The 72,089-nt window shown below is 39.9% G+C and overlaps 4 protein-coding genes across 6 annotated transcripts in view; 1 reads left to right on the forward strand and 3 right to left on the reverse strand.

The window, feature by feature from the left end:
- Window positions 1-21,816: 21,816 nt before the first annotated feature.
- On the reverse strand, window positions 21,817-46,395 carry LOC306789745 (Fanconi anemia group A protein-like; the record flags this gene model as incomplete). The annotated part of the gene is made up of 27 exons (XM_079285818.1): window positions 21,817-22,110; window positions 24,396-24,492; window positions 24,600-24,787; window positions 24,958-25,057; window positions 26,575-26,645; window positions 26,725-26,858; window positions 27,517-27,615; window positions 28,527-28,597; window positions 28,892-28,941; window positions 29,017-29,077; window positions 29,216-29,298; window positions 31,250-31,312; window positions 33,056-33,151; window positions 35,316-35,426; window positions 35,786-35,919; window positions 36,521-36,662; window positions 37,269-37,345; window positions 37,572-37,684; window positions 39,707-39,770; window positions 39,936-40,046; window positions 40,346-40,455; window positions 41,025-41,098; window positions 41,303-41,398; window positions 43,073-43,215; window positions 43,451-43,547; window positions 45,601-45,713; window positions 46,335-46,395. 27 exons carry the CDS (start codon window positions 46,393-46,395, stop codon window positions 21,937-21,939), a joined length of 2,733 nt encoding a protein of 910 aa, XP_079141944.1. The 3' UTR covers window positions 21,817-21,936.
- A 4,230-nt stretch (window positions 46,396-50,625) lies between these two features.
- Window positions 50,626-53,744, forward strand: LOC306789756 (uncharacterized protein; the record flags this gene model as incomplete). The annotated part of the gene is made up of 6 exons (XM_079285828.1): window positions 50,626-50,787; window positions 51,488-51,650; window positions 51,789-51,892; window positions 51,979-52,123; window positions 52,234-52,354; window positions 53,443-53,744. Exons 4-6 carry the CDS (start codon window positions 52,016-52,018, stop codon window positions 53,742-53,744), a joined length of 531 nt encoding a protein of 176 aa, XP_079141954.1. The 5' UTR covers window positions 50,626-50,787; window positions 51,488-51,650; window positions 51,789-51,892; window positions 51,979-52,015.
- Window positions 53,745-54,135: 391 nt separating this feature from the next.
- LOC306789767 (uncharacterized protein) lies at window positions 54,136-56,524 on the reverse strand (the record flags this gene model as incomplete). The annotated part of the gene is made up of 6 exons (XM_079285838.1): window positions 56,452-56,524; window positions 56,238-56,283; window positions 55,892-55,983; window positions 55,244-55,354; window positions 54,870-55,146; window positions 54,136-54,309 (listed from the first exon to the last, which is right to left on the reverse strand). The coding sequence occupies exons 3-6, from the start codon at window positions 55,978-55,980 to the stop codon at window positions 54,136-54,138; spliced, it is 651 nt and encodes a 216-aa protein (XP_079141964.1). The 5' UTR covers window positions 55,981-55,983; window positions 56,238-56,283; window positions 56,452-56,524.
- Window positions 56,525-70,993: 14,469 nt separating this feature from the next.
- minar1 (membrane integral NOTCH2 associated receptor 1) overlaps window positions 70,994-72,089 on the reverse strand; it is a 51,140-nt gene continuing 50,044 nt past the window's right edge. For all 3 annotated transcript variants that reach the window (XM_079292179.1, XM_079292177.1, XM_079292178.1), the window contains one exon: window positions 70,994-72,089. This exon is cut by the window's right edge and continues 6 nt beyond it. In XM_079292179.1, coding sequence (XP_079148305.1) covers window positions 71,907-72,089 — 183 coding nt within the window. In that variant the 3' untranslated portion in view covers window positions 70,994-71,906.

A 72,089-nucleotide genomic window follows, 5' to 3' on the forward strand; every position in this document is an offset into this window, starting at 1 on the left:
GTTACTTTGGAAAAAAAGTTACTTTTTAGTTACTTTGGAAAAAAAATTACTTTTTTAGTTACTTTGGAAAAAATTACTTTTTTAGTTACTTTGGAAAAAAAGTTACTTTTTTAGTTACTTTGTAAAAAAAGTTACTTTTTTAGTTACTTTGTAAAAAAAAAGTTACTTTTTTTAGTTACTTTGTAAAAAAGTTACTTTTTAGTTTCTTTGTAAAAAAGTTACTTTTTAGTTTCTTTGTAAAAAAGTTACTTTTTTAGTTACTATATTCTTACTAACCAAAAAAGTTACTTTTTTAGTTACTTTGGAAAAAAGTTACTTTTTTAGTTACTTTGTAAAAAAGTTACTTTTTTAGTTACTTTGTAAAAAAGTTACTTTTTTAGTTACTTTGTAAAAAAAATTTACTTTTTTAGTTACTTTGTAAAAAAAGTTACTTTTTTAGTTACTTTGTAAAAAAGTTACTTTTTTAGTTACTTTGTAAAAAAAGTTTCTTTTTTAGTTACTATATTCTCAGTTACTTTTTTAGTTACTATATTCTCAAAGTTACTTTTTTAGTTACTATATTCTCAAAGTTACTTTATTAGTTACTATATTCTCAAAGTTACTTTATTAGTTAATGTGTTAAAAAAGTTACTTTTTTAGTTACTTTGTAAAACAAGTTACTTTTTTAGTTACTTTGTAAAAAAAGTTACTTTTTTAGTTACTTTGGAAAAAAAGTTACTTTTTTAGTTACTTTGGAAAAAAAGTTACTTTTTTAGTTACTTTGGAAAAAAAGTTACTTTTTTAGTTACTTTGGAAAAAAAGTTACTTTTTTAGTTACTTTGTAAAAAAAGTAGCTTTTTTAGTTACTTTGTAAAAAAAGTTACTTTTTTAGTTACTTTGTAAAAAAAAGTTACTTTTTTAGTTACTTTGGAAAAAAGTAACTTTTTTAGTTACTTTGTAAAAAAAAGTAACTTTTTTAGTTACTTTGGAAAAAAAGTTACTTTTTTAGTTACTTTGGAAAAAAAGTTGCTTTTTTAGTTACTTTGTAAAAAAAGTTACTTTTTTAGTTACTTTGTAAAAAAAAGTTACTTTTTTAGTTACTTTGGAAAAAAGTTACTTTTTTAGTTACTATATTCTTACTAACCAAAAAAGTTACTTTTTTAGTTACTTTGGAAAAAAGTTACTTTTTTAGTTACTTTGTAAAAAAAATTACTTTTTTAGTTACTATATTCTCAGTTACTTTTTTAGTTACTATATTCTCAAAGTTACTTTTTTAGTTACTTTGTAAAAAAAAGTTACTTTTTTAGTTACTTTGTAAAAAAAGTTACTTTTTTAGTTACTTTGTAAAAAAAGTTACTTTTTTAGTTACTTTGTAAAAAAAGTTACTTTTTTAGTTACTTTGGAAAAAAAGTTACTTTTTAGTTACTTTGGAAAAAAAATTACTTTTTTAGTTACTTTGTAAAAAAATTACTTTTTTAGTTACTTTGTAAAAAAAGTTACTTTTTTAGTTACTTTGTAAAAAAAGTTACTTTTTAGTTACTTTGTAAAAAAAAGTTACTTTTTTAGTTACTTTGTAAAAAAGTTACTTTTTAGTTTCTTTGTAAAAAAGTTACTTTTTTAGTTACTTTGTAAAAAAAATTACTTTTTTAGTTACTTTGTAAAAAAAAGTTACTTTTTTAGTTACTTTGGAAAAAAGTTACTTTTTTAGTTACTTTGTAAAAAAAGTTTCTTTTTTAGTTACTATATTCTCAGTTACTTTTTTAGTTACTATATTCTCAAAGTTACTTTTTTAGTTACTATATTCTCAAAGTTACTTTATTAGTTACTATATTCTCAAAGTTACTTTATTAGTTAATGTGTTAAAAAAGTTACTTTTTTAGTTACTTTGTAAAACAAGTTACTTTTTTAGTTACTTTGTAAAAAAAGTTACTTTTTTAGTTACTTTGGAAAAAAAGTTACTTTTTTAGTTACTTTGTAAAAAAAGTTACTTTTTTAGTTACTTTGTAAAATAAGTTACTTTTTTAGTTACTTTGGAAAAAAAGTTACTTTTTTAGTTACTTTGGAAAAAAAGTTACTTTTTTAGTTACTTTGGAAAAAAAGTTACTTTTTTAGTTACTATATTCTCAAAGTTACTTTATTAGTTACTATATTCTCAAAGTTACTTTATTAGTTAATGTGTTAAAAAAGTTACTTTTTTAGTTACTTTGTAAAACAAGTTACTTTTTTAGTTACTTTGTAAAAAAAGTTACTTTTTTAGTTACTTTGGAAAAAAAGTTACTTTTTTAGTTACTTTGTAAAAAAAGTTACTTTTTTAGTTACTTTGTAAAATAAGTTACTTTTTTAGTTACTTTGGAAAAAAAGTTACTTTTTTAGTTACTTTGGAAAAAAGTTACTTTTTTAGTTACTTTGGAAAAAAAGTTACTTTTTTAGTTACTTTGGAAAAAAAGTTACTTTTTTAGTTACTTTGTAAAAAAAAGTTACTTTTTTAGTTTCTTTGTAAAAAAGTTACTTTTTTAGTTACTTTGTAAAAAAAAGTTACTTTTTAGTGTCTTTGTAAAAAAGTTACTTTTTTAGTTACTTTGTAAAAAAAAGTTACTTTTTAGTGTCTTTGTAAAAAAGTTACTTTTTTAGTTACTATATTCTAAAAGTTACTTTTTTAGTTACTATATTCTAAAAGTTACTTTTTTAGTTATTTTGTAAAAAAAAGTTACTTTTTTAGTTACTTTGAAAAAAAAGTTTCTTTTTTAGTTACTTTGGAAAAAAAGTTACTTTTTTAGTTATTTAAGGTTTAGGTAGCGACACTAACCACTACACCACCTATGTATCAGGGAAACTCTAGTCATGAAACATTCAGCGTGTGTCCTCATAGCATGTTGATTAATTGTTATTTGTCTTATTCAGATGTAACAATAAAAAAGTAAGATTGTGAAAAAAATGGCATGAAGAAGTGTGAAGAGTGTTGCATGTGATAAAAAAAAGTCTGAAATGTCATGAAAAGGTTGTCAAAGAGGTCTTATTTCATTTGAATTTATTAAAACGTCATAGCGTAATATGCAACAAGAAATACATAATAAACAGACTATGGTATGTCATTAAAAGGTAATTTTCTAGTAGCTCATTAATTGCACCATAACATACAAATACAATAAACAAAGAATCTATAAATTACAGCCAAATAACAGTTGAAGAGTTTGTATGTCAAAAAGACATCATAAAAAGTCAGATAAGTATGTGAAAAAAATATATTTATAGCATATTTTTTTAGTTACTTTATTTTTCAAGTTACTTTGTAAAAAAGTTACTTTTTTAGTTATTTTGTAAAAAAGTTACTTTTTTAGTTACTTTGTAAAACAAGTTACTTTTTTAGTTACTTTGTAAAACAAGTTACTTTTTTAGTTACTTTGTAAAAAAAAGTTACTTTTTAGTTACTTTGTAAAAAAAGTTACTTTTTAGTTTCTTTGTAAAAAAGTTACTTTTTTAGTTACTATATTCTTACTAACCAAAAAAGTTACTTTTTTAGTTACTTTGTAAAAAAGTTACTTTTTTAGTTACTTTGTAAAAAAAATTACTTTTTTAGTTACTTTGTAAAAAAAGTTAGTTTTTTAGTTACTTTGGAAAAAAGTTACTTTTTTAGTTACTTTGTAAAAAAAAGTTTCTTTTTTAGTTACTATATTCTCAGTTACTTTTTTAGTTACTATATTCTCAAAGTTACTTTTTTAGTTACTATATTCTCAAAGTTACTTTATTAGTTACTATATTCTCAAAGTTACTTTATTAGTTAATGTGTTAAAAAAGTTACTTTTTTAGTTACTTTGTAAAACAAGTTACTTTTTTAGTTACTTTGTAAAAAAAGTTACTTTTTTAGTTACTTTGGAAAAAAAGTTACTTTTTTAGTTACTTTGTAAAACAAGTTACTTTTTTAGTTACTTTGTAAAAAAAGTTACTTTTTTAGTTACTTTGTAAAAAAAGTTACTTTTTTAGTTACTTTGTAAAAAAAGTTACTTTTTTAGTTACTTTGGAAAAAAAGTTACTTTTTAGTTACTTTGGAAAAAAAATTACTTTTTTAGTTACTTTGGAAAAAATTACTTTTTTAGTTACTTTGGAAAAAAAGTTACTTTTTTAGTTACTTTGTAAAAAAAGTTACTTTTTTAGTTACTTTGTAAAAAAAAAGTTACTTTTTTTAGTTACTTTGTAAAAAAGTTACTTTTTAGTTTCTTTGTAAAAAAGTTACTTTTTAGTTTCTTTGTAAAAAAGTTACTTTTTTAGTTACTATATTCTTACTAACCAAAAAAGTTACTTTTTTAGTTACTTTGGAAAAAAGTTACTTTTTTAGTTACTTTGTAAAAAAGTTACTTTTTTAGTTACTTTGTAAAAAAGTTACTTTTTTAGTTACTTTGTAAAAAAGTTACTTTTTTAGTTACTTTGTAAAAAAAAATTACTTTTTTAGTTACTTTGTAAAAAAAGTTACTTTTTTAGTTACTTTGTAAAAAAGTTACTTTTTTAGTTACTTTGTAAAAAAAGTTTCTTTTTTAGTTACTATATTCTCAGTTACTTTTTTAGTTACTATATTCTCAAAGTTACTTTTTTAGTTACTATATTCTCAAAGTTACTTTATTAGTTACTATATTCTCAAAGTTACTTTATTAGTTAATGTGTTAAAAAAGTTACTTTTTTAGTTACTTTGTAAAACAAGTTACTTTTTTAGTTACTTTGTAAAAAAAGTTACTTTTTTAGTTACTTTGGAAAAAAAGTTACTTTTTTAGTTACTTTGGAAAAAAAGTTACTTTTTTAGTTACTTTGGAAAAAAAGTTACTTTTTTAGTTACTTTGGAAAAAAAGTTACTTTTTTAGTTACTTTGTAAAAAAAAGTAGCTTTTTTAGTTACTTTGTAAAAAAAGTTACTCTTTTAGTTACTTTGTAAAAAAAAGTTACTTTTTTAGTTACTTTGGAAAAAAGTTACTTTTTTAGTTACTTTGTAAAAAAAGTAACTTTTTTAGTTACTTTGGAAAAAAAGTTACTTTTTTAGTTACTTTGGAAAAAAAGTTGCTTTTTTAGTTACTTTGTAAAAAAAGTTACTTTTTTAGTTACTTTGTAAAAAAAAGTTACTTTTTTAGTTACTTTGGAAAAAAGTTACTTTTTTAGTTACTATATTCTTACTAACCAAAAAAGTTACTTTTTTAGTTACTTTGGAAAAAAGTTACTTTTTTAGTTACTTTGTAAAAAAAATTACTTTTTTAGTTACTATATTCTCAGTTACTTTTTTAGTTACTATATTCTCAAAGTTACTTTTTTAGTTACTTTGTAAAAAAAAGTTACTTTTTTAGTTACTTTGTAAAAAAAGTTACTTTTTTAGTTACTTTGTAAAAAAGTTACTTTTTTAGTTACTTTGGAAAAAAAGTTACTTTTTTAGTTACTTTGTAAAAAAAGTTAATTTTTTAGTTACTTTGTAAAAAATGTTGCTTTTTTAGTTACTTTGTAAAAAAAGTTACTTTTTTAGTTACTTTGTAAAAAAAAGTTACTTTTTTAGTTACTTTGGAAAAAAGTTACTTTTTAGTTTCTTTGTAAAAAAGTTACTTTTTAGTTTCTTTGTAAAAAAGTTACTTTTTAGTTTCTTTGGAAAAAAGTTACTTTTTTAGTTACTATATTCTTACTAACCAAAAAAGTTACTTTTTTAGTTACTTTGGAAAAAAGTTACTTTTTTAGTTACTTTGTAAAAAAAATTACTTTTTTAGTTACTATATTCTCAGTTACTTTTTTAGTTACTGTATTCTCAAAGTTACTTTTTTAGTTACTTTGTAAAAAAAAGTTACTTTTTTAGTTACTTTGTAAAACAAGTTACTTTTTTAGTTACTTTGGAAAAAAAGTTACTTTTTTAGTTACTTTGGAAAAAGTTACTTTTTTAGTTACTTTGTAAAAAAGTTACTTTTTTAGTTACTTTGGAAAAAAAGTTACTTTTTTAGTTACTATATTCTCAAAGTTACTTTTTTAGTTACTATTGTTATGGGAAAATATGTCATCGTCTTATGCTTTAGGATTGAAGAATGTAAGTCGTTAAAAGTGCAGGCACAAAACCTATTTGAGTAGATGATTCTATCAGTTTTGCATCCATGTGTTTTGTTATCTGTTATCTGTTATCTTGTTATCTGTTTTCCTGTGCATTGTTTCTGTCTTCAAAGACGGCAACACACAGAGGTCTAGATTACGGTACTTCCTGATCAGCATCAGCTGAAGAGCATGACCCTCTGTATGTATATGTGATGTGTGATGGTAAAACAGGCTTATTCAGAATCTGTATTTCTTGTATCTGAACTCTTTGATTAGGTCACAGTGACCCAATCAAAGGAAGCAGTATAAAGGTCCATGTATCTGACTATGTTGTCAGAGCACCTCTAACAGATGACGGCGATGTGTCTGTGAGACTGTGCTCTCTTTGCTTGCAAGACATGCATCTGACTGTGTTATTCAGAGCACCTCCTGCAGATGACGTGATGTGTCTGTGGGACAGTGTTCTCTTTGCTTGCAAGCAAATAAATTGACTATTACAACCTTGATCATTCATCCAGACTCTGTTTCATTTGACATTGATTTGATAACACTTTGACACTCTTATCCCGACTTTTCATAGAAATATTCCACAACACTATATTCTCAAAGTTACTTTAAATACGTAAAATAATGTCAGCAGGGACTGTTGGCCCTTGGGCATTTTCACATTATCAAATTTGGCCCTCTTTGAAAAAAGTTTGGACACCCCTGCTTTAAGGGATAGCACACTCCCTAAATCATGACATGGTTACTCAAGATAATCCACAGAGCTTATTGGGAGCAGTTCCTACATGAAACTGCTTTAAACAAGGTTGTGATTTCTGGAAAGAGACTGCTGATTAATCTTTTTTTGCCGCTTTGCCATATATCCCGTTATTTTCGTTGTAAACGAGAGTCAATAGCACGAAGGTTCGAACATCTCTAAAGCCAATATCTCCAAAACTGGGCAACTCCCACCAAAATGATCTAGATTGATAAATAGCATAAGTGGAAAAAATATGCCCTTTTGATTTTGGGTTGAACTGACCCTGCCGACCTGGAAACGGACCCAAGGAACTCTGAGAATGCAGTTCAGTTGGTATGGGCTGCGACAAGGCAAGGGAAGTGGAAGGAGACAAAAAGGAACACTCCGTGAGACAGAAAAAGAACATTCATGAGGAGAAGGAGCAAGAGACTGTGGCCTCTGGTGGTGTTGTGACTGATTCAGAGTGGCATGTTGTTTTTCCCTTCAGGCTTCTGCTGCTATTCAGCCATGTGCCCATCGCAGCCTCCTGCATCATCCAGGATTCATCGCCACACAGACACCCTCACAACTGGCAGCCGGAAAAAAACTAAGGAAAATTGAAAAACATTTCAGTTCCAGTTAGCTTTGGGTGTCACGAGGTGTTCTTTTTTTTTCTTTTTTCTGTTAGAAAAGAATAATTTTGTTTGTCTCTGCGGTTCACTTGATAGGAAATGAAACATTCTACATTGATTCCAACAATATTGGAACACACATAGTATTTACTGTGCGTTTCAATACCCATACTACAATACTATTTAGTACACCAGAAAAAGATTTGGTACGTCCCAATACATAGTATGTCAAATGCAGCATGCCAAAAATACCAGGATGTCCTACTACATCATTGGCATGCTTTTTCTGGCAATTCTGACCCACAATCCTTTGCACAGCAGATAGATGAGCATGAGGGTCAAAGGTGCCATGTTATGAGGTGGTAATAAGTGCCAATTGACGACGTACTGCACGTGACAGTACGTACTTTGTGAGGTCAGCTGCAGAATGTGCTAAAAGTAAAAAGTAAAATAATGCAATCTGAAACGCAGCTTTAGTTAAGTCTGTGTTGCCCCAGTGCATGCTGGGAGGGGTTCCCAACACACCTACAACATTATGGTTGTCATATTTTCTCTCCACTCATTTGCCAGAGGTGTGTAGTAACGAGTACATACTGCAACTCTTTTGACTAAACTGTACTTGACAGAGTAGCTTTAATGACGCATACTTTTTACTCTCGAGTACAATTTAGAGAACAACCATTACTACTTACTCTGTTGCATTTTGATGCATCCATCTTGTTACTCCTATTTTATGCTTTCATGGTCCTTTAAATCGTTCCAGTCGTATCCACAGCAAAGAACAGACTTGAGGGGGAAAAGTCTTAAGCTAGTCACTAGGCAAGTACATTTTTTCAGGAAATGCTGTTGTGCTCTTACTGAAGTAGTTATTTTGAGGACTACTTTTAGCTTAACTTGAGTACTTGTTTTTGCAAAGTAACAGTACTTTTACTTGGACAGTTTTTGGTCGACTCTTCCCGTCGCTACTCTGCATGTCTGCATGCGTCAGAAATGGTTATTAATCAGTATTACTTGGCTGTGTTTGTAGCTTTCCGTTTCTAACAGAGGTACCTAATAGTGTGTATTGTTGCTGTATTATTGTACTGTCTTGAGAATGCTTATTTTGTCGTGTTGTCCTCATTGGTTTCAAAACATTCAGACTCCAGTTGAAAATTGGCCAGCTGGCCAACACTGGCACATTTACAGAAATGTTGATTCATGTTCATCGTCCTAAGAAATGAATGTCTGCAATCACATGATCCCGACTCAGCCATCCATGTGACTGCTGATCATGGCGTCAACTCTACTCATATTGCCTTCATTTCAAAATAAGAATGCACGGTTATTTAACACAACTTCAGCCAGGATTAACCCAGACACCATTTCCTTCGCAAGGCCGAATTGAAACCAAAAGTCCCAGTATAGTATCTCGATAATAATAATATATGTTGAAAGAATTATGAATAGGTATATATAATCGTCAAAAACGTAATTGTACAGTTTGTTGAAATAGTGATAACAAGTCACAGTATAGTATGTCATTAAAAGTCATAGTATTACACCATCTATTCTATACTTTTTTCACACATTCAGATATGGTGAGAATACACAGCCATAATAGTTGAATAGTTGAAACATTGATTCCATAAAGTCAGATGACGAGTCAGACTACAAGACGCATATTTATTGACTTAAATATTTCTGTTCTCTTTATTTACCCATTTCTCAAACACGCATTCATCATTCACATTCCCAACCTTTCACAGTAAAACTGTTTAATCATGAAATAACAACATTCATGGAGTTTTCAAAAGCAAAATGTACAACAAATCATTTACAAATCCACTTTGCTAAATATAAATTTCAATATAATTACATTCATATTTATTACATAGACAAGTCTGTTTTGGTGTTAATGTCACAAAAAGTAGGTCGTAAAACAGTTTCAGGACATCTTTTCACATCTTTTGGACCCATGCTAAATAAAAATAAAATATTAAATATTAAATTCAAACAAGCAAATAAACAAACCAAACTTAATAAAATGACAACATATAAAAATGTAGTTTTTCAGTCTTTTACACTGGATGAAAGTCTGCTTCAGGTCTTTCAAACACAGCAAACTGTATTTTTGCATATTTTAGCCGCCTATTTATTACACACCATGCACACCAATTTAAATCACTGGCCATCATCTACTGGAGGACACCATAATGAATTCATAATTGGTCACTCAAGTAAACATGATCTGCAGGTAACGGGCTAAAAAATAAAAATAAAAAATGCAACACCAGATCCTTTCAAGTAAACATCCAATTTGGTGTCCACATGCATTTAAACGGCTCAAATGACTCCGAAGAAAAGCATTTCAAAAATGTCAAATCTCAGTGAAGAACTGACATTTTCTAGGCAGGGTAAACTGCAGATCTAAATGGAAGCATTGGGATACGAGTGAAAAGTATAAAATAAGCTGCTTTCCTCTGACAGTTTATTGATTTTGAATCCTGGCATTAAAAGATCGTTTCCCTGTGGCCTGGCTTGCAAATAATCACACACATACACACGCTTAAAATAATGGACCAACTAACTAAGTGCAACTGTGTTACTACTTATATAAAGTACTACCTAACCATATTCCTGTATGCCTCACTTAAATGTGAACCACCATGGTGTTCCATGCAAACACAAAACAACCTCGACTTGTCACCCCGCTGAAACCATTCCTGTGCTCCTCCAGTGTCTCACTTTTTGTTAGATGGCATGTCTGCAAATAGATCTGTGTAAACTGAAAGTCATCCTCTAGTGTAGCCTCACCCCTGAGGGCTTCAACACCCAAAGTGCATAAATTCATATTTTGTGTTCAGTCTGTGGATGCATTTTGTCACCAGTCTTAAAAACACACACCATGAAGAAAGAAATGTCTAAATTATAAGTTGAATGTTATTTTTGTGAAAAAGAAAGAAGGCCACAGGGTACATGGAGTACAATAAGATGAAATACTATTACTGTACTCTGAGCACGACAAATATCAGTCGAAGCATGCGTGGTTAGCTTCTTCATTCGGGGGGAAAAAAGTGCAAGACCTGCAATATGGTTTACAAATATATTCCCTCATTAGTAAACCATATTGCAGGTTAACGGCTTCACTTCCAAAGGTTCCCCAAAACGACACCATTCTCAACCTCAGAGTCCTTTAACAATCCAGGGCCAGTTAATTCAGCAATGCTCTGCAGTTTACAAACATCCTCAGAGGTCTGAGCAAAGCTCAGTTCCTGATCTGTATAGAAACAACTCATAGGCAAGGGTATATCCTCGGTTGCAAAGCGAGCCAAAATAAGTCCTTTTGTGAAATGTGCAGTGTGTCTTTGTGTGTACGAGTGAACATGCGTCTTCACAACCTGCAGGTTCAGCTGTGGTCTCTCGACAGCGCAGCAGGAAGTCGGGAGGATCTCATAGGACCGCAGCAGCCTACAACACAAAATGGAATATATTATTCCTGCACTGGCAATATATCGAAATAATTATGTGATCAAATTACACATCCAGCAGACAAAATGTGGATGCTGCCTTTCTGGCAACCGGAAGTTGAAAATTCACACCAAAGACCAAAACAGAGCATTCTGTTATGTTAAATGTTATAAGTATTTTATAAAATACAACTTTATTTTATATTTCCCCAGTCTATTTTACCATTTATAAATATTTAAAGGTTTAAATTCCACAATGAGTTAATTTTCACTGGTGTTATTTGGCCATTCAGATAGATGGTGAAGGCTAAATAAAGTGAATTTTTCCACGAGGCTTCTCACTTGACACAGCAGCCGCTCCCGAGTGACGAGAGTGCAGCGACTCCAGTCCACTTGGTGGCGGTAATGCACATATAAGCTGGTTTGAGTTAAGTGGTACCACAAATCAGCAGGACAACTGACGCGTGTTTTGTTGACTTCAAAAATGTTGCCGTATTGGCGCAGTTTTAGTTTTTTTTAAGACTGAAAACACGACAGTCGCAGGGCAGCGCATCCATGAGCGATGGTGCACGCCTACCCAGCGCCGGTTTAGAGGATGTACGGAAAACAATAGGGGCTTCTGTTTACAAGGGTGCCGTTTAGCCTCAACTCTGCCATGTTTCGTCTCAGCAAAAGACGCATGTACCTTCTAGTAAACGAGCGGTGTGCACTTCTTTCTGATAATCACCAATATTTTCATAATATCCTAAATGCAAGTTTTCATTACCGTATTCAAAACATTACATTTAACTTCTCTTTCCATCCGAATACTATCATTTTCATAATAGTTTTCATTCGAAGCCCAGACTGTGGCTCAGTCGTCCTTCAATCAGAGGCTCGGCAGTTCGATCCCCGGCTCCGCTAGTCCATGTCGATGTGTCCTTGGGCAAGGCACTCAACCCCAAGTTGCTCCCATAGCTGTGCCATCGGTGTGTGAATGTAGTATGAATGTTCGTTAGTCCTGAAGGGCAGGTGGCACCTTACATGTTAGCTCCTGTCATCAGTGTATGAATGTGTATGACGACATGTAGTGTTAAAGCACTTCGAGTGGTTGGAAGACTAGAAGATAACTATACAAATACAGTCCATTTACCATTTCCATCCGCTTTGATTTAACGTGACACAAAGGTCAACAAAACGCTTACCAGAGCATCAGGTCTGGGCTTTCCTTCACCTTTTCAGAAGGGGTTGTCTGCAGGATGATGAGCTCCTCCTGAGTGCAGGGACTCGATATAGGCCAAGGCACTCTGCAGGGAGGTCAAACAGTAGCCCTCCTCTCCTATCAAATAGCTGAAAAAGAGAAGAGACGATTAGCTGATAACAAGGCATCTGTAAGTTAAAGTTAGAAAGATGGTTGTGAGTGTTCCATTTATTTAAACATTTTGGGGTCAAAGGAAGCTGTAAGAAGTGAAATAAGGAGACACAAAAACTATTTCATGTTAACAGAACTAAACAAAACGAGTGCACGCAAACATCCAAGCACAGAAAAGACACACGATTTATTCATATTTCTGATCAACACTTTTCAACAGCGAGTAAAGGACCGAACATTTCTGCTCATCGTTGAACACACTGAAAGAGATCCGCTGGTTTTCTCCACTTTTAGAGGCGGGACGCGTGTATTCAAAGGTTGGGCAGCGTGAGGAAAGAGGGGAGCGATGGATGGAGGGTGTTGATGTGTGTGAAGAACGAGTGATTGTGGAGGTTTGTTCAGAAGAGAAGGGGCTGGAGAGCAAGTCAACTCTGGCTGACCTTTGACTAACTAGAGCGACTCCCTGCATGGATGGACAGGAGGAGTGAGAGGACAGCGACGGCGAGGGACTGAGGAAGGAAAGGCGATAAGGAGACGCTTGTACCTTGACTGCGAAGAAAACATTACATCTCTGGTGTTGGAATAATACTCAAATATTTGTACCAAATTTGAATGTATAAAAATGCCACTAGATTCCTAGAAATGCAACCACCAAGCATTGTAGATGACGCAATCTTTCATAAAAACAAAACATGACCAAAAAACATTTGTTGGTCACCTTTCTTCCCCCAACAAAGGAAACATGACATAACTAAAAAGTATGACTAAATGTATTATAAATATATAATATATTTCCACCCATTCATTTGACATTGTCCTCAAATGATGAGGATAAAAAAAAAGAATATCAAAGTAAAATGAAACGCATATCAAATTAGACCTCACCAGGCTCCATGTCTTCATAGTAGCATGTCAAATAAAGTAACGTTTTGCTTAATTAATGTACTCTTGATCTCTAGTCATGACATTATTATCGTGCTTGGAGATAAAATCTCAAACACAATGACCGACTGCTGACTCAACCAAATCATTTCAAAGACTCTTGCCGATCTCACTCACAGCCTTTGGAGAGCACGAGTATCGCCACCCTCTCATAGCCTTGTGGCCGGTTTTGGTTCCTCCACCTCCCTTCAATTGGACAACATAAACATCAAGTGGGACTTAATTTGTATTTTTATAGAGGAGAAAAACCAAATCTTAAATATCCTGACATTCCTTGGCCACTGCCAATCTAACCAGATGGCTTTTACAACCTACTGTTTTTATGGGCCTGAGTAGACCTCTTTGGGTGTGGTCTGAGCTCACACGCAATGACACTCGGCATGATGTAGTCCCTCAACCGAAGACCACCGGGCCTCCCTAACTGTCCAACTTGACAGCTTATCTTGGTATTTGATAGCATGTATTCATGCCTACATAGGTTTACGCCTACATAACACTACATTAAGACGTCTACCTCAGAAAAGAGTAAGAGGGTTATCAGTCTATAGCAATCCACCTGTGATGTCTGATGGCATAACTAGGATTATGAATACTAGAGCCCGACCAATACTGTATTTTTGAGGAGGATCCAGATATCTATATTGGAAAAAATATGACAACAGTATCACATGATTTTTTAAACATTTAACGACAAAATTTATCAAAAATGGGTCAAAGATGTGCACCGAGAGAGATATTCCTAAATTGAAAAATAAACTTGTCAGGTGCTCTCTTGTCCTGGGGGAGTTTTTAATTCTAAAGCCTCATTTTGATCTAATTCCACTGATGATTTTTATCATCATTAAAGTTTGTTTCCAATAGTATAAGTGCTGCATTAAAGGATTCCTCCGCCTGCAAAGATAAATATTGTAAGTATTTTATAGTTTGTGACCTAAATTAAAGCTGTAAACACAATATTGACAGATTATCAAGTGACAAACTCGTTGTGGTCGAATGTGTTGGCTTATTTTCATAAATAAATTTGAAAAAGCCCAGCACAGAGCATTACTACGGGAACGGGTGGACGTTAGGAAAGTATGAGGGCTGGAAAACCAAAACAAAGAGGTAAATGACTATAAAATACTGTACTAACAGCAAAGTGAGGGATAACTCTCTGTGGGTTCATTACCAGATAGACTGCCTGCTTGTTTTTATTGTTGTTCATAGAACTCCCATATCCACAGACAGAAAGGGACAACAGGGAAGTGACGGGACAGTGAGTGAGAGAGAGAGAGAGAGAGTGAGTGAGATGCTGTCACCATTCAAGGACTTGAATCAGAGCAAATCACTGTTACCGTTTTTGTAACTTGAAGCCCAGTACTTTAAAAATGAATTAAATGAACCCACATGCAAATTCCTAGGACTCTACCAAATGTCATTGTTTTACTTTCCAGATTTGAATGATCCTTTGTTTGATAACCACATTATTACACCACTACGACTGTGATATTGACGTCTTATCAGGTTCCTTAGGCCAAATCGTCACTGATTCAGGGTCACCCCTAGTGATGAGTGTTGGGCAAGCTGACAGATTTCTCTCAGGCTAACTTTAGGCATGTTCACCAAGTACAAGGACATCTGTCAACGTCTTCTTCGACATGAGGAAAGGGTATTGTGCGGGTAAACATTCCTTCAGAGACAAATCTACTCTGACAAACTTCTGTGCAAAATTAAATTAAATAAAAAGGCGCTTGTCATTCAACCATCTTTTTCTCATCATGATGACTCACCCTTCGTGAATGAACTCCTCCAGAGCGGCGCATTCGGACACCAGCTGAGGACACTGGCACCGCAGAGCCACGAAGGACAGGATGGGCAACAGGTCATCCGCGCCGCTGGCAGACGAAAAGGAGGAAGCGGGTGGTGAGATCGAGTCAAACAGGAAAAACTGAAGTAAATAAGAGAGTGACATTTACAGAGTATGATGGCGTGGGCTCCCCAGGGGAATGCATGGAAACTAAATACAACGTAGCTCTTAATGGGATGCGTGTTCAGGGATGGAAACGATAAAGCTCTCTTTCCCCTCTCCCCGAGATCTGTTGGGAGGACAAATTGCTGCCATGGAGATGATGACAGCCCGATAGCATACTCTCTGTGTGCAGACAGTGACCGTTTGTTGATCAGGACTCACACGCAGGGGCTAACTGCTCGCTTGCGTGAGAAGGCCTTGACTGACCCCGGCTGCCTGCAACAGGATACTCTCCTCCTGCAGGGTTCTGGAAGGTGTGGACAGGCTTGTGTAATCGTGGAGAGTTGGACCTCACACACACGCACACAAAATCGCAACCCTGTATTATAACCTCGTGAGTTCACCGCTGTAAACACAAGACATCGATCCTCTCGCACTTAAAACTGGTGTCACTGCATTCCAAGTGTAAAGTATAAATACTGATCTCAGTGAGAAGATTGGGCTCTATTATGGTTTAGCAACGCACATCCAATGTAGTGGAGGACGTAAAAAAGCAGCAGAAATGCAAAGGGGGGGGGGGGTTCTTAATTAACAGAATACAGCAGGGAAAGTGGTGACCAGTTTAGCAGCACAATGGCAGAGAGAAAAGAAAGGGCTATGGACAAAAGCACACAAGAGAACAAATGAGCTCCCGGTTGGTCAGGGACAATGACCTGATGAAAATGGAAACGCCGGCAAATGAACAAAGGAGGGCAGCGAGTTCAATAAAGTGCATCTGTGTGTGAGACTGTAAATGAGAAACTACAGTGAAAGGGGAGAGCTATATATGCATTGAAAATACAAGATTCACTAATCCCTGCTGGAATCTGACGGGCCTGGGAACACCGCAGCAAATTTGATGGAGTCGGGCCTTGATCAAAATACACGTTCTGAGAGTCAAAGTGACACGCAGAAAGGCAACATGTATTTAGATGGACAAAAAAAAGCAGCCACATATTGGCCTGGACTGAGCCGCAATCAGGACAGAAAACCTTCACTGGCACATCGGAGGCAGGAAAGTACACAGTCTAAATGTACCCCCTTAGAAAGGTTTTATTGAATCAGAGCTGGAAGTGGCCACTGGCAAGATTATGACATTCAGAAATGATGAGCTAGTAGTGCCAGATTGTCATTGAAAAACAACTGTTCTTTAGGTGAAAATCATGCAGCCTGATGAGGATTAAAACGATACGAATCAAAAGCAGCCTTTCCAGAGATGATTGAAGATGCAGAGATGTCAGACATGACGCATTCCTGGTGTCCACAATAAAAACAAGAACAAATAGATCGTCTATTCGCGTCCCTTGCATGGTTTGGCTGTGTTTGACTCATGTCTCCAGGTAACAAAACAAACAGCATGATTCAGTTTTCATTTCGTGGCACTACATGTTGTATATTTTACCATGTACAGAGAGTACACATGCACAAATCCTTCAAGCTCACAACTGTTTGCTTTACTTTTCCAAGCTTTGAGAAGAGCAGTGCCCGGTTAACTCGTCCGCTCTGCCGTCTCCGATCATTTCACGCGTGTTCCAATACAAGAAGACAGATACGGAGCAGGAGACATGGCCTAAGACCTTCTCCAAAAGAGCATGAGTGGATCCAACAAAAGAGGGAAAGAAAAGGGACGAGAGTGTATGAAAAAAGACAAGATATCAGAGAACACTCTGGAGGAGGAACAGGATTTGTTGCCGATACTGGGTGTTTGTATAGAGTGCAGTGAAACCCACGGAGGACTTTTACAGGCATTACTGATGTGCACATACACACATAAAAACCCTTTGGTTATGTTGGTGACATAATCCACTAGCTTCAAGTTCAACAGTTTTCAACCCTTTTAAAACACTTAACTTTTAAAAGTGGTTACCAGGCCGACAACCAGGCATCATCTTTTGGTTGTGTGAAAACATGGTTCCTGCCCAACAGCTTAATAATGAAAATGTGACACGAAAACATGTCGTGTGGTTTGTACATGCTTCGCAGTAGAATTCACTTTTTTTTTGTTTTTAGATGCTTTAGAAACGAGTCTTAAAAATCGACATCCGAATAAATATTTTGCAGTCAAATCAAATTGTTTACAGGATATTCAACCTCATTTTCTTTATAATGCATGTTTTTTCTTTACAGGGCTTGTACAACGGCAATACAGTAGTCCATGAGTATGAGATATGACTTTACAGACAATTACAATCCCTCCTCGTCATTGTGGAGGTGGTTTATGGCGTTTTGCCGGTTACACCTACAGTCTATGGTCATGTCTCTGGGTTACAATGTTGTACCCGTTGTCTTTTTGATTCTTCACAGTTCACTTTGTTTGTGTGCCCTCTGGCTTTTCGGAGAGTAACGCAGCGCAGAGTTTGAACGCCTGTGCATGCTCAGAACTCACGCGCTGTCTGCGGAGGCGAGTATAAACAAAGCTTTCCTGTCGAGCACTGCCAACCTTCACTTAAGACTGGCTCTCCAAACAACCCAGAACAAGCTTATATTCTAGAACTAAGATCCACAGCCACCTTGGAACAAACACTAGCTCTGTTTGTTTACAGTAAGTTCAAAAGAAGTCTCTGCTTGTACAACATTGATGCAACAGTATTTTCAGTCTACTGACTCACAGGTGAGAAATAAACTAAGCATTGATGAGGTTAACTGTAAGGGCAGCACTGCTTCTCTCATGGGTGTGGTTCACGGGATAATGTCAAGCCACAACAAGAAGTTTCCCATTGAAATGCGATTAAGTGTGGATGCAGAGGAAACTGTTTTTAGTGAAACTTTGTCTGCACAAACTAATTAAAAAATGTAGTCCACAACACCCTGCATGTTCTCCACAATGGGTGCTACAACCCAGTAAGCCTTTGTGTGTCTCTGACACTGCATCATCATGAATTCCACAAAACTTCTTCTCCCCAAGCCCCTCGTTGGGCCCTGGGTCTGTTCCAAACCCAGACAGCCCGACCCACTTTTAGGCCTGGCCTGGAAGAGACACTCTATGGGGGGGCAATAGACCTCGCACAACCCCCGCTGTGCCGGGCTTAACTGGGCACTGATGAGATCTGACAGGGCAGCTAACAAGGCAGAGAGTCCTATGGTGATGTTTGGGTACTTCCACTGGACGGTATTTAACTCCCTATAAGCACGGCGCCAACAGAGAAAGGGCTCTTATTTTGAAGTTTAATGAGGTGCACTTGGAGGAATTCAACTAAAAAGGATAACACAACCCGACAGTCCTTCACTGTTCTGTAAAAGTTCTCCAACTGTTGTATTGCATTGTATCACTTGTCATGTCATGAGTCTTATTTGACTGTTTTTTCCATTTCCCACTAAAAATCCCCCCGCGAGTGATTTTATATTTGCTGCAGTGACGCCAAACACAGAAACCCCAAAAAGAGTTGGCATTTAGCTGATGATTTACTCACATGGCGGCTGTTTTTGGGGTACAGTCCACCACATGAAGGCACCTGTAATCCTCAGCGCAGGCACAGATCAGCCGCAATGTCCGAACTGTAACAAAACATCAGCAGAAAGCAAGAAATATAAAACCTCAGACAATATCTACAATATGCAGAAATGGTTCAATAGGAAAAACCTCTCGCTGCAAGGCGATCGATGACTGCAACAGGAGGGGGTCCCATCATTAATGATATTGTAGTGTTATACAATAGAGTCAATAGACAATTTAAATGAACATATTTAGAATTAAATCAACCTATAAGTCAAACAAGATAATGTCAACATCATTTTAAAGTGTAATTAATATCGGTTTTCAAAATTGCTTTAAAGTAATAATACATACAATCCATTGGTGAAAAACGTAGGCTTGGATAACTGAGACTAATGTCAGAAGACTCCTACGACAAGTCTGGACCACTCGTAAAATGTGCTCATAAGAGAAAGTTGGTGAATGTGGCAACTTCTCCTGAATCACTTGTCCAAGAACCAGTCTGCTCTTACATGAGCCCAATGACCTTCCTAGCTACTGTGGCTAGCAGTAGCTACAGGTGCAGACTGAAACTCCAAAAAAGAGGTGTGACCACAATCCACTGAGCAAACAATCCCACTTTAGTTCATAGATGTAGAAGATCTGACAGCATGCAGTCAAATTCGAAACCCTTTATAACTAACTTACTTTTTGACGAGTGAACTAAATCCAAAGCTTCGTCACTTTGCAGATACCTTGAGAATGACAGACTGGAAAGGATGACAGTCAGCACCAAAACTGAAGTCATGGGTTGCCTCCTTCGGGTTGAATTGATACTCTGTAAGAGCAGCCATCTGTCCTGAAAGTCAGCTTTGGCTTTATGAAGTAAACAACAATACAATCTGACTCACCAATACATTCCAACTTCCTCTGGGGACAGCAGTCTTTGATGAGAAGCTTGAGCTCCTGAACAGCAGACTCGTAGGGGTAGGAACCCTGCAGTGCGCCGGGGTCTCCGGGGAACAGTTTCAAGGGGACCCCAAGGTCCGCTGGCGAAGCATCCTGGTACAGCTTCATACTCTCCTCAAAGGCCTGCTCCCTTTCCCTGTGGACCCTCCTGAGGAAGACAGACACAAGGTTATCAGACAGGGAAGACATTTTAGCGGCGGCTGTTTGGGAGTGAGGAACACTACCAGGCATTCTGGAAGAACAACGGTGTTTGCGATGAAGTTGTCGTTACAAAGTACTTAATTTGAAAATTTTCAAGCATTCCACATTTTATTATTTTGCCAAGATGAAAAAACATCAAAAGCAATATGATCACAGGACATTAAAAAAAAAAAAAAAGAAAAAAAACAGGTGGTGGTGCAGGGGCCTAATTTCGAGTGACTTTGGTATTCCAACTGGCTGTGTTCATGGGTGGGAAGCCTGTCAGGGCCCTCATCCTTGTGGATGTGGAAGGAGGGGGGGGGGGGGGGGGGGGGTGGAACTGGGAGTGGGGGATAGTGTGAACCTCCCACCCTGTGCTGACCTTTTGCACAGCACAGATTTTGACAGAAGAGTCAAAATAAGTATTCTGCCAACCCTGGAGGAAATGTATTCTTTTTTTGGCAGTACCATCAGATACGTGAATCCCTGCTGTCCCCACAATGCATTACTGTTTTGGGAGGCTTCCTGCAGCAAACTCTAGATCCACACAGTGTGGCACGACTGACGTTTTAAAAGCTTTTGTACGCCCTTGGTCATTTTTTTATCAGATGAAGAAAATATTATCCTATGTCTCTCAATAAGCACTGCTATATTTATATACAAAAGAAAGAAAAAAAAAAAAAAAAAAAAAGCAACTGGCTTTTTGGGTACCTTTAACAACTTATACCAGCGTACTTTATTGTCAAAATACATGCCTGCAACACAAGATGCGTACAGGTTGGCAGGTCTGCTAAAATCATTATGAATTGCTCCAATGCATTATAATAAATGCTGGAAACGAGCAACTATTATCAGTTGCACATGTGCTTTTCCTGCAGTGACAAATCATGTCCACATCGACTGTAGCAAGTACAGAAAATAGCTCGACACATATGTGGATGGTATTGAAATATGTCCCGTGAAAATGTGAGAAGCAGTACATGTACATTTAGTAGAAGTCAGTAATGGTCGTACTGTTAACTTTGCAACACAACGGATTATTTTAAAGTCTTTTTGAGTGTAATGAGAATCAAACCAGCAACAGAAGCTGGGAAGAGGCTGATATAGTTGGAGTAGCACTGCCACACACTGGTCATGACCCACACTGTACATACAGGAAACAATTCATGCCAAACCTTCAGATTTTCTGCCCAAAAACGTGGTTGCATCTACAAACTGGCATTGAACTGTATTGCGTTCTACAAAGAGGCGTTTCTGTTTATTAGCCTGCCCACATTGATATCAATGGAGTGGACAAAATAATAGAAACACTTGTCAACACATATTTATTGCAGGATTGCAGTATTAGACCAGGTGATTTTTAACTAGGTGAACCTCATAAACCGGCAACCAAGTGTAAACACATCAGTAAACATCTCAATAGAAAAAAATCTTGTTGGTCAGAAATAGGTTGCAGTCAAAATCTTTGTAAGCAAACAAACATGGATCTTTTGGCATAGCAATTCCCATTATGTTTAAGCGCGAATCAACAGTGCTTTTGTAAGTGCTGCAAATTAAGATTAAGACAGTGTGCTTGTGTTATCGTGGAATGTGGATAAAGCTATGCCGTATTGTGTTTAGAAGTGCATTAGCTAACGACAGTAGCTTGCTAAGCCATTGCTAACATTAGCTCGCTAATAGCTTGCTGACTCGTCCCATCATCATTTTAGTTACCAGCCGCACCTCTGGTAGACATAAGAGGCAACAGCGTGACTGGTACCGGCCCGCGGCCCGCTGCTTTAAAGTACAAAGACATGTTAGGTGGATGTAGGCTACAGTACCGGAAAAGAGCCACCAGGGCGCTCCACAGCGGCGTGAAGAAGGCTTCCTCTATGCTGGCGAGGCACAGGTCTTTAGAGCTGGCTGTGTTTAGACACTCAAAGGATAGCAAACACAGTGACAGAAGCTGATCTGAAACACAAGAAACATTTATCAACAAACTATTTTTACATTGACTGTTAATGTAAAATTCAGACTTCAAGATTTTCAACAAGACACAGCACAGTAAGAAACTTTCTTCGCACAACCAATCCATCCTTAATCATCGCGCTCACCAATTGCGATGTGAATGTCTTTGACAACGACCTTCAGGTGTTCTGTCAGTGCCCTCATCTCCAGCTCCTGCGCGTTGCCCTCTTCCTGCTCTGATTGCATATCGGGGTCGAAGGTCAGCTCTGAATCCAAGCCGAGGTCGTCCGTGCCGCCGTGGAGCGGGGCCCACTCCAACTGGGTTAGGAATTGCTCCAGATCCTCGAACGAGTTCTCCCGATCCACAGTCGCCGGCTCCTGAGGCTCCTCGCCTTCCTCGGCGTGGAGGTCGTGAGAGCGTGAGGGGGAGGGCGACAAGCCCGTGCTGAAGCTGTGGCCACCGACACTGCTGCCCCTGGTTGGCCTCTTCTGGGTCTCTGTGTGGTCAATGACATAAGCAAATGTATTATTGCTAATGTAGCACCCCTTAGTGAGTGTGGTAAAGTGGGTTTAACAGGATTTTAAAGGGGGCTGGGTTAACTCAGAGGGATCATGGAAGGGAGGGGGGGTGTAACTTGAGATTTTACTTTGTGAATTCTATTGATAAAGACTTAACCCGTTTCAGGGTTACCTCACCCCCATTTATGCCAGTAGCACTACTGTATTTATTGAATTGAACCCATCTTTGAGTTTGTGTGAATTTTTGGAAGTAGTCACTGAAAAATAAGCTAATAAGCTCTTCTACACTCTTGGCCTTTAAGGACCAGCGCCATGGTTGATCCAGGGCTGATGTTTTGCTTTTTGAAGAGAGCTTAAGGTCCAATCCTGATGTCCCCCCTTAAAGGCCTTAAACCCTGAACCCTCAGGGACTTAACTGGCGTCGTCTGATAAATGGTTGCGTGTGAGAGGCTGCGTGGGCTTGAAGTGGTGTAAATGCGAATGAGACAGCACTTTGCTGCGACATATCACGTTACCAGGGTATTTTTTTAAAAATAGTTTATCATTTTTACTCCCCGATCTGAACGTCTTCCAGGCTCTTGCCTCATGAGGGCAAGAGGCAATTGTGAAATAATCTATTCACTCGATTTTGTCAAAACTGTTAAAATACAAAATTTAAAGTTTGATGAATAAACCAGTTGTGCTTTTATGGACCATCTTAAACCCGGCTTCATCTGGTGTTCCCGCGTTTAACGTCACAACGCCATGAATTGTGGGTAATTCCCACAGGCAAAGCCTGCAAAAATGCAGACTTACAGAAAGTGTTCCTAAAGGGCTCAAAATGTCTGCGAGAGATCCTTCATGCACTTGATGATTTGACGGAGGGACAACCCTAAACCCTCACGGACTTTGTAAGAACTCGCATCAAAGTCTGTGAGTTCATGAGTGTGGGATTTGGCCTAAGAGTTGTATGCAAATTGCATTCAACGCTTTTTTAAGCAACTTGCTCTGTGCCTAGATTTACAGGTGTGTTTACAGGTCTCTGTAAAAAGTCCGTCAGAAAGCTGCAGCTGATTCAGAACGCTGCAGCTCGAGTCCTCACTAAGACCAGGAGGGTGGACCACATCACTCCAGTTCTGAGGTCTTTGCACTGGCTTCCTGTCCAACAAAGAATTGACTTTAAAATCCTGCTGTTGGTTTACAAAGCACTGAATGGTTTAGGGCCAAAATACATCTCTGATCTGCTGCTACCTTATGAACCATCCCGACCCCTCAGGTCGTCTGGGACCGGTCTACTTTCTGTTCCCAGAGTCAGAACTAAACATGGAGAAGCAGCGTTCAGTTTTTCTGCTCCACATATCTGGAACAAAGTCCCAGAAAGCTGCAGGTCTGCTGAGACCCTCAGCTCATTTAAATCAAGATTGAAGACTTTTCTGTTTGCTGCTGCCTTTAATTGAACCACATTCAATTAATATATTAATCAATTTCCTGCATTTCTGCATTTTACTACTGCATTTTATTTCTTGCACTGTTTTTAAATTTTTTAATTGTTTTTGAAATCTGCTTTTCTTTTGCCTTGTGTTTTGATGCTTTTAACGGTTTTATGTGAAGCACTTTGAATTACCTTGTTGTTGAAATGTGCTTTACAAATAAACTTGCCTTGCCTTGATAGACTGTAGGTGTAATCGACAAAAAGCCATAAACTAACCTCCACAATGACCAGGAGGGATTGTAATGATCTGTAAACTCATATCTCATATTCATAGACTATGAGAGCCCAGTAAAGAAAAAAGTCAAGTATTAAATGCATTATAAAGAAATGATGGTTGAATATCCTGTAAACTATTTGATTTGGCAGCAAAACATTTACTCAAATGAAGATTTTAACATCTAAAAACAAATCTTTGTTGGTGATGAAAGCTGCCTCCATATTCATCACCTGCCTCCAGATCAGCCAATAGCTAAATTCAATTGCAATAGCCGGGTTTTAACAAGTAAGGGGCAGTCGCTATCTATATTTATAACACAATATGAAGAATTCAAATACGTTGTACTAAAATGTCACGATTTGAACCGTATACAGTGGTTTTCAGCTGGAAAAAAAGTTTGGGGGTTTAGTTACTCTTTAAGTACAACACCTCAGCACCTTTCTACTATTGCTTTATCTTTTTACAAGTAAATAAATGTATCTTTTCCCAAATTGCCCTTTCACGGTGTGAGTCTTATGAGATTTTTAAGTAACACAAACCTCATGACATTATTGAAAGTAAGATGAAAAAGACACCTTCTTATAGAAGCTGTTGAGGATGTAGTCCTGCTGTTGTTGCTGAGGCAATGAGTCCCCTCTGCAGATCCCGTAACACAAAGCTGCCACACACAACCTGGACGGCAACGAGAAGACTGTGAGTGAAGGTGGCAGCCGGCCCAGACGCCAGTGTCACATACCGGCAACACAAGAAACGTTCAAGGAATCCACACGTAACCTCACCTGACACAGAAGAGCATGTTGGAGTGTGTGCTGCAGACCAGCGCTGAGCTAAGCGCCTCTCCGACGCGAACCGGCTCCGGCAGTGTGGGCGGGAACAGCTGGACCAGAGGACCGTGGGGCATGCAGGCGTGGAGATGGACCGCAAACACCGCCAGGCCGAGTAGGTGGGCGGCGCTCAGCGCCGCCGCCTTTTTTGGACAGAAGAGGTTCGTGAAGCTGAAGAGTGCATGTACTACACGTTTGAGCAGCGCGGAGGAATAAAGTGGTGAAGTAACTTTAACGTAGTCCAAAAAGGTGGGAGGTAACAGGCACTCAGCAAAATACAGATGTAGAGACATCGGAATATGGATTTGTGTACCTGGTTATGAAATAGGTCCCAGAGTCCGTGTATGAGGCCGGAGAGGAGCTGCGTGTTGCCAAGCAGTGCACTGACAAATCTGGAGGCCCACGGGCTTTGTCTGTAATGATGGAGAAGTATCTAGTCAGTTGATGGCAATGGCAGACCAAAAACAGTAATTTAATAGGCTCTACACCTCCGGCTCCAGTCACATTGCTGCTATACCTGCGCTTTGGGGTGGCTCCCGTGATGCTCTGGTCTGGTTTCTGCCCCCCCCCACTACTGCCCACCTGACACACATACTTATACATGATTATAGCCATTTAAAGATTTTTTTTATTTCATTTTATTGTTTGGAGTTATTCATTTATGTTATATGTATGTGTACTTTAATTGGCATTAGTATAATTTATTCATTCCATTCTTTTTTTTTCTTGCTTCCTCCCTCCTTCCTTGCACCATTTTAAATGTATATATATATTCAATACCACTCGCTCCCCCAACACCCTGACCACACATTAGAGAACACACACACACACACATCTGCATCCATTTCGCAGGACCTCCATTTTTCCTCTCATACCCATCTGTCTGAAACTGTGTTAAACTCCTCAGATTGCTTTTGTCCCCCTTTTGTTTTGTCCTCTGTCCTACTTTGTATTATCCCCTCAGTTCTTTGGGAGTTCATGCCCTTGTCTGCATTTGCTTTGTAATCACTTTATCACACATAAAAAATAAAAAATAAATAAAAAGGAAGAGGCAATCTCATAACACAGATGGAATCTGTTAATTCCCAGAAAACGACCGCCTTGTACATGCACACTAATATTCCATTTATTTTCAGAATATGACAATTTTCCAAATTGATAATGCTCATGTAAACATATTCTGTTTGTAATTGCTTATTCCAAATGGAGAATTTTCCCACTAAGAAGTGTAGGAGACGCCAATATTATTCTGGTTTTAGGAGCATTCTGTGGAAATGTATACAACCATAGACTGCATATAAAAAGTGGCCATCACTCATTGGTTTGTGGACTGATGTTTTGAAGTCTCAAGTTCGTCGATTTCACCGTCGCCATCTTGGAATACGGCCGTTGCCATGTTGTTTTTTCGCAAATGCTCCACATGGCCTCTGTGCGTTGCACACAAACCAACTAGCTAACACGATGCAGTGACGCCCAAAACAAAACCCCACATCTCTGGTGACAGAGAGAAACACACTACTTTTAAACATTAAGAAATACTTGGCTATCAACAGGTTTTTGGATATGCGCAAATATTGCAACGACTTCTTTTTCAAGAGGGAGTATGCACTGCTGCATGTAAACGTGAATTTCAGTGGAATATTTATTTTTCATCAGCAATGTAAAAGGATTAGTAGGAATATTGTATTTTTTTAAATAAACTGAATATTTGGTGCATGTCAAAAAAAGTAAATATTGGTAAGTACCTCATACAACCAAACTATCCCTTTAATGCTTCCCTCCAGCTGCTGTATGTAGATACATGTATATGTATGGCCACTAAATGCTACTCAATACATTTGTGGCATTTTCCCCCCCAATTTTTCATACCCTGACAATAATTTTATTTCTTGTTTAGCGCAAGACTTCCTAAAAAAGTTGCAGCGCTCACTTGTTCGGAGGGTTTGCTCTGGAAGCGTCGAGCACGCACTGGCAGAAGTTTCTCAGGATCATGCGGACGACCTGAGAACACGAGGGAGAGAATGAAAGAATACATGCTGACATACATGCGGCTCACTGATGAAGAGAGAGAAGTTCATACTTTGACGTGGAGCTCAGGGGACAGCGGGGTGTTCGTGTGGAGTTCGATGACCGTCCTTCCAACCGGCTCATCGTTGCGGCCGGGAAAGATGACGTTCAGAGTGTGTGAGATCCTGGACAGCTGGGCAGACATCTCTGAGGGTACAGGTCAGGTGTGGAGATGAGGGATTCAAAGAGACAGCCTCACAGTGCAGTCTCATTGTAGAGCTGGGTGATATGGCCAAAGCACTTTTATCTCAATATTGAATATTATAGCATGTTTTATGTTAATTGAAAAACTATTTGTAAATATGAAAAATAACACAAAAACAGGTAACACCTATTTTTGTATAATCCTATGTGAATGAAATGCTTGACAACTGAAAAGTACTTTTGCATACAGCTGGAACATAAGAGTTCAAACTATTTCAATTATAGAGAAAAACTCTAAATTACACACATTTCCCCAAAACAATCAAACAAAACTATCAAATCATTTAAAAAAATGTTTTACTGGGTAAACGTTCGTGTTCCTTTAACACAGAAAGAAAGAAAGAAACAAAGCTGGAGCGTCTTTCTTTCAACGCTTCCTTTTTGCTCTTTATAAACTCCTATCTCATTGGCTACCACCAGTCTCTGTTCACACCTGAGCAAATGAGATCATCCAAACAATCACAGGGACAAGAAAAAGTACAGTGAGTGTCTACTTGTCTTTAAAGGTTTTTCTCATTGTATAACGGCTAATCTTGGAGTCCTGACTACATCTCTGTGTGTGATGTGCTGTGCTGCATGTCCTTTGTCGATATCTGCCTACCTCCATCATTCCCCTCAACAAGCAGCTCTGTGAACTCCTGCAGCTGAATCTTCAGGACCTCCAGAGGCTCATCATTGGTGTCCAAACACACTGCACCTCCTGGGAATGCAACACAGTGTAAATGCAGTTATGGGCTATTTCAGTTTGTCGTACATTACATCTATACGGAAGCCCTGAGAGGCAACTTGTGAGTCAAATAAAATTCTGTTGATCAATTTTCTACGTTTGATGTACATAGTTTTGTCTCCTGTGTTCATGACTTAAGAACAGGTGAAAAAAGGTTTGCCAGGAGATTTCTCTCCCTCTTTTCTGTGAAAACGTGTTGTAATTGTTGTTTTCTTCCAGGTGAGTTTTAATTTGACATAACTTGCTCACACACAATAAATGTACCTTGTCTTTAGAGTGCATAGAGAAAATAAAACTCTCCTGGAAGAAAACACGAACGCTTTGAGTCCCATCTAGAACCGCGGATGCATGAAGAGAAGTGGATACAGAGTTGGAGGCGGAGCCATGTTCATTCCTATGAAAGCTGCTCAGTGGCGCATGAAGCAAAAAAAAGTTTGACTTCCAAATATGAAATTAAGCTGAAATTCAGCAGAAATTCAGCGGATCTTCCGGAGCACAAGCCTTTCCTTTAACCCCGCCTCCCAGCCCGAGGTCCAGTCTCATTCACATGGATGAGGAAGGTAAAATGGCTCTACATTCGGCTATTAATGGATTGTACAACTTTGAGAACCAAATTAGTTAAAAAATATGCTAATCAAGAGTTCGTACTGGGAAGTAAGCTGAGCCACTCTCGGGAATTTCAGACAAAGCATCAATATATTCAATTGTCAAATATTGTCATTTCTGTATGACATAACCTTCTAAACTACTATGAAGCAAATATAAAACTACACACATGAAATAAAATGTTTTACTGCTTTGTATGTGGTTGTTTTTCTAATTGCATTCTTAGACTAAATCAGATTTCGTGAGTATCCACTACAATAAATGAGCGAATGACCTACTGTCCTGCTGCCTCTGTTTCTGGCAAGACTCCACATACGATGAATACTGTGCAGCAGGGATCTTATCTGCCCTGAATGCAGACAAACAAAGTGTCATAACAGGGAAAATACAGAAGAATCACAGTTAAACATGATTGGTAAAGAACATTCACAATCTGATGGTTGTTCTGATCAGGTCCACAAACACAACATATACAAGCAGTGATGCGAAATTAAAAGTTTTCTGAGATTAAAAGTGATAAAGGAATACATTTTGGGAGACAATAAATACATGACAGGATCAAATTATATAAACTCAAGTCTAAAAAAAAGTTGCCTTGGAGAAAAGAGAAGAGCAATTTCACAAGCTTCTGATAATAACTCACTTTTTCAGAGCCTCTATGAAACTCATCCGAGCGTCAGCTTTGACGGGAAGCTGGAATTTAAAGACAGCGTCAGATAAACTCGCTTCACATCGGAGAAAGTGTAACAGTGAGATAGAGCTGCTCACCATCCTCGGTGTCAGCAGAGCAGGGAGGAACCGCGCCAGGAAATACGGCCTCCGGAAAATACTGGGGGAGGACAGGAGTGTCAATAATCCGTCCGTGTCTCCGTCTAACTCACTTCTCACATCTACATGACACCCAGATTGTCTAAAGGACCTGTTGTGTACTTTATAAATGTGCTGAGGTGACGATGTGGCTGAATACCTGGCCTCCATGACTGTGGCAGAGATTCTTCCTGTGCTCTCAAACAGAGACACTGCCTTCTCCACATCCTGGACGGCCGGGCACTGGGGCTGCACACACACAAACATCACGCTGTTATACATTATTGAGATAACAAAAAACATCAGCTGAAATACAGATTTCGATGCAAATGAAAACATTGCACAGTCTGCGTGCTGGAACTAGAGCTAGATATGAATCGGCGGTTCTTTTTTGGTACAGACCGAAATGTGTCGCATGTCCTAAAACTGTAAAGTGCTCAATGGACCCCTTTAAAGTTTTTTTAAAATGATGACGCCCGCAGTTTTCTTGTCAAGCTGTGCAAGGGCATTAACCAGCCAAGATGGTGAATGCAACCTAAAAAGAGTGACTTTCCAGATCTATCTTAGTGGGTAGAAGACAAGACATTAGCTAGTGGCCCAGTATTTAGTGGGAGGGTTTAAACATGTATTTAGTGGACAAAGCTAGCGTGTAACATTACACCAGAGAGACATTATGAGCTACAAGTCTCTAGATGATCCAACGTGTTCATGTACAGAACGTCAAACACCAGGACAAAGACTCAGAGGTTTGACTTTATTCACTTTTAAAACGGACTTTACAAACAGTCCAGTGCCAGTCAACACGGTTAATAGCTCGCAGCCAGAGGGTTTCGGTTCAACCAGTGACCGTGTTAACTGGTGACTCTCAGCCGAATGAGTCATGGTTGCTCGTAGTGACGGCAGCTGTTGAAAACACCAGTAAAACACGTAGGTGTCCCCGTAAAAGACTTCAATCAATTTGAAATACAACCTCATCTGTGCTTATTATCTACCAACCACGGACACATTTGGCCGAGAGTCACCAGTTAACATGTTCACTTGTTAAACTGAAACACCTGCTGCCCTGATCGTAATCCTGTCTGAATTCTGTAGTCTGCTGTAGGAATATCGATTCTGATGACCAATCATCCAATAACCAGACATTTTGATGCTGGAAACAGTTTGAGTTCAATGTGTAAAGCTTGTTAACTGGATGACTGGAGCTAAATGACGTCGGCGGTTAAAGGGTCTATGTCGGCATTAAATGTCTAGTCAGATCATTTTTTTGGCATTTGTTCTTTATTTGATAGTGAGAGAGACAAACAGGAACGGCAGGGGAGAGAGAAAGGGGATGACATAAGGAGTAAGGACTCAGCCTTAATGTACGCGCTCCATCTGGTGAGCGCCTCCAGTTAGGCAGTAATCGTATGGATGCTTGTTATTAGTCCTGGTTGATTTAGACATTCTATTCTGATATATGTTGGAGTGAAAACAATGCAGTCTGACATCTTTTTGTTTATACACGATCTTCAAGTTTTTAGAATTGTGTGCATAGTTCTATCAATTGTTTATTTAACGGTGATAAACTGTAATACAGCATTTTTTTTTTTTTTACTGAGAATGTCACCACAAACACCCAGTATTTATTATTCCCTGTTGAGATGCAGATACCTTCTGAGGGCTATTATTTTAAAAAGCTGGGTCTGCCCCCTAGTTTCCTGTTAACATACAGTGAAGGAAATGGGGGATGTTATTTTGAAAAACAAGTCGATAGGGCTCACTCTCCATTGTGTTACCTCCTTCTGCGATAGATAGTGACTTAATAGACATTTATCTAAATAAAAATCTCGAGATTCCTTTGATAATTAAAACACAGAGCTTTGTAGAAAATATATTTGTATTTCTTTTTTAAGTATTGACTGCTTTGGTACAGCGACCAAAACTCAGGAATTGAAACGTTTCAAACAGGATTTTAGAACACAAACTAATCACATCTGCAAGAGGTTTGATTAGCGGTTGATTCCTGTAATTCACTGCATCATTGATGCCTGCTAAGATTTTCTGGTTTCTCAAATCTTAGTTGAAGCGCGATGCTTGAAATGTTTGCCTCAATTATCTTTGACACTTTCCTGAGCTCGGAAAATTAAAAGAGCCTCGTCAAAATAAGGGCGTTCTCTGCCGACGACACAAACATATCACTGGGTGTTGCCGTTACCTGCAATGATGCTCCGCCTGCACCAGAAACATCCTCATACAAACCCATGTCCTCCACTGACTCCTGCATGTGGGACCAGTGGTGTATAGTAACGAAGTAGAAATACTTCGTTACTGTACTTAAGTAGTTTTTTTGGGTATCTGTACTTTACTTTACTACTTATATTTCTGTTGACTTTTACTTTTACTTCACTACATTTTGCAAAGAAAACCGGTACTTTTACTCCGATACATTTCCCCTGAAACCTTCGTTACTCGCTACAAAATCAAATCTATCTTTAGAAACAAAATGAATCCTGAGAGCAGCGTCGGGGACTGTGGTGGAACACAGACTGCAAGCAAGCAGGTTTGGTGAATCAGTGGTCCTAGCAGCAAGTTAAATCATTGGTTAATCACGTTAATGCACAATTGCAAACAAGTGCTCTCAAAGCCGCGGTGTTTTGATTCCCAGGATGCTATAAGCTAGCGGGCGACTACATGAGTAGAATTCCACTCTACGATGACTGATTTCATGATGGAAGCCGAAATGGAAGCACCTGCTACTCCCGCAACAAACGACGGTGGTGACGAAGACCAACACCAGTGGATCGCTAGCGAGTTAGTGAGCTGAGGAAGTGTTGACAGTTGTACAGCACTAGTTGGCTAACGTTAGCTGTAGCTATATACACGGATTGACAGGAGCCGCGAGAGCGCAGCATTAGTGAAATCCTTCGCAGCTGTGCACAAGCTGTCTGTGATGCTGAACACACCTCTACCTGCCTCAGCGGCCTGTGAAAGACTATTTAGCATCGCAGGACTAGTCTTCAGCCCAAGAAGAGCGAGACTGAATTCTCGCAATTTTGAAAACCAACTTCTTTTGAAGATGAACAGGACATGTTTCACTTTCAAGTAATGACTGGGTTGTTACTTTCGGTGCTGCTTTAGCATTGATCATGTTTTGATATTTGAGTCATGTTGTGGATGATCAGATGGAGTTATGATGGTAGCAGTCGCCCAATTGCAGATTCAGCTTCAGCAAAACCTTTGTGTTCAAATCAGGCCCATAGGAGTTTACAAGGCAGGTGTCCTTTCTCAAAACACTGACCTGATGCATCAAGTGGATATGTTTTGCTGAACATAATATTATGCATTGGCCTCTACATCCTCTAGTCTAATGAGCAGACTTATAAACGCACTGTTACAACTCCTTCATAGTGTCATATTGCTTTTCGGAGAATTATGATGATAAGTTCATAGTAGATGCAAAAGTATACTTATGTACAATATATTATGTTGAACATTGTTGCTCCTGGATGGATCACAGCCAACCCAATTATTGTCAACACAGCTCCATGTCCTTGGTCATGGTGCCACAGCACTTAAAAGAATAAGCTTCATCATTCTCACAATTCTGACCCTTTGCTTTTTTATTAACAGCATTTACTTGTACTTTTACTTTCAATGAACAGGTTATGATGTTCATTTAATGTTCAGGTTGTGATGTACATTTAATATCAGAAAATTACTTTTGATACTAAAGTACTTTTGTACTTAAGTACAATAAATATCAGATACTTTAAGACTTTTACTCAAGTAGTATTCTAATAGGTGACTTTTTACTTTTACTTGAGTAGTTTTCCAGTAAGGTATCTTTACTTTTACTCAAGTATGGCTTTTGAGTACTTTATACACCACTGTGTGGGACACACAAACACACACAATCATGGATACATCACAAAACATCTGGGAGGACTGCGTCTATTTTCAATATTCAAATGTCTAAATAACGCAGTAATGATGTGCTGAGGATAAATCCCTTGGTGTTTACCTTGAGGTCGGCCAGCCTGGTCTTGGCCAGAGTGACGTACTCCATCAGGAGGCTGCGGTGTTTCACAGGTACATATGGAGGCTGCAGGATGTGAACCTACCAGGGGTAAAAATGACAGTGAGTTTTGCTCTTTCTAGTCCAGCTTGGAAGCACTACTCAGTCCCAGCGAACTGGAAGTTAGAGCATCTCCTTTCTTATTGTGATGTTTTTCCCCAGTGAAATGGAATATTTCAGCAGTGAACACTAACAGGTATTCGAATCAAATCCTTTGCATTTGATTGGACCACTAAAAGAAAGTGGGCGGGCTTAGAATGTAGCACAATACGGAGCAGCGGAGGACTGTGGCTCCACACAGATTGATTGACGGATGATGTCATGACATTAATGGTTGGAATTGGCTGGTCGTAGATTACAAAAGCATGCATCATATATTGTTTTACAGTCGTTTGGATTTTGATATAAAAATACAAACAACTTGATTTATTTGTAATTCTACTTGCATATGTTGTTAAGTAGGTGCTTTTCACCTTGCCTTTAAGTATCAAGACAACCATAAACAAATCAACTCCTTGACAAGTTAAAGTCCTGCATTCAAAATATGACCGATGTAAGAGTACAGAAGTACTAGCAGCTAAACATACTTAAAGCATAAAGTCTTCATTACACAAAAAGACATACCCCTGTGACTGTGTAAGCAGCATCTGACTGTTAAAGCTGGTCATGGTGGAGCTCGTTTTACTTTATACACTTAGGTAGTTTAGTGCAGTGGTTTCCAACCTTGGGGTCTGGTGCCCTTCCAAAGGGTCACTATACAAATCTGGGGGGGTCATGGGATGATTCATGGGTTAGGAAAGAGGAAAAAACTCAGTACTGCTACAGACGTTCATGTGGTGCTTTTTATGGTCTGTAGCTGAAGCATGAAAACATGGAATTAGAAAGCTAACTAGCCAGCCGCTGAGTGAGTAAAGTTTTACATTTTTCTTACATTTTGCCTCAAGAAAGGGCAACAAAGACTATATTTTCTGCACAACAAAACATGTTTACCTGCTTATTAGTTTCCCTAAAATGTTTGAAGGAAAAGATGATGCGTTACCTTTAAGGAGAAACTAAATCCCCAAACCACTTTTTTTCAGCTGAAACCCAGTGTATGAGTATTTAGTAGCATATAGCTAGCTAGCATACACATTTCCCAGCCTTGCATGTAAACTCAAATTCACAAATGTTACTCAGAGTTCACAAAGCACATCGCTTTCGCCAGATAATCAGTCATTAATACTGATTCACCAGATTTTGTAATGTGCTGACAGCTTAACTTAAAGTCCACAGAACAGAAAGGAATGTTTATTCATATGAAAGCATCTATGAAGTTGAGGGGAAATGTTCACAACTCACACCGGTTAGTTGACACAGATTTCATTTTTTGTTTTAGAAAGGGTCATAAACCAAAAAGGTTGAGAACTACTGTTCGATATTTAAAAATTCCTTGTGTTTTGAAAGATGATGTTTTATTATCTGAGAAAGTACATCTGTAAGATAAATGTGTTGGATGTAAAAAGTACAATACTTTCCTTTCAGATGTAGAAGTGCATAAAATGGATATACTGAGGTAAAGTACAAGTACCTCAAACTTAATCACAGTACTGAAGTACATGTACTTTGTAACTTTCCACCACTGCTGCAGACTTCATAGTGTGTATTAAGTTATATTCCTGCATAGTTCTTTTTCAATAGTTATGGTTTATTATACTGCATACATTTATCATACCCCACATACAGTATGAACAATATGTTAGTATGTCTTCTTCTGAATCCTGTTATTATTTGCTGTAGTAACCAGTTAAATGGTGAATGGACTTTACCGTATAGTTCTTTTCTAGTCTTCCGACCACTCAAAGCGCTTTAAAACTCCATGTCATCATTCACCCATTCACACATTGATGGCAGCAGCTAGCATGCAATGTGCAACCTTCCCATCAGGACGATGCAATCATTCATATCCATTCATACACCACAGGAACAGCTTTCAGAAGCAATTTTGGGGTTAAGTGTCTTGCCCAAGGACACATGGACTAGTGGAGGCGGGGATCAAACCACCGATCCTCTGATTGAAGGACGAGCCTGCTCTACCACTGAGCCACAGTTGCCCCACTTGGGATCATTAAAGGTTCATCTGACATACAAAAGGCACCATATATTTTATGTCTAGCGAAATGAGGCTATCAAAACTGTTTCAGAGACAGAGACATATGAAGAGTGTCACCTTGAGGTACTGTGGGGGTTCAAAGGGCACCAAGTCAGACAGGAACTTCAGCAGAAACACCAGAGATTTCTTACTGGTCGCATGGTAGCCACTGCCTCCCCCGAAAGACATCTGAAAAGGCAGACAGGTATACTGCTACGAGTAAAACTAATACATATTGATGTGCTTTAAGACTTATCAAACTCTCTGGAACTCTATCTGTAATAACAACAAACTGCAAAAACAGACGATCCCATTACCATGTAAACTGTTGCATCATGGGTTTGAACAACAACCCGGTTAATACACACGGACACACAATCCACCTTTGTTAAACAATCTGAAAAATGTCCATTGTCTTATGTGGTGAATGCACGCCAAAATAGCTGCTGGTCATGCTGCTAAGCTCACTTAAAGACGCTCACTATCAGCAGCACTAATCCAAACATGTCCATAACCAAACTAGTGGTGTTGAAAAGCCAATATGAAACCTTGAACCAGTTGCTGTAGGAGGGGAAGATGGCGGGTCCCTCCAGCGCACCCTGTCGAGCCAAGAGGAAGGCAGTTATCATGTTGTCTAGGTCGTAGCCTTCAAATGCGGAGCTCAGCAGTCTGGACAGCAGCTCTGGCAGAGGAAGAGAAACCAAACAGACATGAACAGCTTTTTAACGCTGGGGTGAAAACGACCCAAAGCCCTTTTCACATCAAATTTCTGTCAATTACTGTTCATAGTCTGACGTATGAGTTTATTAGTGTTAAGCTTTTATAACTTCTGCTATGAATTTGCTGCAGAAAACTGCCTACTATTTTGGGTGACCAGTTACAGCTGCACCTTCAAGAAGCTTTCTTGGTTGGGGTGACTAACCCTTTACCAAAACACCTTTTATTGCGTGTTTTATGCTGCCACTGACTGCCTGCTGACTCCACACTCACTACTCGTAACAGGCCCCTGGCCGCTAGTGATAACACAGCTGAGTGCATCACCGCCCAGAGACAAAGTGGGGAACAGTTTACATCGTCGCTTGTTTTTAAGTTTGAATGAAGTGTTTTACGAAGCCTTACAGCTCATTGGTGTCTAGAACGGGGGTGAGACACTAAGCAGTGGTTGTTGCAGACACACCTGGCGGAGATCTATTTTCTACTGAGAGCACCTCTCTAATTTGAAATGGGCAGTGCAAAAATACTTCATCTATGAGAAACTCCGAAACCAGTATAAAAGCGTTTACCTCTCAGGCTGAGCTGGGCACAGGGGTTGTAAGCCAGCAGGGTGGAGAGGAAGCAAAGGACGTGCTTCCAGTTGACCTCGTGGGTTTCCAAAACCTGCTGCAGGTGACACAGCAGCTGCTCCACACTGAAGATCACAGCCAGCTGTTACAGGAGCACAAGAACAATGCAGACGAGTTACTGTTAGCGTCGTTACAACAGACCCTGCAGACCAAAGATCGGAAGACACAGAGAGCCCTTCCAGTAACCTTTTTAGCTTAGAGTGACTAACAGACTGACATACTGTTGCAGGTGAGAACATCATAATAGATCATAAATCAATACTCTCAATGCTGTGTTCCTCTGCGCTGAAGGCTGTACACCTGAAGCCTGATTAGTTTAAAATAAAATGGGGCTCAGCACTGTGCATTAACTATCTTTACTGTAGAGTGCAATAACAGATGAGAAGAAAATACAATAAAAAGGTGAACAGAGCCTTTAGGGAGGAACAAGTCGACATTACAACATGATTATTTATGCCATTGTGTGATTTATATCTTCATCATTTTCAGCAGCCTTTTGAAAAATAGTGGGCGTATTTGTCGGGGTGTTTTGTTCATCTAGCAATGATCTTTCTCGACCTTTAATTACAAGGTTATGAAATAGAAATCGCAGTCAGTCACTTACTAGTCTTACATGTAAAAAAGTCACATGAATCAGAGCAAACTTGTTATGTGATGGTTTACAACCTGCTCTGCTTTTAACATTTACCTTACGGAACAGAGAGGTCAACAACCGGTTGGCTTTTGCGAAGGTCCACTCATTCTGCAGAGCGATGGCATCGGACACTGCGGATATGAGATTAAGTTGTTACACTTCAGATGTTTTCCCCACTATGAAAGCAGCATGTACATGTGCATCAGGATACTTATTTCAAACTTTTCCCAAACCTTTTCTGAGCCCAATTGAAGTGCTTACCAGATTTGTATCGTAAGTTTAAGTGTAAGCATCAAGAATCAAGAAAAACCAAAACAAGCATGAAGCAGTTCAAAAAGGTCAACAACTTGTCTTTACCGGTTAGTCGAGGCTTGTAAGTGAGAGTCTGTGTGAGCGAGTGTGTGAAGAAATGCTGAAGGGTCTCCACTGACACTGAAACTCCACACAACGAGGCGTCAAATATCTGAATCCTGTGTGAAACACGGGACAGAGGGGTAAGAAACAGAGACCAACAGCGTACAAGACACATACACACACATACATATACGTATACGTATATTTACATACATATACGTATACGTATATTTACATACATATACGTATACGTATATATACGTATACGTATACGTATATATACGTATATATACGTATATATACGTATATGTATGTACGTATACGTATATATACGTATATATACGTATACGTATACGTATATATACGTATACGTATACGTATATATACGTATACGTATACGTATATACGTATACGTATATACATATACGTATACGTATATGTATATAAGTATACGTATATAAATATACATATACGTATATAAATATACATATACGTATATGTATATAAATATACGTATACGTATATGTATATACGTATACGTATATACATATACGTATATTTATATACATATACGTATATTTATATACGTATATGTATATACATATACGTATATAAATATACATATACGTATATACATATACGTATATTTATATACATATACGTATATTTATATACATATACGTATATGTATATACATATACGTATATAAATATACATATACGTATATACATATACATATACGTATATTTATATACATATACGTATATTTATATACGTATATGTATATACATATACGTATATAAATATACATATACGTATATACATATACGTATATTTATATACATATACGTATATGTATATACATATACGTATATGTATATTTATATACGTATATGTATATACATATACGTATATACATATACGTATATGTATATACATATACGTATATAAATATACATATACGTATATGTATATACATATACGTATATAAATATACATATACGTATATGTATATTTATATACATATAAGTATATGTATATTTATATACGTATATACATATATATTACACACACACACACACACACACACACACACACACACACACACACACACACACACACACACACACACACACACACACACACACACACACACACACACACACACACACACACACACACACACACACACTTCTTTTTGCTCCGGTTGCAAAAAGAAGTCTGGTTGTATAGAAGTCTATGAGAAGATGACTACTTCTCTCTTGATTTATTCCCTCAGTAAACATTGTAAACATGAGTTTATGTCTCAATCTCTAGTTTCAAGTCTTCTTCAACATAGCATGTTCATTTAGTACATTATGGTCCATTTAGAGTCACACAGACCATAAAGCAGGGGATGCTTTAGGGCAGGCTTACTGTGATTGACAGGTCACTGCCACTGAAGACCTTTCTGTTTGCTGCTGCCTTTAATTGAACCACATTCAATTAATATATTAATCAATTTCCTGCATTTCTGCATTTTACTACTGCATTTTATTTCTTACACTGTTTCTTTAATTGTTTTTAAATCTCCTTTTCTTTTGCCTTGTGTTTTGATGCTTTTAATGGTTTCATGTGAAGCACTTTGAATTACCTTGTTGTTGAAATGTGCTATACAAATAAACTTGCCTTGCCTTGCTACCAGAGCCGTCTATGATGTCTCTACGTCACTCCTCCGCATTCCAAATATGGTAATTTATGTTCATTGCTTAGGAAAAAAACAACATGGCGACCGTGGTATTCCAAGATGGCGACGGCAAAATCACCGAACGCAAGGCTTCAGAACGTCAGTCCACAAACCAATGAGTGACGCCACGATGACTACGTCCACTTCTTACATACGGCTGTGTCCCAATCTCAGTCCCAGTCTATGGTTTTATGTCGGAAAACTCTGGCAGCTGACACCCCCGTCATGTCAATAAGAAAAGTGGTTGATCAATTAAAATTGATATGAGACGATTTTATCATTATTTTGTTCTTCCTCCAAATGTTTGATAACCGTTTGTTTTTTAGATTTTGTTTTCTTCAGGCAGAGACCTCAAACTCAACAAACTTTCTGATTTCATGACGCTTAATAAGACACACAAAACACAATGAACCATAGCTCAGCTCCTGCTCCAGCACACTGCAGCGGCAGACTCTTTCCCTCGGTGTCTAGCAGCCCTGGAAAAGACAAAGAGGAAAAACAATAAAGTGTTAAAAAGCGAGACAAAAAAATAAGGGAAGTATTAAGATACTTAGACGTCTTAGCTCTTAAAAAAGTAGAAAATAGCGTTAAGGCTCCAGAGGTGTGACTCAAAGTGCTTTACAGGGAACACGTAGACTCACAGAAGAGCATGTCGTCCAGCACCGAGCAGCAGAGCAGGGACGCCCTCCTGTCGGCAGCTGCCGCCTCCTGGATCAGCTCGAAGCCACTTCCCACCAAGACTCCAACCACAGCTGAAATACAGGAGATCTCTTATCAGCATCACCCTCAGCAGCAGCAAACGGAGTGTACTTGATGCCATGAGGGCATTTGTTTTGTAGCTTGGTTGGTTGCATTTAAAACTCCTAACCCTGGCAGTACAAGTGCAAGTCTATCTTTCCTAAGCCTGCCGTTGTACAATTTTACTCATTTAGCACCAAATTCAAGGTGCTCTGACAAAACCATCCAAGAATCACGTCTCCCAAATCCAAAGCAGCTTTTGTGCTTGAAGTATTGTAATGTTGACGAATGGATGAGCGACCAGTGTCCTTACTTGACAGCACTTTCCGCTGAACTTGTTTGGTCTCCTCGTCTCCGTGAGGAGGCGTCCAACCGCACAGAGCCTTCACCTGAGACACCAACCACAGTCTCGCTTCTTCATCACTGAATGGAGAAACAAAGCGATGGGTTCAAGTTCATATGCTGCAGAGCGGTGCAGGTGTCGGCCATGCTTTTTCACTCTCCTCAAACTCGGGGTGACTTCTTTGTTGTGTTTTAGTTTAACTGAACTCAGTGTACAATTTAAAGATGGCTCTCTGCATCCACACTGTAACTCTGTGTTCTGTTGCGAGTTCAGTTGTAGCATTGAATGCTGTTACTTTGAACATCACCTTTATGTATTCAGGCGGTTTACTTCCAGTCTCTGAAATAACCAGAAGATTCACACTCAACCCACATAAAGCAGATAGTTTGCTTTTAAAGCAAAATGTTTCACTGAGAGAATTCTCAGTTAAGTGTTCTGAAGTAAAGTTACATTTCATAACTGTGTATTCAGTTAGTTATTAACATTTAAATCCTTAAAAGACTTTCTATGCTTCGATAGTGTTTGCAGAAGTAAATATACTGAAGTAGAATACTTCTCTGTCTTGTTATCTTCTGAGGCCAACTGCTGCATGATAGTAATCCCTGTGTGCTTTTTTCCATAAAAAAACTAAACTACTTATATTTCTTACCTCTCTATGATGTACTTCAGGGTGAGGATGTTGCAAAAGTGGAGATGGTACACCACCTCCAGGTTGGGTAGCCTCTGTAAAAACACCACATTAAAGATTTCATTTCCTACATCCTGTATATAAGAAAGCCAGGCACAGTTTTTCCTGTTGTTCAGACCGACTGTAAAGGGACGAATGAACATTTTAAAGTAACTTCATGGAATTACAAATTGTGCAAAACCTCATCAGAAGTAATCAAGTCAATGTTTGAACACGAACACACACACACACACACACACCTGATCCCTCCTGTACTCCTGCCAGAGCAGTTTAGGGCAGAGGACTCCCTGTGACAGCAGTTCTCTGCTGGACTCCAGCAGGACGCACAGCTGGACCTAGAGAGGACAGGGACGGGACACGTTTTTACATCGTGTGTCACATTTGTGCTTTGTGTCCTCCTGCAGAACAAGAGTCCCGCAGCAATGAAAGAGGAACTCGTGAGACGTTAGCGGCTGCATCCAGAGCAGAAAGATGTTAAACCGCAGACGTAATCTTTCAACAAGATGTGACGCAACGACCATTTTCAGCATGCAGAGCTGATGCAGCAGTAAAGCTGTGGGAAGAAAACACAAAGTCACCGTGCATGAGACACAAAATGAGAATGAGAATCCACTCACTACATTGTTTGAAGAAAAAGCGCCTGGCATCTGATTTACTGGCATGTTTTCGGCAAAACTGCGCAGTATTAATGTATAACATTTAATCGAATTAATGCCGCAGTCATTTGACGAGTTTAAGAGAGCATGGCGAATGTAGTAGCTATGGTGACAACACAAGTCAGAGGGGGCCTTAAAGCGTGTCACACTCACTAGTTTGAGAACTCTCTTTTGGCCAACCGTCAATTTATGACTTACCGACAGAAATACGGAGCAATTGGAATCCAGCAATCCTCAAATTCCTCTCTAGCAGCAAGGCGACAGATATAGTCGGGTTGTCGGGAAGTTTGCTTAGAAAATGGACTCTGCTCTGACCATCCTGCTATGTTGATTTGAACGGGGAATGTCCATACTGACATTCAATTACGATGGCTCCTCCATTTTACTTTGTACATCGTGGGAGAAGAGTCTCAGGGGTCGACGCTAACTCCTAAAAGTGGTTGCCCCGCTGGTAACCAGGCACCAGCTCTTTGGTTGCCAAAACTGGTCATATGGTTGCCTTTTTTTAGTCACCTTTTATTAAGAAATTGCCACAGATCCTTTGGTCTTTTAAGCATTGAAGTCTTGGATTGTGGGTCCCTCAAGTGACGCCAACATCCGCTTGTCCATCATCTCTTCTTTCAGAGACGACCTCCAGTCTGTCCTGATTCTAATAAGGAGCTGAGTCCCCTCTCACATACAGCTGAAGAGAAGGGGGAAAAGCTAATTGGTATAAAATAATGACTATGTGTTGACAGCAGTAACGTTTTTAAAGTTTATTTGTCTGTATGCTATAAAGTGGTTTCCACAGAAACCAAAGGGCTGAGACTTGCAGATATCTAAAAATGGGTCAAAATGGGTCAAAGGTCACAGGGGGTGCGCCGGGATTTTTCCGGTCTGAGATTTTGCACATGCATAACTTAAATCTTAACAACACACTTACTGGATAATATATACAATGTCTGAAAATGAAACTGTATGACAATATATAGTTTAGTTTAGTCCTCATTCTGTTTAAACCTGTGCACAGTGTCCGATAAAGATCAGTATTAGAATTACAGGTACACTAAGTGTAGAATTAGATTCCAGTGGCGGCTGCGTACGTTTGTTTTCAAACATTTCAAAGACGCTGTCACTTTATTTCCAAGTTATACGAGTTATGTTCATTGACAAAAGTTGATTTAATACTAACAGACCAACTCATTAAATACACTGAATCACTTTCTTCAACTTCAGGATTTTGTTCACAGGTTTGTGGGAGCCACTGTGACTCCTGCACTGTTACTCGTGCATGAGGGGACGGATTGAATGCTCACCTTCGATTCTTACGGCCCGTAGAAACAAATCATCAACTCTTTACTGTCAGATACTCACTCGCTGAGAGGACGTGAGGAGCCCTCTCCTCTTCTCCTCTTCCTCGCTTCCCGTGATCTCCATCAGCCTCTCCAGCATTATCTTGACTGACAGCGCCGCCGCCGGGACGCCCAGCTGCGAGGCCCGACGCCTCAGCTCGCACGCTGTTCACAGACAACACACCCTGTAGTTCACAGCATTTCACTCTGTGGCACACTCTGCTGTGAGCCGCGACCATTTCTGTAAGACTATTTTGTGGTGTAGAAAAAGCAAGCAAATGTCCAGAAGATAAAGGATGAACAAAGACGGCCGCCATGAAAAGGTGAAACTTGTCCGTGTCGTGCCATCCGGCAGCTGACTCAGATATTAGCTGTTGGAGAACTGATGTGCAGCACTCACCCAGCAGTGAACATGCAGAGGTGGATGTGGCGCCTTCAGAGCCTGCCTGTTTCTGCTCCACGTTCTGAGTGCGGAAAATGTTGCAAGGATCTGTAGTCTAAAGAAAATGTAGAAAACAATAAAAAAAACTTAAATTAATGAAATATTTGTGAAAGATCATAAACAGTTGAATTTGAAGATTTTACTTCGTCAGCCCTCGAACCAGTTCCTAGCACAAGGAGCACCGGTGAAGCAGCTTTCCGAAATCTTTAAAGGCCCCTCTACAGTGAATCACACAAGTGTAATTCACCCAGAAGCCCTCATTCCAGTAAAACATCTTTGGCGGTTTGGGGCTAAAGAGCAACGTTCCTTTTAATCACAATCCAATGCGGAATATTTTCCACCAAAGCTAATCAAGTGGCACACACAACAAATGGCCAGTAGGAGCTCCAGTTACTCCCATACAGTCTAATACAACATTTCTTTAATTTAGACTCTAAATCGTACCATACCCTCTTATTGCTAAGAAAGCCCTTGAGATACTCACACCGTTTGTTACAACGTATCTTTGCGAGCAATCTTTTTCGAGGATGGTAGACATAAAAACTAAGAAAAGGAACAGACTTTGTTGCGAAAATGATATGAGAGTGGCACTTGCCAAGGTGAAGCCGCGCATTTCTGAACTTGTATCTGAAAGGCAACAGCAAAAGTCACATTGATTCGCAGTAAATATTCATTGAGTTATGTTTTTGTGTGAAATTCATGTTTTGTTGGTTTTGTTATTTGAACACAGTGATTTTGTGTGCAACTGATGCATGGTTAATTTTGTGCACGAATAAAATATATACCTGTGTTTTGAAGAAATCATATTTAATTTTTCCAATTACGAAGGGTTCGGTGAATGCACTTTTTTGCAACTGTGAATTTATGGAGTGGTCTCACCTACGTCACGATCTCCTTAGTTACGAGGTCTGTCGGCCATGTTGGAGTACATACAGATCCTACATGGCGGCGCGTAAACAAGGAAGTGCGGCGAAAATACAATACTTTGAATCACTGGATAGTGCATCAAAGGTTCGCTACCTGGCCAAATTGAAGGTTATTGGTAACTTGGATCCCTATACGATGAGTGCAGATCGTTTCAGTGCCGATCCTACTTATCTTCCATCGGTAAACTACGGCAACATCTACACGTATCTCGTGAACACCCCCAGTCCTTACACAAAAGACGAGTTGGAGTGCTACAAAGGGCTCGACGCTTATAATCAGTTTGTCAGTGGATGGGCCCGAGACGTCAAAGCAACGGTCGTCGAGAATTCTCATCTCGTCATTGGAAGGGTACATATATCCATATCTGGTCCGATATTTAGCAATATTCAATGTTTACTCAGCGCAAACAGACACGTGTGTTTGTTTACATTGTACGTGCACGTCATTGTGTGCGTGTGTGTAGGAATTCACTTTCAACTAACTCCTAACTTCATCCCCCCCCACACATATATATATACATATATATACATATATATATATGATCTGACGTTAAACTCATATCAAGCAAAGCTGAGGCTGCATCTCTGTGTTTCGCCTGTTATACACGCTCGACACGTCTCTGGTACCGACTGCTGTCACCGGCCGATGAAGCTTCGGTAACCTTCTCATGTCCAAGTTTAATTTATATTTCCTTTATTAAATACTGTTCACAAACGAATTTGTAAATAAAATCACGTACCACTTATAAAGTGATCCGCACATACTCTAGTGTACGCCAAATTCCATTCCTTTATATCTCGAGAGATGCGTGACAGCCATTTCTCGCGGCGTCGCTTGGATAGCTCCTTCGTGTCATTTCCTTGACCGCTGGCAAACGAAAGAATGATTTCTTGTCTCTATCAGCTCTGCTGCCACAACCAAAGACAGCACAAAAGTTCACCACCGATAGGTTATGCGACTCAGCCGTGCATGCCAGTGGCTTTGTGTGTACTCCAACATGGCCGACAGCTAAACTGTGACGTCACACGAGACCACTCCATTGCATCGTTTGGCAGTTCATGACATGGTCAGGTGTTACACTCCTCTTTCTCAGTCCACAGATTAGTATAAATTGTCCTTATTGTCGTGGCATAGTGTTTGCCCATTGGGTTCTGCCTTGGTACTGATGTCGGCTCACTCACCCCGACCTCCCTGAGCAGACCGCAGAGGTTCTGCTGCTGTTCCAGCAGCTGGATCGCTGCCTCCTGCAGCCTCCGAGCATCTTCCTGCTTCGGCCTCTTCATCACACGGCCATCTGGGGAAAAAACACGAAATACTGCAGACTTCAGACAAATGTTTATGTGGACACCGTTTCAGTATCGTATAACACGGTTTGCCAAACCGTATGTAATTGTGAAGTTGAGGCAAAAACTAAACTGACTCAGATTAGATGACAAATATGTACAGGTGTTATGTCGAAGTTTGCTTCCTCGTCGAAAAGTGTTTCCCTCCTATGAAAATTAGGGGGGGTCCAGGGTATAGGTACGGGAACGCATATCGATTCGGCACAACACCGCTACCTTCAGTGGGTGAACTTATCTAAAACAAATGTAACTAGGAATGGTTATCCGTGAAGGGTCACGCCAAACTCCACTTAAAAAGCTTCCAATTTAATGTATCCACGTCAATGGCCGGAGTTGATTAATTTAACGCCATAATTAATCGGTAGCATAAGTTAACGTTACAAACGCTACAGTATTTATCGAGACAATACAGACGCGGTCACGATGACATCAACGGGGAAAATGGACTAGGATACACGTCAGTCTGACTACAATTTGAGTGTGTATTTTCATTTTAGACTGTATTCGCGAGAAGTTTTGTTTGGTGCTCCATAAGTAAGAACGCCAACATTAGCTAGCTGCTGTCAACTCACAGAGGAGGCTCGACAGAGTCCTCTTCTGAGAGACCGTGTCACACGATGCACTCAGTGCCATTTTTACTTTACGGCTGAATCAGCGCTTCGAGAGAAAGTCAGCGTTTCAGCCAATGGAGTGGTCTCGTGTGACGTCACAGTTTAGCTGTCGGCCATGTTGGAGTACACACAAAGCCACTGGCATGCACGGCTGAGTCGCATAACCTATCGGTGGTGAACTTTTGTGCTGTCTTTGGTTGTGGCAGCAGAGCTGTTAGAGACAAGAAATCATTCTTTCGTTTGCCAGCGGTCATTACACATCAAGGAAATGACACGAAGGAGCTATCCAAGCGACGTCGCCAGAAATGGCTGTCACGCATCTCTCGAGATATAAAGGAATGGAATTTGGAGTACACTCGAGTATGTGCGGATCACTTTATAAGTGGTCAGTGATTTTATTTGCAAATTCGTTTGTGAACAGTATTTAATAAAGGAAATATAAATTAAACTTTTACATGAGAAGGTTACCGAAGCTTCATCGGCCCGTGACAGCAGTCGGTGCCAGAGACGTGTCGAGCGCGTACAACAGGCGAAACACAGCGATGCAGCCTCAGCATTGCGTGATATGAGTTTAACGTCGGATCATATCATATATATATATATATATATATATATATATATATATATATATATATATATATATATATATATATATATATATATATATATATATATATATATATATATATATATATATATGTGTGGGGGGGGGGGGGGGTGAAGTTAGGAGTTAGTTGAAAGTGAATTCCTACACACACGCACACAATGACATGCACGTACAATGTAAACAAACACACGTGTCTGTTTGCGCTGAGTAAACATTGAATATTGCTAAATATCTGACCAGATCTGTATATATTTACTCTTCCAATGACGAGATGAGAATTCTCGACGACCGTTGCTTTGACGTCTCGGACCCATCCACTGACAAACTGAGTATAAGCGTCGAGCCCTTTGTAGCACTCCAACTCGTCTTTCGTGTAAGGACTGGGGGTGTTCACGAGATACGTGTAGATGTTGGCGTAGTTTACCGATGGAAGATAAGTAGGATCGGCACTGAAACGATCTGCACTCATCGTATAGGGATCCAAGTTACCAATAACCTTCAATTTGGCCAGGTAGCGAACCTTTGATGCACTATCCAGTGATTCAAAGTATGGTATTTTCGCCGCACTTCCTTGTTTACGCGCCGCCATGTAGGATCTGTATGTACTCCAACATGGCCGACCGACCTCTTAACTAAGGAGATCGTGACGTCGGTGAGACCACTCCATTGGCCTTCTGAAAGCAATACGTTGGACGGCGCTAAATGAGTGCATTCATTCCCTGGTTAGCTTTTCCCAGGCTGCTACGGCACTGTTTTGCTCCACTTTCTCCTCCATGTTGCCCCTCGCGCTCTTCTCTCCCATTGGTCTGCGTGAGAGCCAATCAGGATAGACCATTCTATGTGTGGGACAAACAAAAAAGTATTCCGGAGATTTTAAGTGATGCAGAGATCGAAAAGTGGCCGATGGTTGTTCAGTATGGAGCTAAATCAAAAGTTTCGTTCACTTGAAAAAAAAATGTGAACCTGAAAGTCCAAAAATACAGCAATGTATTCAAAATAAAAATAAGTGAATGAAAAGTTTTTTTGGGTTGAATATAATTTTGATTCAGTTCTGGAATTTTTTCGAATACATTTTTTTTTTTCAGTTTTCACGTTCATATATATTTTGATATTTGAGTTCTTATATTTTTCAGTTTCAGATTTTATATTTTCAGATTCAAATCTTTTTTTTTTGGGTTTCAAATCTTTTTTTCACGTTCAGGTTTTTTTTTTTCAGTTCAGGTTTTTTTTTCAGTTCAGGTCGTTTTTTTCAGTTCAGACTTTTGACCCAGATCTAACGTGGGGGGCGTGGTATCAACTGAGAGGGGCGTGTCATCATGAGTGACAGCATAACAACGAGGGCTGAGGAGTTCCTCAACCACGTTGCCTTCAGGGAACGTGGGCACCGCGAGAATTATGATTTAACACTTTCTATTCACCATATTCACGTGATTGAAAGTTTAAAAAATGACGCTAGTGCCAAAATTCTGTTTAGCAAGCTGTTTTAGCCTCTACTTGGGACGAATCACAGTAAAAGAGCAATAAACTATGCCATATTGGGCCGTTCAACTACCACACTTAATATCTGACGTTTCGCACTTCCACACACCACTGTGAACGCAGCGATGGCGTCCGCTCCACCTGGACCGCCTGCTGGCGCCAGCGCGCAGGTAAGAAATCGAATACATTTTTTTACAGATACTAGAAATTATCCTAAATATTACAATGATGATTGTAAGATAGCGTCATACATAGAGGGAGAAGATTTATTTAAGTGGGGATTTCGCCAAAGCTAGAAATTAAGCAACTAGCTTAATGCTGTTAGCTTGTGTTTGTGAATTGTTCCCTCCTTACACTGACCAGCTCAAGTCCTTCAATGTGTGTTGTCTTTCGTAACAGAATGTCGACTATAATTCAACAGTGGCTGCAGCTGCACAGAGCCTTATAAATGTGCTCGCACAGAACCTCTCTCAGGGACAGCAAGAGCAAGGAAGAACGCATCAAGAGCCATCATCTTCTGTAGAACAGGACATGGCCAGGTTTTAGTTTTTATGGAATTTCATTTTTCATGTTAATTTAATGGTAGTTTGACAAGTTCATATGTATATTCATCATATTTTAATCAAATTGTTTTTTTAATCATGTAGATCTTTCCCTGGGTTTTTCACAAGAAAAAGTAACCGTGGAAAGCGGATGATGCAGAGTCTAAAGACCTGTGGCACAGCATCCACAAAGACCTGGAGGCCTTTTAGTTTCTATGCATACCTGTTGAACATTAATGCAGAGACAACCCCAACCTCCTCTGAAGAGTTTGACCTTGCCCAGGCAGGACTTGGAAAAAGACATCTCAACATGTACAGGGATATGGGCCATGAAGAGGTATTTCATAAAGAAAACGTACTAGTTACAAATTGCACAATTGTTTATATTTGAAACATGCAACTTCATCCTCGTGTTTGGCTTTTCTTCAAGCATGTAGACATCACTTAGTCCCTATGTTATTGTTCTTTTAGTTCTTCAGACTACTACAAGATGAGTATCCTAAGATGCAGGGGCTGACAGGAGGATGGCTACTCTACAAGGCTGCAGGTAGAGAAAACTTGTTCTATGAATTCCATTGTAATACATTGCCATTCAAATAAGTAGCCCAAACAAACAACTGATCTAAACAATGTTGCATTTACAGGTGGGCAGGGTAAACGGAGACGAATAATGATTCCTCCTGATTCTCATGGCTACACTGGGACCCTAATTCGCAGTGTTACAGGGTCAGGGAGAAACACCCTGTTTATTGTGCCTCTGCAACATGAGTTTGATGTAAATCCATTACCTCCAGATGCCATTGAATTCAAAAGTATGCCAAAAGCACAATGCCAAACGTGCAAAGTGAGTTTCCCTTTGCAGATTTTGGCCCTCCATGTTCAAGAGTGCATGGATTCTCAGTCGGCAGCAGAGGATATTGAGGTAAATCTAGCTATGAAATACTGTATATGTGATGTTGCATTGTGCAAGTTTAACTTACGTTAACTTTTGATTGTTGTCCAGTGAGTTATAACAGCATATTTGTGGGTAATTTTTTATGTCTTAGGCATGTCAAAGTGAGGTCCAGATAGTTTCTGTGACAGCTCTCCCTGTGCACCGTGACACAGAGACATCTATTGAAGAGGTACGGTACTTAATGTTGTTGAAGTGCATTGTGAAATGCCTACATCAACTTTATGGTTTGGGACAGTCGCTAATATTCAAACTGTTCTATGTTCAACAGAAGGTTCCGTGTCCTATCTGTTTCTTTAAATTCACACCACAGTTCCTAGAGATCCATGCTAGCAGGTGTGGCGAAAGGTATTTGATATGGTGGACGTTTCTGTACATTCTTAATGTTTATGTTACTTACAGGACTTGTTTTTTCTATTAGTACCAATACATGTGTCCCTTGTACTTGTTTTAGAGGAGCAGAAGACCATAGGATTGCTGAGACAACGTCCATGAGCCTTGACAATGGAGAGGAGCAGATCAAGAGGTAAATACTGTGTTGTGCTGATACAAAAACATCTTTAGCCTACAGAGCTTTTGTATTCAACATTAGGAGTTAACATCTGGTAATTTTGAGTTTTTTTGGCAGTGTTGATGATGTATTGGACACCATTTGTCAAAGAGTTGACGTAGAGAAACGGTTCAACATCCAAATCTCAAGAACAAACATTGTGGAGAGAGGCCTTCTACAGTGGCAACGTCAAAAGAAAAATTCACCCACTGCTACTCTGAAAGTGACCTTCTTTGGGGAGGCAGGGGTAGACACAGGTGCTCTCCGAAAAGAATTTCTCACAGGTAAAACAAAAACATATATATTTGCATTCTTATACACTATTGAAAGAGTTTTAGGTTTCAGCTCATGAGTGATGTCATACTTTGGTTAAAAGGGCGGCTAACCCAAGATTCATGTAGACATTTTTCACTTTTATCTTAAAAATATCGTAGTTATCGAAGGACCTCTATCATTGAGTTGTATGTTATACTGTTAATCGTGTTAGTTAATTTTTCCATAGTGTACATAGAAATAGAATACAACATTATTTACAGCAGTGACTCTCTTCTCAACAACCCAAATTAGAACCCCCCCCCCCCCCACACTAAAGTCAAGATGACTACATACAAAACAAATATAGTCAGACGGCTTTTACATTTACATTTTGTTTGAACTTTCAATTAAACTATTCCGGTCTAAAGTAATTGGCTAGTAGTTAATGTTTGTGCTGTCGCAGATTAGAAGGCCACAATAATAAAATACTACTTGACAGAGAAGTTGAGCACCACAGGAAATGCTGTTTGTACTTCTGTGTATAGAAATGGTGGCAGGGATTGAGGGTCGTTTCTTTGAGGGACCCCAATATCAGAGGAGCCCATGATACTCTCTGACTGACTTTGACAGTGGCCTCTAGAGGTGTGTATGTTTCTGTGCAAGTAAGGACAAACTATTCCTTTTTGTTGTAACATAAGTAATACATTCATGCTCAATTTGCATAAATAGGACTGTTGGAGAGATTTTGGCTGTTAGTTTGGCACAAGGTGGCCCGGCCCCAGCCTTCTTCAGCCCATGGAGTTACAGTTACCTCTGTAGTGGGCAGATAAACCCGACAGTTCTCAACAGTGATGCAGTGGCAGATGTCCAGTTGCGTGCATTAATTGAGCAGGTAAGACATGGTAGACATGCTGGGTTAATGAAAAAAAGCATTCCTTGTCAAATGATATTGCCATATGTTTACATAGCATATGGCACCGAGATGTTCCTGAAGATTTAATCGAGATGACATTTTTTTTTTCATTTTCAGGTTGAGTTGTCGACTGAGCATTCAATTGAAGGCCTATCTGATGAAATCTGTAATTGCGGATATACTGGAGTTATCTCGGTTCGAAACAAGGAGTCAATTGTTCGGTACGCGAGGACATGTGTTTATGTTTAGGAAAGTATAATACATGAGTAAGGTTTTATAGGAATTATTTTCCTTTCTACTGTTGTAGTGCCATCATACTCCACGCAGTGCTGAGGTTGCAGCCTATGTTGGAACAACTAAGGGAAGGCCTGCAGCTGTATGACCTTCTTCTGCTAATCAGGAAGTACCCAGATATCTGCCAGCCCCTGTTTGTTCCTGGGGAAGATGTAAAAGTGAGCAAAACAAGAGTGACCATTTATTATTATGAACAAAGAACACTTTCTATGAAATTTCATAATGAATGTGTGTATATAATTTGCATCTTGATTTTATTTCATCATAGGTCAATGCAGAGTTTGTAATGGCATCCATTATTCCTCAACTGAGTGACAAAGGGACTACCAGGCATCAGGTTGAGCTGGAGATGATCAACTTCATCCAGGACCTGCTTTATGAAGCTGAAGGTGTATAGTTTATGATTTCCTGCAAATGAAAAAATTCCAAAAGCTGTCAAATTGTAGTGTTTTCGTGACACAAGATTGAGGAATTTGTTGTAGTATTTAAAAATAGCCAGCTACCCCTGTGGTTATACTGGTATTGAAGAAGTGATATTGTCCCTGAAAAAGCTTGATGGTGGTAACAGGTATTATTTGCCAGGGTACTTTGTGTTTTAAATCAGAGGCCATCCCTGTCACAATATTTATTTTGGCTGAGCAAAGCCATTATCACAATAAGCATACATATAGATTGTGATGGAAGAAGTAATTTTTGAGTAAAGTAAAAGTAGCTATACCACTCTAAAAAAAAAACTTTGTTTCAAGTAAATGTCCTGCATTCAAAACCTTAATTATGTCAAAGCACAAAAGTATTAGCATCAAAATATAGCAAAAGTATAATTAGTCATTATATATATATATATATATATATATATATATATATATATATGATGCATTAATGTTGATCACTTTAATGTTGTGGCTGTTGAAGGTGGAGCTAATTTTAGTAATGTGTATTGATAATCTAAATCTGCAAAGTAACCAGAAACTAAAGCTCTCAATGAATGTTGTGGAGTAAAACATACAAGATTTCCCTCTGAAATAGTTGAGTAGAAGTATAAAGTAGCATGGAATGCAAATACTGAAGTAAAGTAAAAGTACTTTTAAATAGTACTTAAGTGAAGTTAGTAAATGAAATTAGTTACACTCCACAACTGCATAGACATTATACATACAAATGAGAATTAGTTTTCCTAAACCTCTAGTTCTTAATGAGAACTTTTACAAAGGCCAATCTATATCTCCATTCCATGTAAAAAGACTTAATGTTAACACAGAATGCCATTTATAACCATTGTGCTTGGCCGAAACAGTCGAATATCTCCAAACCTCAGGAAATCACACACATTTGTTTTGGATCAGCTGTTCTTCTGTGACCGAGAGTACCTCTGTTTATTTCACTTCTTTAAATCTAAAGACCTGCATTGCAGTAAAAAAGGAAAACTACATTTTAAACTGTCACATAACTTTATTTTTTTCTTCTCTTTGCTTCATAGCTGAAGATCATGACGAGGACGAAGACGGCCCACGGTCCATCACACCTGCAAGGTTTCTGCAGTGGATCACGGGCCAAGGTCACATCCCACTTCTCCCATCCGAGAAGAAGGATTTTGCTGTGATGCTCAGATTTAACCACGACTGCAGTGCAGACTTTGGGCATCACAGCATCTGTTACCCTATCGTCTCAGCATGTACAAAGACAATTGCACTACCCGTACGACATATGAGGTCATATGTCGAGTTCAAAAAGGTTATGATGGAGGCTTTTCATCTCGGGCAGGAATTTCACAATGTGTAGACAATTGTCTCTCTCTACCCTCCATTTATTTATTTTTTGCCTCCGTTCATGTTTAGCAAAAACTGCTGTTTTAATACTCTCATGTTCTGAGAAAAGAAAAGTATTTAATTGTAATATTTAAAAATACTTGTTTTGAAAAATGAGTTCCGTACACACAACAATTGTGTTGAATGTTTATAAAAGAGAACAAAATGTTAAGGTTTGGAATTAAAAAACGATTTTATACGATTTATTCTTTTTTTTTTTTTACATGTGGCTTCACTGTTGCCAGTCACAACAAATAAACATTTAAAACACATTCATTGTATACTTGTTGGTGTTAAAGTGGTAAAACCCTTGAAATACAACGTTTGCATTTATGATACATGAGTTAGTACATAGTTCAATACAGCTAAATAAATGTCTCGGCCGTAGGACTCAGATGGTCTAGCAACATCAATAGCGGCCCTAAGGCGTGCCATATCCTCCTCACATAGGGGACATGCAATGGGTGAAGAATCACTGCAGAACTGGTCGCATTTTGCTCACTGGCACTGTTGAAATCAAGATCTGCATCCTCGATTTCCTTCATCAAGAAAAAAAAGGCAGATTTATTAATTAAACATTTGTCACATAGAAATCAGAGGACATAAAGTAAAACTATAAAGGTAAGCAGATTTTAAAGAGATCAACATGTGAACATAACTGATACGATGCTGATGCAAGTATCAACATAGTATCATTTAATTAGTTTTAATGTGAACAAAGAGATACAAGCCCTGATCAGCATTTGAACAGTTTTGAATACATTTTTGTTCTGTTATCTCTTTCATTAATTTGACGTTGGTGATTGAAAAAAACTTTGACACATCTGTTATTAAACAATATTCAATTTTCTTACCCCAAATTATAATTGGTAGTGTAATCTAAAGTAAACTAAATTCAGTTGTACCAATATGTTTTTTCATGGTATAAGTTTTGAGGGCTTCCTTTACAGTGTTGAAAAGCTGTTTTATGCACAATGCTTGTGTCTAAAATAAATTCAAGGAAATGGTGTGAGCTTTGCTATTCTATGAAGTAGAAACACTGGTCAAAACTATCAATGTATAATACTATGTTTGCATAAAAATAACTTAGATTTGCTACCTCTGCCAGGTCTGGAGCATTAACAGGATTCTGGAGGAGTCCGATTGTCCACAGTTGTTGTGGGGACAGATTTTGCTCTGTCCTTAAAGGATGATTATCCCAACCCATCCTGAAGACATCAAGATCCCTCTGCAGACGTGGAAGAAATACATGCTGGGCACAGAACAGGTGGATGCTATCAGAAGGATCTAGAACACCTTCATCCTCAAGGTTGTGAAGAATCTCGTAGTGCACGTTTGAAACAACCATCCAAACATCTCGCCACAGACGCTCTATTCTGGTAAAGAAAACATAAAATTACCCTCAAGTATGTACAATATACTGCAACATCTGACATTATTAATTCTACTGAATATTATAAAAAATATATATACCTTTGATTGTGCACACTCTTTCCTGAGAGGAAACTTCCCCTTCCGCAGCCTCTAATAGTGAACATGCATCGTGCTACGCCAACATTTTCCACTCCTTGGTCACCTCGTACTCTAAAGAGAATGTATCCCAGTTAAAGAAATAAAAAATAAAAGTTTAAAATATGTTTAAAAATTGGCAATTTAAGGTTCTAAATGTAAAAACAGAAGATATAGGCTCCAATAACTACATCTTTATTTTGTGAGAATTCTAAATGCATAGACTTTGGACAAATACCTAATAGTATCATCCAAATCATTGTAATGATTGATTACCAGCATAGATAGAAAGTGAAGTGATGAAGTATTGTATACGACACATTTAATCACAAACAGGTCTTTAGACAGATAAATAGTGATTTGATTCACTTTGATTTATCTTGACAATTAATGTGGTATAGAATTTGTTTAAATTCTCAACAACTTAGCGTAGTAATTGAATTAATGTAAGTAAAGAATCGGTCGTTACCTAATGTCTTAGTTGTGCAAAAACCTCTCTGTTATCTCACTGCTCAAAACGTTCAAACAAGAATACATGTTTAACTGACAGCTAATGCACAAATCACTGAGGAATGAGTACCACAGTGAGCCACACCTATGTGTTGGTCTTACCTTAATGGAAAGCCATACTTTTGCACTGCCTCCAAGAAGAAATCAAGTGCAGTGGATGCTTTATTATTGGTCGCAGCACCGAGGTACATGATCTGGAACAGAATATCATGCAGTGGAAATAAATAAAAGCATTTTTTTAGACCCGTAAATGTATGTAAATACAAGCTAGTTCACATCACACATTCATGCTACATGGTATAAGATGGATAATAACAAAACTATAGATCCTTTAAAGAGGACCTGTACACCCGACAGCAATTGTTGCAGTAGACCCATATCGGTCATTTTCAACTGTCATCATCTCACTTAGTCTGTAAGTAATGGTTATTGGTGAAAAAGAAATTACCTTTCGTGAGAATCCATCAATCCCTCCAAAAACAACAAGGCCATATCTTTGAGGGGGAAAAAAGAAACACAAAATGCTGATGCAAAACAAGGGTGGTAAAAACATGTCACTGGAAATTTGTAAACATATTCATTTTTATTTTTAGTGTATATCCTGTATTTAGCCAAAGCACTGTATATCTAAATAGCATGTAAACATCAAATGTATGGCTTACCTGATGAGTTTATGATTTGTGTCGATATGTACCAAGTGCAGAGGACCCTGAACCGAATATGTCCTTCGTGCAACACACCCCATCCTTGTCATTCTTGAGAGTACACCAACAGAGTCTACACGCTGCATGAATGAAAACACTCTCTTCCACTGGACACGGTGGCCCATGGCCTGCAGCATTCCTTTCATCATTCGGTATCCTACGTGTGGTGTCCTGGCTTTCACTGACCTCATGAAATTGTCTAGTTGTTGATCAGTTAGGCTACTGTAGAACTGCATTATGGAAAGGCCATTATCGTGCATGCGCCGTTTCACTGTACTCTCAGAAATACCCAGAAGTTTTGCAATGGATGACACTGGTAAGGACATTTGTATCAAGCTTTGTAGTTGCTGAGGAGACACAACATATTTTGGCCGTCCCATTTCTCCTTGCAACACTGGCACCTGACTAGGGGTCGGATCAGATTCCTCTACATTGATAAGTGTTGACAACTGTGTCAAAGCATTAATGACATCCTCTGGCATCTGAACCTGGCCCGACAATGACCTAAAAAGAGCCATCTCCTGGTTGACTACAAACCGCAAATAGTTCACATCTAGGGGCAGTCTTTGAGTGACCTGGGAAACTTTAGTCAGTAGTCTCTGAAGAAAGTCCCTTTTCAGTTGCTCCTAGAAAAAACAAACACAAATTATTTTACTAGCTTGATTACATCTTTTAAGTTACAGACACACATAACAAACAAACAGCATGCAAGTTATTACTTAAAACTTATGCAAAGTGAGCCAACTTGGAAGGCGTCTATCATAGCCTAAATTACGTATCAGAATACAACAACAAAGAGGACTGCAAAGGTTATGCTGTGTAAACTAACGTTAAAGGTCCGTCCACACCAAGAACTATATAACGATAGAGATAACCACAGTGATAACGATGTGAGGATCCACACTGATGAACGACGAAGTTCTGTACAGTGACGCCAAGCAACATTTATAAGGCTCTGTGCAGCTGCAGCCACTGTCGAATTATAGTCGACATTCTGTTACGAAAGTGTTGTGAGAAAAACTTATCTCCCACACTCAGAGCGGATTTAAGAGGACAACGAAAGCTCTCACGAGGCGTTTAGTTATATCAAAAGCAATAGGTTTATTATCAACAGAGTTATGCAGCCCCGCAATTCAACATGCATGGGTTTCTAATAGCTTCACTCTCAATCGAGATCCGCCATAAGAACAACGCTTGAACACAGCAGCGCAGTAATTCATATAGGTCCCTCTTATGGAAGCCCATTGGTCAAAATCAAAGAAGCAGGCGGAGCTTGTTTGTACAAGTAAGCCACCTGGTAGGAGCCTGGACAAATCCGTCCACACTGGCCCGTCCCAGAAGGCGTAGCCATCTGTCAGTGTGTTATGAAATGTTGTCGACTGCGGGGGGGGGGGACTGGTTTAATACAGCCCGAGGCTGTTGGGCCTACCCTAAGATGGCGGCACTGCCCTTGTGACGCAGTTAAGCCAGTAAACTTCCACTGCTTCTCCCTCGCCCTACCGTCTCATATGAGTATTGCCTGAGTAACTATTAAAGCTAAAACTATTAAGCTGCTATAAAGCATATAAAGTATATTTTATCCATACTAACTGCGAAACAGTAGAAGGTGTAAAATATTACACCTTAGAAGAAATAAGATTGCCTAGCATTTTATCAATAATTCCCTCTCTTGACGTCTGAAGGACATCACTTTCTTTACCTTTCTGTCCTGTTACACGCATGTGTCTGGCTCTGCCTCATCTGACCCTAACAGGCTGATCTGCTCCTCCCATACTGGGTAGGCTCCATAGGGAGGGGGTGGTGGTGGTTCCTTGGAGAGGGCAGTGGTGATGAGACGGCTAACCAAAGAACGAATACAGGGTATTATACAACATCCACATGATACCAGTATTGCAATGAACACTCCCGCTGACACTGCTATTGACAAGATCAGGTGTTTCCATTTTCCAAACATGTTTTCCATCCAATTTCCAAATGGATTGTCTATCCCTGATGCCTCCTGCATTTCTTTTGACAGTGCCTTCAGACTATTCAGTGCTTTTGTGACTGAACCGTCCGGCGCAGTGTTGTTGGGGATGACGGTGCAACACAAGTCTCCAAACATTGAGCAAACACCCCCTTTTTCAGCTAACAACATGTCTAAAGCCATTCTATTTTGCATAGTTATAAGAGAGGTCGGCGCGAGTTGTTCGGCTATCCCTTCAATTGCGTCCCTAGTGAGGTTAGCAAGACGCAAGACATTGTAATGGACATAGTTTATGCGGTCCACGTTTTTGTTGGGCGTGATCGGAAAGAAGGCTGCAATTATGGGGATGTTTTCAAAACCTGCGGCGACTTGATCTGCTAGTTTGTATTCGTTAGGAACGCCTCTTGGGATGCCTATAGAGTCTATATAGGTGGGGCCTTCGGTGAGCGAGAAGGTACCTAAGGCAACCCCTCTCTTGATGATGTGTCGCCTTCTGCGTTTGGTGAGAGAAGTGGCTTGATCGCCGGCTTGTGCTAATCGGCGACCTATTAGGGTAAGGGGCATTCCGAGTCTGACCATTGCACAAGTCCCAATGGTTTTGGTCGCTTCTATTCTAGGTACTAAGCGCAGACTTCCACAGCAATAGAATAGACCTGCTCTGGCCCAGGGCCCAATGTCTGAGCCATTGCGGGTCTCATTGCACCAATCAGGGGAAATTTTGCCCACATTCAGCTGTGGTCTGACTGCTGTGAAATTAAAACACATGTACCTGTTAGCCTGACCTCTCATGGCGGAAAATTGGCCCAATTTTGTTTCATTTACGATAGGTGGAAATATCGCGGCAAGTGTGGTACAATTTGTGGGCGTAGCTTGTCGTGTGAGACCTATCATACAGGCATAGCCCTGAGGATCAGTTTGCGGGTAGAGAGGGGCTGGTTCGGTGAACATGGCAGGTCGGGCGGAGGCGCAGGCCACGCACCCTGTCATTTTTAGTCTTTTAGCATTATCGGTGATCCAATTTAACCAAACATTATCATTGCCATAGCCTGTGGTCATTCGCAAGACCTGTAGGGGAGTCATTTCGGTATAATCTTGAGAAAACACTACGGGAGTGTTGGCAGCTCGAGATGCCAATGTTAGGGCAGCCTTGGGCTGGGTGTGTTCGTTCTCTACCTGGGGGAATATGTTGATCTGGATACCGCCGATGGGATCTTTGTGTGCGATGTCGACCCCTAAGATGATCCATGCCCTGGTGTTACCGTAAAGACTTGCTGTGATGTTGTTTATCGAGAGGGTAAGAGGGTTAGTTGCGGCGCTAAAATCTCTCTGTAGGCTAATTTTGCTCCACCACCTATACGCTGGGCTGGTGGTTGGCAAACCATTGGGGACCCATCTTCCGGTGTACTTCGTTACAAGACCCCAATGACTGCACCACCCGCCCCTAACTGGTCGGGGCGTGCCGCTAGTCTCGCAGCTTGCCACTACTGGGGGTGTGCCACAAAGATAAACATTATAGACCTGCCAATCCCTTATATTGCAGTTACAGGTTACAACGTCGCACAGATCAAATGTGTATGCACTGGTGGAACCGGCTGTGTAGTTCAGAACGAGTTTGGATTCACATGCTGTTGTATGGACCAATATTGGGGTGTTACGTCTTGCTCGGCTGTGAGTCATCGGGGATGGAGGGGCGGTTGAATGAGATGGGTGCTGGTGCATCTGATACTTGGTTTCTAATCCCCCGATCAGTAAGGCAACTAGTATGCCCATTCCCACCCCCATTAAAATCCATTTGGTTTTTCTACCTATGCCCAGGTCTTTCCAGGTGGTTGGGGGATGCCTTCCTAGTGGCTGGAGGTCCCTTCTTCCAAACAAATTACCCTGCATTTTGCGTCAGATCACCTCGGACCTCTGCTAGAGGTCTGGACGGCTCAGGTGCTGGGGCACAGTGTGTCAGGTGGTGCCAAGGGGCTCCTGCTTTACCTATGACCTGGACTGAGTGTGAAGTAACCTCCTTCACTTCGTACGGCCCTGTCCACCTGGGGTCAGTCCACTTTCTTTTATGAACTTTGACCCTGACCCAGTCACCCACTCGGATGAGATTTTTTACCTCTTCCTGGTCAGCTGCACTGGTTCGCTGGACCTGTTTGGAGAGAGCCTCCGTGAGAGTGATTAATGCAGTCATATATGCCTTCATTTCTACCTGCTGCACATCTAGGGCAGGAATATGACTACCATCTCTTGGAGGACCTGGCATTTGCCTCCCTGTCATTAATTCATGTGGTGAAAGATGCGTCTCATTTCCTTGTGCGCTCCTCATTGCCATTAGAGCTAATGGTAAGGCTTCAACCCATGTCAGCTTTGATGCTGCACATGTTTTCGATATTTTTGATTTTAGCGTCTGATTTGCCCTCTCTACCAGTCCTTGTGACTGTGGATGATACACTGATCCATACCTATGTCTGATTCCTAGTCTGGCTTCTACTTCCTGCAAATGCTTATTGCTGAAATGTGAACCATTATCGGACCTTATGCATCTAGGAACCCCATAGCGAGGTATCAGTTCTGTTTGCAGCCACTTTATTACGGTCTGTGCGTCTTCTCTTTTAGTTGGGATTGCCTCCACCCACTTTGAGAATCTGTCCACCATTACCAAGATGTACCTTTTTCCTTGTACTCTGTTTTCAGGTCCCATGTCCGTGAAGTCTATGCTGATGTCCTGGAAGCAGGCTGATGGTACAGGATAAGAGCCCATAGGTGCTTTGTATGGTTTCTTCACATTGTGCTCCCCACAGGTGGTGCATTCGTCGCAGAAGAGGGACACCATACTCTCCATGTGTGGATGCCACCACAATACTTGCATTCTTTGCAATGTTCTTTTCTTTCCTTCATGCGTTGGTCCATGTGCCTCTGGTATCAGTGAGACACACAATTCTGCTGATGCTACCACTCTGCCGTCATGGGATCTCCAAAGTCCACTTTCTCCTCTTGTTGCTCCTTTCCTTTGCCATTCGGACCATTCGTATGATCCAGCCTTCTTCTGTATGTCAATCAGTGTTTTCTCAGTGAGTGCTGGCTCTTGTACGGCTGCCTTCAAAACCATCTGTTTTGGTCTGTATCCTCCCACTTCCTTAGCAGCTTCATCTGCCATGTCATTTCCCACACTTATTCTGGTCCTTGTTTTACCATCATGTCCTTTGCACTTCATGATTGCCACTGTCTTTGGTAGGCTCATAGCTTCCACTAATGCCATCATTTCCTTTTTGTGTTTGATGGGTGCGTCCATTGATGTCGTGAATCCTCTTCTTCGCCACATGGGTCCATCCACGTGTGCTGCCCCATGTGCGTATGCCGAATCTGTGAAGATGTTGACTGACTGTCCCTCTGCTATTATTAAGGCTTGTATGAGCGCTTCGACTTCTGCTAGCTGCGCAGATGCTGGTTGAGGTAGGATACCTGATGCTACTATTGAGTGTTTTAGATCTTCGAATTGTCTCACCACAGCATAGGATGCTGTGTTTCCTTCTTCTCCTTTGTAGCAACATCCGTCCGTGTATAACCACATTTCTGCTTCTAGGATCGGTGTGTTTCCTAGGTCTGGCCTTAGTTTGTTTTCAATGATTGCCATTGCTTCGCAACTGTGTGGTTGATCTCCCTGTTGTAGTGATGATGCCATATTGATTCCTCCGGTTTCATAGACAATGTGTGCTCTTGTGCATTCTTTTTTAATTTTCGATTTTCTTGCAGCTCCGAACGTGAATTCTTTGCTTAGGAGGAATGCAGCCACACCATGATGTGTGTGGATTTTCAGAGGATGGCACATGACAATGTGGGATGTTTTCTCAATCGCCTTTGCAATTGCCGCCATGTGTCTTGTACATGTGGATTGGCCAACTTCAACTGGGTCCAGCTTTGATGAGTGATACATGAGTACCTTTCTTTCTCCCCCTTTTTTCTGATACAAAACTGCATTTACCATCCCTCCTTTTTGTTCAGAAACATCTAGGTGGAAAGGGAGTGAATAGTCTGGAGCTTGAAGTGCCGATGCATGTGATAGAGTCTGCTTGAGAGTGGTGAACGCTTCTTCTGCTTCTTTTGTCCAAACTAGTGGGGCTGAGGTGTTTCTAGTTCCTGGTTCCTTAAGTAGGCTTCTGAGACAGGTGGTGAGGTCCGCGTAGTCAGGAATGTGACTGCGAGAGTAGCCTGTTAGACCCAGGAATGACAGCATATGTCCCACGCTGCTAGGTCTGTCATGATGGAGAATGCTTTCTCTGTGGGCTGTGCTTACAGCTAGGCCGCTTGATGAGAGAGTGCGACCCAGGAAAGTGACTTGTCTCCTACATGTTTGGACCTTGGTTTTCTTGACTTTGTAGCCTTTTGAGGCTAACAGGCGCAGCAGAGTCTCAGTTGTTTCCAGGCATGTGGCTGCTGATGGGGCAGCAATCAGGAGGTCATCCACATATTGTATGAGGACGACACCTTCCGGCACATCTATGTCAGACAAGTGTAGTCTGAGATGATGATTAAACAAACCTGGAGAACAACGATAGCCTTGTGGTAGGCGAGAATAGGTGTATTGCTGGTCTTTGAATGTGAATGCAAACAGTGACTGTGAGTCTTTGTCCAGCGGGATGCTGAAGAAGGCGTTAGCAAGGTCAATTACTGTGAAATACGAGTGCTGTGGGCTGAGGTTTGTCAAGGCAATGTGTGGGTCTGGAACCGGATATGCGGCAGGTATCGTGGCTGCATTGATTGGTCGAAAATCTTGTACCATCCGCCATCCTGCGTTGGTTCCGGCCTTCTGTACTGGCAATATTGCTGTGTTGTATGGTGATTGAGTTTTCACCAACACTCCGGCTCGTAGCAGTCCTGCTATGGTCGGAGCGATGCCTGCGATTTGTTCTGGCTTTAGTTTGTACTGTGGGTGCCAGATAGGAGGTGCCAATGGATCCAGCAGCGCCACCTTCACAGGTTTGACCGTTACCAATTTTCCCACATCATAAGGGCCTGTCGTCCATAGCTTCTTAGGTACGCCTTCTAATAGAGCTTCAGTGGCTGGATGGTCAGTGCATGGTTTACCATGATGTCGTGGCAGTGGTAAATGCTCAGGCAGTGTGTGCTCTTTGGTAGTGATGACCCATCGCCACATACCTTCTTCTGTTGCTTTCAGCAGTCCTGCTGTAACTGTGTGCACCCATGACAATGTATGTGCTCTTTTTATCATTGGGCCCAGTCCTCTGGCCTCTTGTCCAAATCCAACCGCTAGGGTGACATGTGGAGCCGATTCTTTGCTGAGACCATACCACTTGGTCTGAAAATCATCCAATATCACTGCTGCAGCCACTCCTTCTTTTCCGCAATACACATCTTGACATACGATTGATGGAGTTAGGTGTGCCATATGGTTGTCCCAATCCTCCGCATATGGGCAGTCTGGATCTTCCGTGACATTCATAGTGCAGTGCACATATGGCAGAGGATCTTTATATGGATGCAGTCTTTGAATTCGCTCTCTGTGTATGTTGAACCAGAACTGAATTGCAGGTGTGCTTGGTCCTGTAACTAGACATCTCAGCCAGTACACTTCTTCATCCAATGATTCCACATTAATGGATGTTTGTGGCATTGCTAGTATTCGCACAGGCATTGATAGTGTGCTTGCAGGGGGAGGGTCCAGTGAGACCTGGACCCCGTCGTTGTTTAACCATATTGTTAGGCCTCATTTTGACATCAGATCTCTGCCCAGAAGGTTTACTGGGCAGCTTGGAGCGGATAGGAAACTGTGTGTCCATTGTTGACTTCCTATCTGCACATTTAGAGGTTTAGTGCACCACTGGCGTTCTGGCGTGCCTGAGACCCCAACCACTGACACATATTTTGATGACAGGACTTGCGGAGACCTGAGGCTGGAATATGTTGCCCCTGTATCCACCAACAATGTGTGTTCCTGTCCATTTATTGTGCAAGTGAGAGTTGGCTCACTTGCTAGTCCAAATTTCATAGTGTCGGTGCCAGGTGGTTGTGGGGTGTCCTAGTAGGGGCCTTGATTGAAATACCCCCACTGTGTTTGTGGTGCTTGGTTGACATGTTCTCCAGAGCGAGGGTCATTTGGCGTCCATGGCTCAGTGCCTCCTAGTGGTGGCTGGTATGGCTGTCCAGCTTGATTCTGACTTCTCGGATCCTGATTGCCTCTCCCTCTCTGGTAACTTCCTCTTCCTCTGGGTCCTCCTCTTCTTCCACGTGGTGGGCCTTGTTGTTGTGGCTGACCACGCGAGCGGCAGTCACGTGCGTAGTGACCTGGCTTTCCACAGTTGTAGCAGTAGAAAGTTCCTCCTTGGCCATCCCATTGGGCGCCTCCTCTTCGTTGGTTCTGCTGCCATGGTTGTTGCATCATCATCACCGGGAACACTTGTTCTGCTTGTGCTTCCTGTTGAGCCATCTGTTTCTTTTTATCTTTAGCAATCTTTTGAGCCCCGTCAAGCTCTGCCAGCTGTCTCTTCATTAGCGACACTTGCAGTGCTTTGAGCTCCACATCCGATCCTTCCACTGCTGCCCTGTGTTTATCATAGTGATGCAGTACATGTTCTCTCCATGCAGGTTGAGTGAAGGAGGCAATACCCACGGTATTTTCAATCGCCTCTCTTACTTTTCCGGGCAACCCTTTGGTCACCATGCTCCTCCAGAGTGCTAATGATGTCTGAGATGTATCTGGGGATTCTCTGAATGTTGTTCTCCACACTTGCTCAGCACGAGCTAGGAGATCGGCAGCAGCCTCCCCAGGCTTGGCTACGAAGGTGGACATTTGGCTGTGGTCTGTTGGAGTAGGGTACTCTCTTCTTAGGGACTGATGTAGTGCCAGCCTGACATTGCCTATTGGTGTGCAATCTGGCATCTGCTGCGTTCCAGCTGCATTTTCAACTTTGTCCAGCGTGTGTTGGTCAGTAGTTCTGGCCAATAGGCCTCTGTAGTCACCCAGTGCTAGGTTGTGTGTGGACGTGAATTTTCCCAACTCACTGATCCATGGCTCTGCTCCTGAAGTTAGCGAAGGCAGTGCGGCCAGCAGTGTCGTCATATCCATGAAGGAGAAGGGAGTGAATGCCATTCGACGAGGCGCGGCGGCTGTTGGAGCCGGCATGAGGGGCATCATGGGAGTGCCGCGGAATGGTCGCCCACTTCGTGTTAGTCCCGCCTCTTCGGCCGTGCCTGTGAAGTGTCCGTCGATTTTCAGTTTCTTTATTGTCTTTGCCGGTGTCTTTAGCTGGTAGGTAGACTGTTCTCCCTCATCATCTTCTTCTCCACCCTCCTCTTCTTCTTCACCTGGGTCGTGAAAAACCGACTGTTGGACGCTAAACCCTGCAGCTGGCCCGCCATGCGGAGGCGATTTTGGTAGCAGCCATTCATCATCCTCCTCTAGGGTGAGACTTGTCATCTTTGATTGTAGATCAGGGAGCTCTACAAAGTCGAACGCGCTTAACATACGTGTCTCTCTTCTTTCTTCTACTCCCTGTCTGCGATTGATTTCTTTGGTGAGGCGCTCAATGTGTGCTGTTGCTTCTGCTTCCAGTTCTTCATCATAAGCGTCTGCACACGCTCCGCTTAAGATCTTTCGTCTAGGTATGTTTGGTGTTTGGAGTTCACGGAGGCGTTCTTCCAGTACACTTACTGTTCTTTCAACTTCCTTTGCTTTTCTTCTTCTATTCTTCTCTTGGGGAGAAATCGGTATTTCCAGACTTCCTTCCTCCACTGTGAAGAATCCTTTTAGTTGTCCTTTTTTCACCTCCCTCTGTGGGGCCTGTATGAAGGGGTTGGAGGGCACCTCCTCGGGAGGTGGAGGTGGCAGGTCAGGATACAGATTGCTTTGTTCCTGCTCATGCTTATTTTTGTTGTTAGGAGCGAACGGGTTGTTGTCATATGAGGGAGGGGCTGAGGGTGTTAAGGACGGAAATATGCCTCTGCCATATCTGGCGGCCTCTAGTGGTGAGCTTACTGCTCCAGCTGCCAGCTTCATCTCGTCCTTCTGTTCTCCACTGGGCATCGGCTTCCTGTCCATCCTCTTTCTGTCATAGTCAAAGCACCTCTTGATGTAGGGCCACACTCCTTTCTCTTCATCCACGTGGGTTGACTCCTTTCTTTTTCCCATGTTCAAACTTTTAGGATTTCTGTCCTCCCAGTCTTTCTTCTTCTCTTCGTAGTGTTTCACTACTTCTTTGTTTATCTGTTGCAGCTCCTCTTCCGTTGGGGGACGATTCCCACGTTCTCCATCCCAAATGCCTTTATCCTTCCATCTCTTTATCATTCTCTTGTACGCTTGCTGCTCTACTGGCCAATGCTTCCTTCTACCCTTCATCCTACTCTGGTCCTGCACATCATTCTCCAAATTGCACAGATAAGTGCGCTCTTTCCCTGCCATGTCTACCTCCTCTTCACTGTCTCCACTAATATGAAATATAAAATGTTTGGATGCAGTATTCCCAAATGTCCACCAGATGGAGCCAAAGCTCCTGTCAAATGTTCTTGTTGCCCCTAGTAACTATTTCTCACCCTGGGCTGCAGCTGGTCCCTTATCTACAACTTTCACTCCCTTGAGCCTCTGTGCCTTTGCTGTGTCTTCGCTCCTAACTTTGTTGACGGTCCCTAGGGAACCAAATTTCCATCCTCTGTAATCTTCCTAACTCTACCAGTAAAACTGACACATATATTAACCCTCAGCTCTCTCTCTCACACATGTACGCTTCCCGCAATCACTCTCATCCATACCAAATTGAAACCATACACTGCCGTCCCTGAAATACGCACAAATCACATATAGGTCTGTTCTTATAGCGTTTTCACGAGCACGGTCCCGAGGGAAATGGCATCACTCAACAGTCAATCCACTTTCTCAAACTCAGCAACCCGACTGCAGTGCAGCTGGCTTCTTAGCCACCACACAAATGACAAACTGCTTTTCAGCAAACAAATACAGTCAAATAATAAACACTTCTTTCCCTAACCTAAAACAACAAATGCAGTACATCAACAAAACAATTTAACACACGTAACCTAGGGCTCTTCTCTGGCCCTGTCCGTTTCTGGTTACTTTCCCTTTAAACTTCGTCCGTTATCAACGACACATCGGTTAACATCGGTTAAGTTCTGTGCTCTCGTGCAGAAACTACGTCTAGGCTACTCTAAGCAGAGATAGCATGGTTTTCCACTACACGCTACACACAAACCTAGTGTCCGGAGACTTGATGGCCTTGATAAGGTATTTATTCACGGTCTATTTTCTCTATTCAGTTTTCAATGACCTTTAACACACATCCCCGTCATGTTATGCAGTTTTCTTCGTAGTCCAAAACGTTTTATAAATTACGGTAAAGATTACACTATTTGTGGCAAGAATTCGAATGCTTCGTGCTCCACGCGTGGCCGCGCTTCTGCCTACTCTACTATAGCACAGATGCGTTATCTTTCGCCTTTTATCTTACGTTTTCTGTTGGACTCATTCACTCATGTGTACAAACCCCCCAAATGGCTGTATAACAACTCTGTTGCAGGTTGATTATTCTGTATAAGTACACTACGACTATGTCATACTCACAGTTCGGTCAGTCTGATAAAATTTGGATTATGTCTATAAATACAATATGCAGAATTCAGTTAAATAGGTTTCTGCTCACCTTAGTTTGTTGTACCGGTACAATCAGACTGTCCCCGAGCTGCAGGCACGGCCCCGGCGGCAATTACCGGGCTCCCAGCCTCACGGGAAACACGCCTTTTGGTTCTGAAATCACAGAGAGAGGTCCGTCATTTCTCCAATCCGATGCTCTCTATCGTGGCTGCCCGCATCCTCCACCAACTTTGTTGTGAGAAAAACTTATCTCCCACACTCAGAGCGGATTTAAGAGGACAACGAAAGCTCTCACGAGGCGTTTAGTTATATCAAAAGCAATAGGTTTATTATCAACAGAGTTATGCAGCCCCGCAATTCAACATGCATGGGTTTCTAATAGCTTCACTCTCAATCGAGATCCGCCATAAGAACAACGCTTGAACACAGCAGCGCAGTAATTCATATAGGTCCCTCTTATGGAAGCCCATTGGTCGAAATCAAAGAAGCAGGCGGAGCTTGTTTGTACAAGTAAGCCACCTGGTAGGAGCCTGGACAAATCCGTCCACACTGGCCCGTCCCAGAAGGCGTAGTCATCTGTCAGTGTGTTATGAAATGTTGTCGACTGCGGGGGGGGGGACTGGTTTAATACAGCCCGAGGCTGTTGGGCCTACCCTAAGATGGCGGCACTGCCCTTGTGACGCAGTTAAGCCAGTAAACTTCCACTGCTTCTCCCTCGCCCTACCGTCTCATATGAGTATTGCCTGAGTAACTATTAAAGCTAAAACTATTAAGCTGCTATAAAGCATATAAAGTATATTTTATCCATACTAACTGCGAAACAGTAGAAGGTGTAAAATATTACACCTTAGAAGAAATAAGATTGCCTAGCATTTTATCAATAAAAGACAACACACATTGAAGGACTTGAGCTGGTCAGTGTAAGGAGGGAACAATTCACAAACACAAGCTAACAGCATTAAGCTAGTTGCTTAATTTCTAGCTTTGGCAAAATCCCCACTTAAATAAATCTTCTCCCTCTATGTATGACGCTATCTTACAATCATCATTGTAATATTTAGGATAATTTCTAGTATCTGTAAAAAAATGTATTCGATTTCTTACCTGCGCGCTGGCGCCAGCAGGCGGTCCAGGTGGAGCGGACGCCATCGCTGCGTTCACAGTGGTGTGTGGAAGTGCGAAACGTCAGATATTAAGTGTGGTAGTTGAACGGCCCAATATGGCATAGTTTATTGCTCTTTTACTGTGATTCGTCCCAAGTAGAGGCTAAAACAGCTTGCTAAACAGAATTTTGGCACTAGCGTCATTTTTTAAACTTTCAATCACGTGAATATGGTGAATAGAAAGTGTTGAATCATAATTCTCGCGGTGCCCACGTTCCCTGAAGGCAACGTGGTTGAGGAACTCCTCAGCCCTCGTTGTTATGCTGTCACTCATGATGACACGCCCCTCTCAGTTGATACCACGCCCCCCACGTTAGATCTGGGTCAAAAGTCTGAACTGAAAAAAACGACCTGAACTGAAAAAAAAAACCTGAACTGAAAAAAAAACCTGAACGTGAAAAAAAGATTTGAAACCCAAAAAAAAAAGATTTGAATCTGAAAATATAAAATCTGAAACTGAAAAATATAAGAACTCAAATATCAAAATATATATGAACGTGAAAAATATATGAACGTGAAAACTGAAAAAAAAAATGTATTCGAAAAAATTCCAGAACTGAATCAAAATTATATTCAACCCAAAAAAACTTTTCATTCACTTATTTTTATTTTGAATACATTGCTGTATTTTTGGACTTTCAGGTTCACATTTTTTTTTCAAGTGAATGAAACTTTTGACCTGGATTTAGCTCCATAGTACAACGGCATGAAAACAATCTTCACAATTTTGCATGCATGAACCCAATAGCGACAGCTCAGAGAAAGCTGTCGCTATTGGGTTAAAAGTCTATTTATAGACTTTTGAGTTAAAACACATAACTAGTGTTATTCTGGTTAGAATTCAGAAAAGGAGGAGGTGGCAGCAACATTCAAGTTACTTTTTAAATCATTCTTTTCTAAGTGAATAGGCTAACGTTATATCAATACATTCAGTTCGGCTGTGTCAGCAAGTGCAGACCTGCATGTCTTTGGACTGTGGGAGGAAACTGGACAACCCAGAGAAAACACCCAAAATGCAAACTCCTTACAGTGCCGCCCTATATATATATAAAACATATTTAGGCGGTAGTTTGTAGAGTATAAACTAAAGGACTTCTATATTTTCAAATGTGTTGTAGTAATTTAAGTTATCGAAATATTTGTTATTAAAGAAAAAAATATGATTCTCACATTTTTTAAATGTGAGAATTAAAAAAATATTTTAAATCTAAATACACAGTACAGTAATTATACAAAAATAAAAATATATGCTGACTCCCATAACAAATCCAATGTTATCCAGTGGTCATCTGCTGCAGTTGTTTAAGTCATACTGTCGTGCAAAGTTTAAAACAATACAATACACTTCAACAGTTAAATAAGTATATATACAGTACTGTATATATACTTATTTAACTATATATATGTATATATATACATACTTTCTGAACTAATTTCTACGGTACATATTATGTACTTGATTAATTCATTTCTATTGTACAACAGCTGTCTTGGCAAAAAGGACGTCAATATTGCGTTAAATAGAAAAAAAAACATCCAATTGAAATCGTCAAATCCCAAAACATTCATTTCACATTTACGTCAGTAAATCTGCTGACAATCCACGATTAGAAAACAACAGCCAAAACTAAGCAAAGTCATCTCAGTTGGTTTAATTATTTCTGAAGATGGACTGAGACCAATTGCATTTTAACAAATGACTTTGCACACTCAAAGTCCAGTCAGTCTTGTTGTGGAATATTTCTATGAATAGTCGGGAGAAGAGTGTCAAAGTGTTATCAAATCAATGTCAAATGAAACAGAGTCTGGATGAACGATCAAAGTTGTAATAGTCAATTTATTTGCTTGCAAGCAAAGAGAACACAGTCTCACAGATACATCACCGTCATCTGCAAGAGGTGCTCTGACGACACATTCAAATGCATGGACATTTATACCCAGCCAGCATGCTGTTATCTTGGTTCGCAAACAAGAATAAACAGAAGAAGGAAACCAGTCAAGGCAGATGTTTTTCTTTGAAGCATAGTGTCCTGTCTTTACGATACCCTGAAGGCGCTTTTAAGGCATGTTTACAAATCCCTTTGTTATCAGTTTGCCCCACAATAAACCATGGATACACCCAGTCAGATGCGTCCTTTGATGTCACTGTGACCTGGTCAAAGAGTTAAGTCACAGTATTGCAGAGACGGAATGAACCTGTGAACCATCACACATCATATATGCCTGCAGAGGGTCATGCCCTTCAGCTGATGCCCATCAAGGGAAATACCGTAATCATGACCCCTGTGTGTGTCCCCGTCTTTAAAGACAGAAACAATACACAGGAACAAACAGATAACAAGATAAACAAGGTTTAGTGCCTGCACTTCTAAAACTTACATTCTTTAACCCTAAAGCAGTAGACTGACATATTTTCCCATAACAGTCTTACGTCTTGGCATTTTGGGGACAGCTTAATTAAAGATATTCAGCAAGTTATGTGATGTTTAGATAACATTTCATCGATTTATGGCTAAATCTGCGCCAGGCACATGATTGATACTGGTGGTGCCCCCTATTGAGGGATTTCATAATAGTTTTACACATGTGGTTCAACAATATCATAAAACATATCCTGTAAGTTTTGTCGTAAAGTGTATCATTCATTGGCAGGGACACGACATCAGAGTTCTTATGTTTTCATGGTGCATATTGGAACAACGATGACCAGGATGACAGTGCAGGTAGCTGCTGCAATCAGTACTCCGATCTTACACATCTTAGCCCTCCTGAACTCTGCCTCTTTTTTCTTGAACAGTGAGTCATAGCCTGGTGTGTATATATCCTCCATCCAGTACTCCAGGTTGTTGGGGTC

This window comes from Melanostigma gelatinosum (assembly GCF_949748355.1).
Source record: "Melanostigma gelatinosum genome assembly, chromosome: 2".
Classification (NCBI taxonomy): Eukaryota; Metazoa; Chordata; class Actinopteri; order Perciformes; family Zoarcidae; genus Melanostigma; species Melanostigma gelatinosum.